The 50,714-nt window shown below is 45.3% G+C and overlaps 1 long non-coding RNA gene across 4 annotated transcripts; it reads left to right on the top strand.

Annotated features, from left to right (window-relative positions):
- The first annotated feature begins 20,268 nt into the window (after positions 1 to 20,268).
- LOC131809377 (uncharacterized) lies at positions 20,269 to 49,814 on the top strand. Of its 4 annotated transcripts, none has more exons than XR_009345152.1 (3): positions 20,269 to 20,348; positions 48,735 to 48,964; positions 49,467 to 49,814. It is a non-coding gene; the product is annotated as an uncharacterized LOC131809377 (long non-coding RNA). The 4 variants fall into 4 exon arrangements; XR_009345149.1 differs by lacking the exon at positions 20,269 to 20,348 and adding an exon at positions 20,652 to 21,044; XR_009345150.1 differs by lacking the exon at positions 20,269 to 20,348 and adding an exon at positions 36,505 to 36,578.
- Positions 49,815 to 50,714: the final 900 nt, after the last annotated feature.

Below are 50,714 nucleotides of genomic sequence, written 5' to 3'. Positions count from 1 at the left end.
AGTAACTCGCTGACCAGTCCTTTCTGGGTGCAAGACATAGGTGAGAGCCCAGTGAGCTCAGCCCAGGTGGTTGTAGCGGATCCTGGAACCGGTGGAGGAAGGTGGAGGGCTGCTGGCTACTGGCCCTGACATGGAAAAGACTGACGCTGTAGGTGGGCAAGATTTGTATAAATATGTTTGCAGCCATGCAGGAATCGTAGGGTTCCTGACCCTGATATCAGATGGGGCTGATCAGGGCCAGTTACTTGCATCGAGAAGGGGAGAGTGGGGAGAGATGACCCTTCAGATCGGGCATCAGCTACTGGAATATCACGCGGTGCCCCTCCCCTCCGCCCCCCTCCCTGCCCCTGGAGATAGCTTGTGCCCCCAGGAGAAACTTACGGGATTATCTTTAAAAGTTAGTTTTTTACTCTTATAATAAAAAAATAATTGTTATGGAAGATGTGTTTATGTATAAGTTTTAAAGAAGAAAATGGGGGTACCTGGGTGGCTCAGTCAGTTACATAGCTGACTCTTAATTTCAGCTCAGGTCATGATGGCGGGGTCCTGGGGACCAGCTCCACACTCAGAGGGGAGTCTGTTTGAGATTCTCAACCTCTTCCTCTGCCCCTCCCCATGCTCTGACACCTGCACTCACTTTAAATACATACATACATACATACAATTAAAAAAAAAAAAAAGAAAATGAAACAATTTGCTTTTCAAAGACCCAGGGATGACTTCAGCACCAACTGGCTTTGTATCCCTCTAACTTTGCATGCGGCCGGCTGTGATGTTCCGCGCAGTCTTAGAAACTGTGTATCTGAGAAATTCCTCATTGAAGATTTTAATTAGGAATGTATACAAATGGTTTCAGATCCAACCACACCGAAGAAGACTGTAGAGTGAAAACTGAGAGTCACGTGCCCCCTCCCCCCATAGTCCTGTTTAGAATTCATTTGGGGGTTAGCTCCACGTTTCTAAACCAGATGCTCTTTATTATTTAGCAACCTCAGTGCTTTCTGTTGACCTCCTACTGTAATAGATGAGGATCAGGGCACTGCTATCCGGCTCCTATCTCCTCCCCCACTCTTCTAAATATAGCGAGGTCCCCATTCCCAGAGCTTCCCGGTCCCTGCAACTTCAAAGAAAACAGTTAACCCCCATTTCCTGTTCAGTCAACTAAAGATAGTATCTCTTTTCTCTTTGCTTTGTAAGGTAAGGACAGGGTACTCCCTCCTACCTTTCCTTCCACCTCCCAACCTCGGTCAGACTCTTCTATGCTTACACATTTTATTCAGAAATCACTATGCTGTTTACGCTTGTCTAAGGTGGAGTCTAAGAGTTGGAAACCAGAAAATGATGTTTATTCCATGTCCGCTATGGAAATACAGTTCACGGCAGATCAAAGCAGTAACCAAGTTTATGCTTCTTGATAGGGCCAATGTCCCATCCTCAGAAAAGAATGTTTGGGGAACAAATGTATTTATTTATTTATTTTTACATTCCACCGATTTTCTTCATCTGATCCTCACACCATGTTTCCCCGGGCTTTCGTTCATGCGATTTTTCTACTGGTTCTCTCTCCTTTCCACCTCCTCTCCAAAAAGAAGGCAAAACAAAAAACAAAGCTGGAACCTTCTCCCTGCAGCCCTCTGTCATTGTGAATCTTCCTGTTCTTGGCTCCCTCGGTCTGTAGGTGGTTTCCCTTCACAGCTCTCAGTGAATAGGTCACCTTTCTTAGGAACCCCGGAGCTGCCGCCTCCTTCATTTCCTTTCTCCTTTTGCTGGAGTGTGTCCTTAGGTAACTCCCTGGGGTAAACTGTGCCAGAGGTAAAATTAAGAATACTTTCATGGGGTGCCTGGGCAGCTCAATGGGTTAAAGCCTCTGCCTTCGGCTCAGGTCATGATCCCAGGGTCCTGGGATTGAGCCCCCCGTGGGGCTCTCTACTCAAAGGGGAGCCTGCTTCCCACCCCCTCTCTCTGCCTCCCTCTCTGCCTACTTGAGATCTCTGTCAAATGAAGAATACTTAACATACCACAAATGACTTTACTCTGCTTTTCCCTTGCTTCATAAATTGCCTACGTATACAATTCTGAGTTCGATATCAAATCCCTCAGAGTGGACTTGGTTTTTCTCTCTCTGGAATCTTCTAGCATCTGTTCCTTTTTCCTGGTGTTCTGACAGTTTCTGGTGATTATGACCATGGATGGATGGTTTTCCGTTTCTTTGTGCTGGGCATGCACTGGGCCCGGACAACCAAAGACATGCCCTTCATCATTTTAGAAAATTATTTACTATTTTTATATTTATTTTTATTTTCTTTTCTCTTTGTGGAATTCCTGTTATTTAGATCTCAAACCTCTAGATCACCCTTTTCTCTCCTTCGTCTTCTGCCATGTTTTGCATTTATTTTAAAATCTTAAAATCTGTACGTGGAAGATTTCTCCAACTTCATCATGTAACCCTATTATTATTATTAGCGGCATTTTTGTCAAATATATTTTGAATTTTGTTTTTTAAGTAGGCTCCGTGCCCAGTGTGGCACCCAATGTAGGGCTTGAACTCATGGCCCTGAGATCAAGACCTTATTTGAGACCAAGTGTTGGATGCTTTACTGACTGAGCCACCCAGGCATCCCAAATATATATTGAATTTTAAAGAACTCTGTTCTTGGATTATTTCTTTTTCATAACACCTTTTCTTGTTTTATCACTGTGACATTTTCCCAGTTGTCTTTGAAGTTTTCAGAAGTTTTTGTCTAATCCTCTTCTGTTCCATGAATGATCTCTTATTTCCTCTACAATCATGGCCTGCCTTTTTTTCTTAATTTTTTTCTATTGCCGACTTTCCTCCCATGTCTATTTGCTCTTGGATTTTCATTCCTATTTAAGATGGGGCAGTCAGGAGGCTGATGGGAAGTTTGAAGAGCCAAGGCACACTTGGTGCACTCCTAGGTTTCTCTCTAGAGAAAGCTGGCAGGAAGACAGGTTGTTGCTGTTGTTGTCCTTGTTAGGAGTTCCAGAAGGGAGGAATGCAGAAGGACTCTGGACTCTGCATTCTGGACTTCCAAACTCACCATTGGCTGCCCTCGTTCTCCCCAGGCAGCCTGTACAATTCATTCAGAAGGAGGCCTTCAGTGTTTGACAGAGAGAAACTGACAGGCCCCCGGCTGCTGTGTGAGTGACATCTAGGGGTCTTCAGCCCCATCTGCCATGTCTGCTTTCTGGAATCCTTTTCATTTGCAGGCTGAGGTGCCTTTCAGTGTCTGTGGACAGATTGAGCCCTCACTGGGTGCAGTCCAGTCCCCTGGCTGTATTGTCCATATTCACCTGACCCTTGCTGTGTCCAACAGATTTGTTGAAATCTCTGAGTGTGGATGGCCCCTGCTCTTGTTTTCTTTTTTATTGTGGTCTATGCCATTTTACCCTGTGTATTGTTATTTTAACGGTGGAGTCTAAGAAGGCAAAGATGTATGCTAAGTCTCTAACCTGAGCTGGAAGGCTCAAATATCCCTTTAAATCACCATGTGGTACTCCGTAACATGGTTGCGCGGTAGACTGGAGCAAATGTAGAGACAGGTAGCTAAATCTTCATGTGCATCGGTGATTACTTATGCCATGCCGAGGTATTTTCTCAAGAAAAATGGAAACATTCCCAAGCAAAGACTTGTACAGAAGTGTTCATAACATCTTGTTGCTGTACAAAAGTGCTCAAAACTAGAAACCCAGATGTCCAACTGATGAATAGATAAGCAAATTGCTATGTACTTCTACATATGGAGACACTTTCTTGGGCTTTATTTCTCAGTAAAAGGTTCACGGCGTAACATTTCAGCAGCCTGTGGCTCTGCAGTCACACCTGTTCCTTCCCCTGACAGAGCCATGGGCTGCTTAAATTTTATGCTGTGAGCTTTCTTCTAAAAAATAGAACCTAAGAAAATGTCTGAAAGGGTTACATGGGAGATGGGTACATGTAAATTGGTACAAAATCATCCTCTGGAGAGTGGTTGGAAAAATGCAGCTTCCCAGGCCCCCCTCGAAGAAAGTCAGACATAGAGAGTAGTATGAGAAGGTATACATAAATAAAATAAAATTTTTAAAATTTTATTAAAAATGCTTTTTAAATTTGTATAAAAAATTCGTTTATAGAAAATGGTCTTTAAACTTGAAAAGGATTTGGACTGGCACTACGACATGGAAGGGTTACACAACCTTCCTCAGTCTGACTGTGGGGTTGAACTGGGACTCAGAGTGTCTGTTCCCTTCCACTACTTGTCTCAGTGGGTTCTGTCTCAGCCTTGGAAATCTGGAAGCAAAACACCTTTTCCTTTTGAACTATAAAACATGACTTCTGGTGCTTTAGGAGGTCCCAAATTGGCCTTGGATCTCTTTCTTTACTCTTCTAGGGGTGTCTCTGGCTAATAGTTTCTTTTTTGAACCTGATCCAGTTATCTCTTACCGTGTGAAAAAACACCCAAATCTTAATGACTTAAAACAACAACATGAATTTATCTTGCTAAGAATCTGCCATTTGGGCCTGTCTGAGCAGGGTTGGTGCATCTCTGTTCTACATGGTTTCAGCTGGGCTGCTCAATTTAGAGTGGAGGACCCACTTCAGAGACGGCTTGCTCATGCTGTGAGTTGGAGCTGGCTTTGGTGTGGGGCCCAGATGCATGTGTGGGCTGGGTGCTCTGGTTCCCTTCGACATGGGCTTCTGCAGGTTGCTTGGGCTCCCTCCTAGCATGGAGGCAGGGTGACAGAGTGAGCATCTCCAGAGAGCAAGGCAGACATGCGTGGCATTTTTTATGCCCTAGCTTCAGAAGTCCCCTAATATCCCTCTGCCATCCTATCGCTTCAGGATGTCATGCTGTCCTCCTCAGGTTCAGAAGGAAAGTAGCCCCACCACCCGAAGGAGTGTTAAGATTGCATAGTAAAAATAGCTTGGGGATGGCAGATACTGTTGCGTCTGTCTTTGGAAAATCTAGCAAATGGACTCTGACCTATTTTTGTTGTTTATAGGTTTTCCTGATGAATATTTAGTAATTAATTATCATTGGTTCTAGTCTACCTCACTTCATCCTCTTTGCAAACCTGTGAGATAGTTTTATACCTCTTCACATATCCAGATGCCTCTCATACACATGTTTGGTTTAGCGGGTGTATTATTTTGGAAATTGTGAATTTTTACCTAAGTGTCTGAATTTCTGGCTTGTCTTCATAACCAGGAGATTGACTACACCTAGGGCAAGCTCTCCTCATCTCAGCAAGAGGCTGAGGTGGAGTGGTGGTGGCAGCCTCAGTAAAAGGCTTGTCCTCAGTCTATTTGCTATAGTCCCCACCACTCCCTATCACCCTTCACTCATTACATTTTATGTCTTACAAGCATTTTAAGACTTTGAGGCTTTCTGCTAAAAAAACAAACAAACAAAAAAACCAAACAAACCAACCTTAGGGGTACCTGGATGGTTTAGTTAAGCATCTAACTCTTTTTTTTTTTTTTTTTTTTTTTTACATTTTATTTATTTATTTGACAAGAAGAGAGGGAACACAAGCATGGGGAGTGGGAGAGAGAGAAGCAGGCTTCCCACTGAGCAGGGAGCTTGATGCAGGACTCGATCCCAGGATCTTGGGATCATGAACTGAGTGGAAGGCAGACGCTTAACAACAAGACACACAGGGCTGCCAAGCATCTAACTCTTGATTTCCGCTCAGGTCATGATCTCAGGGTCATGGGATTGAGCCGTAAGCTTGGCTGTGCTGTGGGCCTCCGTGCTCAGCTCTGAGTCTGCTTGAGAGATTCTCCCTCTCCCTTTCCCCCTGTCTCTCCCTGCTTCCCTGGCAGTTCTCTTTCTCTCTAAAATACATAAATAAATAATTTTTTTTTAAAAAAGGACCCAGATTCTACCATAGAAAAATAAATAATAGTGATATCTTTTCCTTTTTGAAATTTTCAAAGCACTTTCTATAGAAAGCTACCTTTTGGCCTTGTTTTCTTTTAAAATCTGCTCTCTCTTTGGTAGAGATCAATAGGTCACTGTTGCTTGTTTGAAGGGCTGCTTCAGCTGTCTGCTCATTTGAAGAACAGGAATGAATGATGTGCCCCAGTTTCCACAGTGATCCTGCTGCTGAGTTCTAGCGTCACCTGCCACACACACACACACACACACACACACACACACACACACCCCAGACTGGCCCTTCCAGGAATCCTCCCCACCCCCCAACCCCCATGGAGCAGACTTCCTCTTGAGAGCTCGCATTTGCTATCTTCACGGCCTGACAACCTCCCGATCCACATAACATGGAATTCTCAGTAGGAGCAGGAGAAGCTCATGTGGGGAGCGTCACTGTTGGCTTGTGCCCCCACCATGATCTTGTGGAGAGCCAAGTCTGCACAAAGACCTTCTCTTCGGAAGATAAGTATCCAGTGTTCCCACCCCTGTTCAGGATCAGTTCTGAATATTCCTAATGGCTCAGAGGCACAGTGTTCACTTTGTCCTTTTAAGGGTTCTTGGTTTTGTTTCCAAAATGTCAACAGATAACTCTAAGTGTTGATTCAACAACCAGAAGAGCATAGCCCAAGGAGATCCCTCACTGCGCAGCTTCTGTCTAGCCCCTCAGGATGCACAGGACCTGCACGGAGAGGGCAGCAGGCAGGAGGGGCCTGGTGTGCCCGCTTCTTGCCCTTGGAGCTTCTCCTTCAGCTCTTTCATGCCCCCACAGAACTGCTCACCGTCTACACAGCAGGTGCTTAGGAATAGGAGAGGTCTGTGGTCTCACTCAGGCGTGAGGGTAGACTCGGTCGCCAGGCTGGAACGTTCTATGGCAGGCAGTCCCCCACATGCCCCTGCTCAGTCACATTCCCCAACCTCTCCCATTAGTCTGGGCTCCTTTTGTGTTCTCATTCTTGTTGTTTGTTAGAGTTTTTACCATCTATTCTAGATATCTGTTGCTGCTTACCTCAAAGATTAGTGGCATACAACAGGAACAAACCGCTCCCCCCCCAGCCTCCAATCTGTAATTTGGGCAGGACGCTATAGGGAAAGCTCCTCTCTGCTTCACATAGCATCAGCTGGACCTGCTTGATGGAGGGCTCTTGGATCTACTTCCAAGTGACTCACCAGCTCACTGCTGGACTGGGCTGAGGCCTGGGGTTTTACTTTTCTCCACATGGCCCTCTCCATGTGGCCCAGGCTTCCTTGCAACATGGTGGCTGAGTCCCAAGGGTGAGCATCCCAGGAGACAAAACCAGACCTAGGCTCAGAAGTTACATAGTGTCTATTGGTTGAAGTAGTCACAAATTCCCACCTGAGTTTGAGGGGAGGAGACACTGACTATGCCTCCTGCGGGAGGAGTGGCAAGGTTCTATAAGAACAGATGGAACCAGACATCTTGCTGTGGCCATGTCTGGGAAGTATAATCTACCACAGCATCTGTATAGGTGTCCCTATTCAACTTCATGTGTTTTATTTTTTGTCAAAGAAGATTTTTGGGGAAGATTTTATTTATTCTTTTGTCAGAGAGCATTTGTCAGAGAGAAAGAGATGGCATAAGCAGGGGAGCAGCAGACGGAGAGGGAGAAGCAGGCTCCTCACTAGCAGGGACCCCCCATGTGGGACTCATGACCTGAGCCAAGGCAGCCACTTAACCAACAGAGCCACCCAGGTATCCCATCAATTTCATGTGTTTTAAATTTTATAGAAATGTTCATACTGAATCTATTCTTCTACAACTTTATTCCCCCCAACATTTATGGGAGTAATTTTTGTTGTTGGCAGACGTTCATTCATGTTTAGAACTAGGTGATGTTTCGGTCAAGCCAGTCTCAGCTAACACAATGCACTGATGTCTGGAGTCCTGAACAGTGAGCCTGAGTCATTGCAGGATCCTACTGGGTGGTGGTCGGGGCGGGGGTGGGGGGGCATGGCAGGACAGGCCCATTTTCAGATCACATGAAATAAAATGTGTAAAAGGACTCTGTAAATGTGAGGGATGTTGTTGTTCAGCAAATAAGGGTTAAGTGATAGTCACTGAAGTTTCAATATAATTTATTCATCTTTGTATGTTTAATAATGTATGCGTGATTCATTGTCTTTATACAAACATGTTCTATTAACTAGAATGCTCTCATTTCTGACCAGTGCAGTACATTTTTAAACCAAGTGAAATCACCCATAAAGCCTGTTGACCCCACCCTGAAAAGGGAGTTCTGAGCTGCCCAGCCATTTCTAGAGAAAAATCCTGTCTCCTCCGCCATTTTGTTTTTGCTTCTGCTGCTTCCTGTTGGCCCATCTTTATTTTCTTTTCCAGTTTCTGTGCTTGGGACCACTTAATTGCTGTGGGTGGCTGAGTAGAAAATAGATACAGGTCATTGCATTGGAAGAAGCCAGGGAGTTTTAAGAGATTCATCAGCTAGATTTTCCCATTCTCTGAGGTGGTTGGAAGTGCTGGAGTGGTTGGGCACAGTAGGAGCCAATTCCTCAATAACCATTATGGGGGACCCAGAATTTGACAGGGGGATTGATGAGGAAAAGCAGAGGGGAGAAAAGGCATGAGAATCAGCAGATGTTTTTATGAAGGAGGGGACAAGCAAAGCACCAGGAGAGCTAGGATGGCTGGTCCTCTTGGGGTCCCCCAGATGTGGTGGAATGCTCAGGCTTCCCTGGAGAAGATGGTGAAGGGAGGCTGGTAGGGGTCCTCCCAGAGATGCAGAGGAGCACTGTGGTGTGGGCCCCAGGGGACTTTCAGGGAAGGGGTCGGGGGGAGTTCAGGAGCAATGGGGACCAGAGGTTAGTGGGTAGGATGGTGAAAACAGTGTGGAGCTGAGAGCAGAGGAGGCATTGCCCTGAGGGGTTTGCCTTTTAGGTGGAGACCAAGGGCAACAGGAACCTGCGGCACCCCTAGGATGAGTTGGCCTCAATTCTGAATGAGATGCTGGGGTAGGGTTGTTCCTGCCCTGGGGCTAAGGGAGGAGGAAGAGGGGCCTGCATTGAGAAGCCTGGTGGCACTGTGGGTGTGGGGTAGGTGGAAACTGTAGCTGCCACACACCATTGCCTTGGTGTAAAAAGCTTCAGTGAAGTGCATGTATGGGCAATGGGAGGTTTGTCCTCCTTTCTGGGACAACTTAAATACTAGCAGTTACTTAACAGTGCTGAAGAAAGAGGCTCAGGTTTCCAATGACATTCTGTTGGCATGACTAATCCAATCCCAGAAACACCCTAGTCTGTTCAGCTCGCCTTTGTCACCAGGTTCCTCTCCGAGAGGGGCCTGCTCTGAGCCCTGTACCCACACAGCCCTTCCTCTCACTTGCTCTCCTCTTACTCTGATTGATCTGTGTCATTCCACGTCTATCTCCACCCCTCCCCATCCCCCACTGACACATTCTGTATTTATCAGTTAACTGTCATTCCCACTAGGATGTAAGCCCCAGGAGGTCAGGAGCTTCCTTTTGTTCTTTGCCTTATTCCCCTGAGCCTAGAGCAGTGCCTGACACCAGCAGGGTGCAGTAAATATTTGTGAACAGATGCATGAATGGCTGGGGTGACGAAGGGGGAGAGCACAGCACACTTGTCTGCAGGCACATGTGTGGCCCTCGGGAACCTGATCTCTCAGTTGTTGCTACAATGCCTCTGTTAACCCCTGGGTTAGAACGACCCTCTCTTGTCACCACGCCTCCAAAAAAAAGTGAATCGCCCAAAAGTTGTGGGCCCACAGGGTCTCTCTCAAAGTTTTATACAATTAAATCTGAGTGCTGGAAACTCTGCTATTTGCCTTAACCACTCCCTTCCCCCATCTTGCCCTTCCTCCTAACCTGCTTTCTCGGATGTTGGCCAAGATATCAGAACCTAGGGTCTGAGTCAGAAAATTGGGACCCTACCATGATTCCATACCAAAGCTGGAAGTTTTTTTTATTAAAAAGACATTCGGAGTTTGTGGGAGGATTGATAATTAATGCGATTATATGATAGTAGGATATGGACAATAGGGGAAGAGCCACTTTCAGAAAAGCTTCCCTTGAGGAATGATAGCTGAGTGTAAGCTGAGCAATGGGAAGGATTTAGCTGGACAAAGAAGGGTTGGGGAAAAGAATATATCAGGGAATGTTCCTGAGACTTGAGGAATGGGGCTTGCTTGAGGAACCAGAAGGCCCAGGTGGCTGGAAACCAGACAGGAACAGGGAGAAGTGTTTAAGGTTGTGACCAGAGACAACCACGTTGGAGTTCCAGCTCCAACACCATAAGCTGTGTGTCCCTGGGCAAGCCAATTAGCCCATTTGAGGATCTGTTTCTTTATTGGGAAAGAGAGTTGTAGTATCTAGGCTGGCTTAGCCATGTGGATGGCTAAGATGCTCAGGAAAGTGCGTGCCTCACAGCACCATTCATTGCATTTACATCTTTTCCTAACCAGTAGCAGTGCAGTGTCCAGCTCCAGTGGGGGTCCAACAGATGTGTGGATTAACTGTAGCCCCTCGAGGCTCTGTCCCCAGCCAACCACCTCTTTGCCACCAAGAAATCCACTCTGCTTGCTAGAGGCGGAGTCACACCAGACAGGATGACCCACTGGAACTTGTCCCCACTGCAGCCACCTGAGGTGGTGTTTGAGGTAAGCTCTTGCAGTAACTGTGAAACTGGATGGATGGGTCAAACCAAGAGCTTGAGCCCAGCTCTGGGTGCACAGTGAGGGTGGAGAGATACCAGGGGACCTCGATTTCTGGAGGTGAGAGCTGTCCCAGAACCCAGGTGAATCTAGCCTCCTCAGAGTTCTGGTGGCTTCATGGTTTTTTCCTCGTGGTTTAACCCGGGCTAAGATCAATAAGCTCATAATCACCAGTCATTTATGGGTCTCCTGGCAACAGCAGCATTACTTTTCCCCTGAACCTTTCCTAAGACAAAAATTCAGTCTACAGAAAGCCTTCAAGTTTTTTGTAGGTTCATAAAACAATGAACACGTATAGCCCTCCACATAGATTCATTAATTGTTAATATTTTGTGACATTTGTGCACACATTCTCTCTCTGATTTCTTTTGGCTGAGTAATTTCTTTTGTTGACAGCAAGTTGCAGATATGTTGACTTGCCCTAAAATCAGTGTGTATTACCTGAGAATGAAGATATTCCATCATATCACCGCCACTCCATTATCACACCTAGGGAAATCAAGAATCCAATAGCATCATCTTATACACAGTTCATACTGAAATTTTGTACTTGTTCCCCAAATGTCTTTTATAGTTATTTTTCACCCCAAATATAATTAAGGTATATACATTATATTGGATAGTTCTGTCTCTCAAGTTCATTTTAACCTAATATAGTTCCTTACTCTTCTTTGTTTTTCATGACATTGAATTTTTTCTCTCCTTGGATATCTCACATTCAAGATCTGTCTGATTGTGTTCTCCTAAGTAGATTCTAGCCAACCATTATTTTTTAAAAAATTATTTGGTTCATTAAAAATAATAGTAATATGTGCACAATGAAACAACTTTAGGACTTTAGAAAGATGCAAAATTTAAAATTCTCCATTTCCTTCTCCCTGCCAGGCCGTCCCCTAAAAATACACATTGGAATCTGTTACCAGTGTATTCCTCTAGAAAACTAAGGTGCCTTTACTTGCATGTATAATGACATATAGATCTGTTTTTGCATCACCTAACTCCTTTTCAGGTTTATACCCATATGATTGTATTCTAGCCATTATTTTTCACCTTGCTTTGTTACTTTATTTTAAAGGATGTGCTACGATAATATATCCAGATTGTTTTTCTTCTTCTGAACATGTGTGTAGTTTTCCATTATCTGGATGTTCCATGATTTGATCCATCTTCTAGTGATGGATATTTGAGTTATTACCAGGTTTTCTTTTTTCTACCACTATCATAAATTATGTTGTAATAAACATCCTTGAACATATTTATGGTATATTTTTTGGTGATTTGGTAAACTCATACAGGTGAAGTTGCTGGTCCAAAGGTTGTTTTCATTTAAAACTTCAACAGCTTTATGGCTCCATCTGCTTTCAGGGTGCTCAGGGGAAGCTGGGTCACCATACTGGACACAGAATCCTTTCTGAGTTGCATCCAGCCAACCAAGATTATTACTAAAAAACACTAACCATCATTGAAGTTTTTGGAGAGTTGTAATCTTTTTGCTGGTGGAGGGTCTTGCCTCAATGTTGATGGCTGCTGACTGACCAGCGCAGTGGGTGCTGGAGGCTGGTGTGGCTGTGACAATTTCTTAGACTATGACAACAATGAAGTTGGCCACATCGATTAAATCTTCCTTTCATGAACGATTTCTCTGTAGCATGTGATGCTGTTTGATAACATTTTACCCACAGTAGAACTTCATTCACAATTGAAGTCTGTCCTCTCAAACCCTGCTGCTGCTTTATCAACTAAGTGTGTGTCATATTCTAAATCCTCTGTTGTCATTTCAACTGTCTTCACAGCATCTTCACCAGGAGTAGAGTCCATTTTAAGTACCACTGTCCTTGCTCATGCATCAGAAGCAACTCCTCATCCATGAAAGTTTTACCATGAGATAGCGCATTCAGATATAATAATAATGAAAAAATTGGAAATATTGTGAGAAAGATCAAAATGTGACACAGAGACATGAAGTGAGCAAATGTTGTCGGAAAAAATGGTGCCAACTGGGTGCCTGGGTGGCTCAGTGGGTTAAGCCGCTGCCTTCGGCTCAGGTCATGATCTCAGGGTCCTGGGATCAAGGCCCGCATCGGGCTCTCTGCTCAGCAGGGAGCCTGCTTCCCTCTCTCTCTCTCTGCCTGCCTCTCCATCTACTTGTGATTTCTCTCTGTCAAATAAATAAATAAAATCTTTATTAAAAAAAATGGTGCCAACAGACTTGTTTGATTCAACTTGTTAAAAAAAAAAAGGCAGTATCTGTGAAGCACAATAAAGCAAAGTTCAATAAAATAATAAAATGAGGCACAACAGTATCTTTAGTTGGTGGCTAATCACACACACAGGAATTATTTCAAGAGACTTTTAACCGAGTAAGTTGTAATACACCCTAGTGGGAGATATCCTAAGGCAAAAAGAACTTGAAAAATCTTAGGGTTTTCAATATTCATGTTGTTAGTAAGAATATTGATATTACTATTTTGAAACTTAGCTGTATATTACAGAATAAATCCAATAAGTAATTATGTTAATGTTAATAGAAACCAAGAGTTTTATGATAAGAGATGAGATATATAGAATAAAAAAATTCATAAACATTCTATAATCCTAAATTTGAATGGAAAATATTAGTGTAAACCTATGATACATTTTGTTATTTTGAAAAGTTTATTTTAAGGAGCTAAAAAAGAACAAACAAAGCTCAAAGCTGGTAGAGGGGAGGAAAAAATAAAGATTAGACAAGAAGTAAATGAAAGAGACAAAAAAATAGAAAAGATCAATGAAGCCAGGAGCTGTTACTTTGAAAAGATAAATAAAACTGATAAAACTTTAACCAGACTCCTCAAACACACACACAAAAAAGAGGACTCAAAATGAGAACAAAGGAGGAGAAATAACAGCTGACACCAGAAAAATACAAAGGATTATAAAAGAATACTATGAAAAATTATATGCTAGCAAACTGGACAACCTAGAAGAAATGGATAAATTCCTAGAAGTGTATAACTTCCCAAAACTGAATCAGGAAGAAAATTTGAACAGACCTATTACCAGCAATGAATTTGAACCAGAAATCAAAATCCCAACAAACAGAAGTCCCAAACAAGATGGCTTCACAGGTGAATTCTACCAAGCACTTAAAGAAGCGTCAATACCTATTCTTCTCAAACTATTCAAAAAAATAGAAAAGGAAGGAAAGCTTCCAAATTCATTCTATGAGGCCTGTATTACCCCGATACCAAAACCAGAAACTACAAACAAAACAAAACAAAACAAACTATAAGCCAATATTCCTCATGAACACAGACGTAAAAATCCTCAACAAAATATTGGTAAACTGAATCCAATAATAAATTTTTAAAAATCACTTACAACAATCAAGTGGGATTTATTCCAGAGCTACAAGGGTGATATGAGATTTACAAATCAACCAACAAGATACATCTCATTAATAAGACGGGGCACCTGGGTGACGCAGTGGGTTGGAGCCTCTGCCTTCAGCTTGGGTCATGATCCCAGGATCCTGGGATCGCACCGAGCATCAGGCTCTCTGCTCAGTGGGGAGCCTGCTTCCTCCTCTCTCTCTCTCTGCCTGCCTCTCTGCCTACTTGTGATCTCTGTCAAATAGATGAATAAAATCTTTTTTAAAAAAAGATACATCTTATTAATAAGAGAAAGGAGAAAAACTACATGATTATCTCAATAGAAACCGAAAAAGATCTGATGAAGTACAACATTCATGATAAAAACTTTCAACAAAGTAGGTTTAGAGGGAACATACCTTAAAATAATAACCATAATAAAGTCCATATATGAAGAATCCATCATACTCAATGGTGAAAAACTGATAACTTTTCCCCTGAGATTAGGAATAAGACAAGGATGTCCACTCCCACTACTTTTATTCAACACAGTACTAGAAGTCAATCTGTAGCCATCATACAGGAAAACGGAATAAAAGGCATCCAAATTGTTAAGGGAGAAGTAAATCTTTCATTATTGGCAGATGACAAGATACTAAATATAGAAAACACTAACACTCCACCAAAAACATTACTAAGACTAATAAATGAATTCAGTGAAGTTGCAGGATACAAAACTAATATGCAGAAATCTGTTGTATTTCTCTATGTACATAATGAAGTAGTGGAAAGAGAAATTCAGAAAATAATCTCATTTATAATTGCACCAAAAAGAGTAAAATACCTGGGAATAAACTTAACCAAGGAGGTGAAAGGTCTGTAGTTTGAAAACTATAAAACACTGATGAAAGAAATGCAAGATGACACAAATGACAAGACATTCTATTCCATACTCATGGATTAGGAGAACAAATATTGTTAAAATGTCCATACTGGGGCACCTGGGTGGCCCAGTGGGTTGAGGCTCTGCGTTCTGCTTGAGTCATGATCTCGGGGTCCTGGGATGAAGCCCCACATTGAGCTCTCTGCTCAGTGGAGAGCCTGCTTCCCCCTGTCCCTCTGCCTGCCTCTCTGCCTACTTATGATCTCTCTGTTAAATAAATAAAATCTTAAAAATAAAGTAAAGTAAAATAAAATGTCCATACTACCCATTGCAATCCCTATCAAAATACCAAGAACATTTTTCACAGAGTTAGAACAAATAATCCTAAAATTTGCATGGAGCTATTCCCAATAGCTAAAGCAATCTTTAGAAAGAAGAAAAAAGCTGGAAGTATCACAATTCCAGATTTCAAGATATACTACAAAGCTATAGTAATCAAAAAAGAATGGTACTAGCACAAAAATAGACATGCAAATCAATGGAACAGAATAGAGAGCACAGAAATAAACCCACACTTGCATGGTCAATTATTCTATGACAAAGGGGGCAAGAGCACACACTGGGGAAAAGACAGTCTCTTCAACAAATGGTGTTGGGAAAACAGTACAGCCACATGCAAAAGAATAAAACTGGATCACTTTATTATACCACATGCAAAAATAAGGTCAAAATGGGTTAAAGATCTGAAACATAAAACTCCTAGAAGAAACTATAGGCAGTAATTTCTTTGACACTGGCTGCAGCAACATTTTCCTAGATATGTCTCCTGAGGCAATGGAAACTAAATAAAAAATCAACTATTAGGACTACAAATTTAAATACCTTTGTACAGTGAAGGAAACCATCAATAAGATGACAAGGCAGCCCAGTGAATGGGAGAAGATATTTGCAAATGATATATCTGATAAGTGTCCAAAATACATAACTTACACAGCTCAACACACACACACAAAAAAAAACCCACACACAAAAATAAAACAAACCCCAATAATCTGATTAAAAACGGGCAGAGGACCTGAATAGTCATCTTTTCAAAGAAGACATATGAATGGCCAACAGATACATGAAAACATGCTCAATATCACTAATCATTAGGGAAATGCAAATCAAAACCATGAGATACCATCTCACACCTGTCAGAATGGCTAGACTCAAAAAGACGAGTAACCAGTGTTGGCAAGGATGTAGAGAAAAAGGAATCCTCTGTGCCCTGTTGGTGGGAATGCAAACTGGTGCAGCCTCTATGGAAATAAGTATTGAGGTTGCTCCAAAAACTAAGATTAGGCGCCTGGGTGGCTCTGTGGGTTGGGCCTCTGCCTTCGGCTCAGGTCATGATCTTAGGGTCCTAGGATCAAGCCCCACATCAAGTTCTCTGCTCAGCAGGGAGCCTACTTCCCCCTCTCTCTTTGCCTGCCTCTCTGCCTACGTGATTTTTCTCTCTCTGTCAAATAGATAAATTAAATATATTTTTAAAAGATTTTATTTATTTATTTGACAGAGAGACACAGTAAGAGAGGGAACACAAGTAAGGGAAAGTGGGAAAGGGAGAAGCAGGCTTCCCATTGAGCAGGGAGACTAATGTGAGGCTTGATCCCAGGACCCTGGGATCATGACCCGATCCGAAGGCAGACACTTAATGACTCAGCCACCCAGGAACCCCAAATTAAATATATATATATTTTAAATTAAGATTAGAAATACTGTAATGCCACTGACGGGTATTTACCCAGAGAAAATAAAAACACTAATTTGAGGGATGCCTGGGTGGCTCAGTTGGTTAAGCAGCTGCCTTTGGCTCAGGTCATGATCCCAGCGTCCTGGGATCGAGTCCCACATCGGGCTCCTTGCCCCGCAGGGAGCCTGCCTCTCCCTCTGACTCTGCCTGCCACTCTGCCTGTGCTCTCTCTCTCTCTGACAAATAAATAAATAAAATCTTAAAAAAAAACAAAAACAAAAAAACCCCACTAATTCGAAAAGATATATACCCCCCCATGTTTATTGAAGCATTATAAGAGCCAAGATATGAAAGAAACACAAGTGTCCATCTATAGATGAATGGATAAAGAAGATGTGCTGTATATACAATGGAATATTACTCAGCCTTAAAAGAGAATGAGATCCTGTCATTTGCAACAACATGGATGGACCTAGAGTGTATAATGGTAAGTAAAATAGGTCAAACAGAGAAAGACAAATACCACATGATTTCACTCATGTGGAATTTAAGAAGCAAAACCAAGAAAAACAGATAAACAGGGGTAACTGGGTGGCTCAGTGGGTTAAGCCTCTGCCTTTGGCTTAGGTCATGATCTCAGGGTCCTGGGATCAAGCCCCGCATCAGGCTCTCTGCTCAGTGGGGAGCCTGCTTCCCCCTCTCTCTCTGCCTGCCTCTCTACTTATGATCTCTCTCTCTGTGTCAAATAAATAAATAAAATCTTAGGGGAAAAAAAGAGATAAATAAAAAAAACAGACTCAAGTACAGAAAACAAACTGCTAGTTGTCAGAAGGGAGGAAGGTGGAGGGATGGGTGAAATAGGTGAAGGGCATCAAGAATACATTTATTGTGATAAGCTGAGTAATATTACTGAGTAATGTATAGAATTGTTGAATCACTATATTATATACCTGAAACTATATAACGCTAGGTTTATTATACTTCAATTAAAAATACATATTTTAAAAATTTAGTAAACATTAAATTTGGAAAAATATTAGTAGGAGGGCACCTGGGTGGCTCAGTCGTTGACTGTCTGCCTTTAGCTCAGGTCATGATCCCAGGGTCCTGGGATCGAGCCCCACATTGGGCTCCTGCTTGGCAGGAGGCCTGCTTCTCCCTCTCTGCCTGCTGCTCCCGTTACTTGTGCTTGCTCTTTCTCTCCATCAAATAAAAAATATATATATTAGTATGAACTGATGATACATTTTCTTATTTTGAAAACTCTATTTCATAGTTCTGTTCCCTAAAAAGGCTCAGAAAAAAATGACCAATCAAATACAATGCATGCCCCTGGTGCAAGATCATAGTCTCTGAATAGTATTTCCTACTAAATGGAATCAGGGCTCCTTGGGGAAATGAGTGGTTCTGGTCAGAGGCAGGAATACACATGATGGGTCTGGAGCACCACATGTACCCGAAATTTCTGGGATCACGCCAAAAGGACTCAGAAGTCCACTTGTCAAAGCTTTCAGTGGTCACAAATGGGACAATTTAAACACGAATAAGAAAAACCAAAAAGGATCGAACACATGAGTCATGTTGAAAATTCACAAGTTCATAAGGATAGGAAAATAATGCCATTGTTCACCTATGGACGATGAAAAACCAACTCATTTTTTTCGGAGAACAGCTGAGTAAAGAGAAAGAATTTACTTTTGCCACATAAGTTAAACTTCAAGGTAACCAAATAATAGAAGAGGGGATGTTTCTTTTTACAAGAGTATCTAGAAGGAATGTCATCATTTTGCAAACCTTTAAAGAAATAATGGACAATGACAATCATACTAGTTTCCTAGGGTGGCCACACTAGTACCACAAACTGGTACCACAAACTGGTGGCTTCAAACAGAAATCTCTTGGCTCACAGTTCTGGAGAAGTCCAAAATCAAGGTGTTGGCAGTACTACCTTCCCTCTGAAGGGAAGGGACCTTCTGTTCCTCTTTGAGCTTCTGGTGTTTTCTGGCAAACCTTGGCATTCCTTGGCTTGCAGATGCAACACTCCAATATCTACCTCTCTGGTTACATGGTTGTCTTCTTAAGTCTGTTTGTGTTCAAGTGTTCCTCCTCACAAGGGCTGGATTAGGGTGGGCCTCGTTTTAACCTGATTATATACACAGGCATGGGGGTTAGTTCTCCAACATGTCTTTTAGGGGGACACAATTCAAACAATAATAATCCTCAAGAGCAGTTAGTATCACAGAAAGACACAAGACATTATATATTATTGCCAAAGAATTAGACTCTAATCAGACAAGTCGAGATCTAACTACCAATTTATAGGAAACTGAAAGGCAGAAGAGCATACTCAGAAATACCGCAGGCATATAATCAGCAAAGTCTGGTACGTGGGAAATTCTGTAGGACAAATGACTTGGCTTCTTCAACAAATAGGTTGCAAGAAAAAAACCGAGGGAGAGAAACTTGTAAATTAAAATGGACATAACAGACATAGCAACCCAATACAATGTATAGACTTAGAAAATTTGAATACTTAATTGATATTTAATGATATAAAGGGATTATTGATAATTTTTAAAAATTTTAAAAATGTTTAAAAAAGAATTGTTAATTTATTAGAACACATACCTTCAGCTAAGGTGACATGATGTTTAGAAGGTGGAAAAAAGGTGGGGGTTGATTAGGTATGAAATAGGATTAACCATCTTATTTCATGAGACTTGGTGTTGGGTGCATGAGAGAGGGTTCATTGTACTGTCTTCTCTATCTGCTGAAATTTTCTAGTTTATAAAATTATCAAAATAAAAATCCAGTATGTTCAATTAGTGTTTCTCAATTTGGGGCAGTATCAGAATCTGTCTCCTGAAGACATCTCTCTGCCCCAGTCTCCCTGAGCTCTACTGTTCAATATACTTTTATGGGATGTGGGTTTCTCTTTTCAAAATCACCCACTGCAGTTTGATTGCTAATGGACAAATTTTGTTTGTCAGAAGCTCCTGGCCAGCTGACAAAGATATTTTTCATTAGACAAGAAAGGAATTTTTAAAAACTTCTTTTATTATAAAACTACTTTTATTAGACCCCTGGGTGGCTCAGTCAGTTAAGCATCTGACTCTTGGTTTTGGCTCAGGTCATGATCTCAGGGTTGTGAGATCAAGCCCGGAGTCAGACTCTGTGCTGGATGTGGAGCTGGCTTAAGATTCTCTCTCCCACTCCTTCTGCCCATCCTCTCCCTCCCCCTTCCAAAAATTTAAAAAGAAAGAAAGGAAGGAAGGAAGAAAGAATGAAAGGGAGGGAAGAAAATCCAAAAAGTGCCCCCAAAGTAAGATTACTCCTCTACCCCAATTCTTCTCCCCAGAGCCTCCATTGTTCCAAATTTCTTGTGAATCACTCTAGACATTTTTCTCAGCATAAACAAAAACACAATTTGGACCATATTGCAAATAATACCTGCAACTTGCTTTTTTGCCACCACCCAGCAGTATATCATAGAAACCTTTTTACAGCAAACCTAGATTCTTTTCTTTTCCATTCCGCTATATGGAAATACAGTAGGGCCCCCAGTTTCAGTTCCCTGGGGTCACCTGCCATCTGGAAGGAAGCAGATGATCCTATGGCCCGAGGGTCACAGGTAGTGAACACTGCGTCACAATGCCTACATCCTTCACCTCACTTCATCGTCTGAGGTGGGTGTTTATCATCTCACATCATCACCAGAAGAACCGTAAGGCAGTACAATAAGGTATTTTGAGAGAGACCACATTCACATAACATTTCTAAAAGTAAGCTATATACACTATACACTCTATCGGTATAATTGTTCTATTTTATTATTAGTAAATAATTATTACTTCACTATTAATCTCTTGCCGGGCCTAATTTATAGTCTCTATCACAGGTACGTATACCCATGTAGTATAAATCGGGTTTGGTACCAACCATGGTTTCCGGCATCCACGGGAGGTCTGGGAACACGTGCCCGGCACACGGGAGTGGGAGGGGCCTACAGCTCCAGAATTTATTTCGGTCGCCATTGGGCCGGCAGGTTTCCTCAGTTATTTCCTCTTGCAGATAACAGCGCAATGCACCTTCTTGTATACACATAGAAAAGGAACCTTGTTGAAAATCTCTCTGTCCTAAAAGCCAAAAACCAAAAAGCCCCAAACCCTCCTTCATTCTTCTGGTTCAGGACAGGAAGCGGCCTGCGGCGCGAAGCAATCACAGCAAACCGCCCAGACCTGACTGACTCTCGCCCGCTGGTTCTCCAGCTACTGGGCAGCTAGAAGCTGCGCAGGAGGGCGCGTATGTGGCTCCTGAGGTGGGTGTGCAGCTGAGAGCGGACAGCCGAGAGGGGTTGAGGGTGGCCGAGGCCCCTCCGAGCCAGCCGTGTGTGCTGCCCCAGGCGGGGACAGGGAAGGCGTCAGCATGGCGCCGTCAGGTACGCTCCGCGGGCTTGGGAGGAGGCTGGGGCTGAGCGGTGTGCGGCGCCTCACATTCACCTGGATGCCGCGCTGACTCTGCCAGTGATGTTAGAAGTTAAGGCACCAGAATGGTGTGGACCAGTAGCTGATGGTCAAGAGCAGCTCAGTGCCGAGCATCTCTGTGAAAGGTGGCGTGCTGGGTGAGTAAGCTGAGGAAGCTTTTATTTTAGTTTTTTCTTTTTTTCTTTTTCCTTCCTTCCTTCCTTCCGTCCTTTAAACATGGTTTGTGTTTAATCCTCTGGAAACCTCTGTCAGTGAGGCTTTTCTTTTCCACTGTGTGGGACATCATGTGTGGGCATCTCTTGCCAGAAATCAGAATTTCCTGGCAAGTAAGAGAAGCAATTTGAGTAACCCAGACACAGACAAATACATCTCACTTCAACAGAGCTTTTCAGGTATCACTGAAGATGTGTGAGAAACCAGATAGCCAGCTATAGAAAATTCTCTTGAAAAAAGTATTCTCTGGTCAATGGCTTTAGTGAAGCTCTTGCTGCCTGATCTCCTGAACTGGATAAGTTCAGGCCAGTGCTTCACGGAGGAAAGTTTTGTTAGACCACGGGGAAAGGATTTGGGAGAGGTCAAGGACTCGGTCCAGACTGTATGGGGCTCTTCCAGCTTCGGGGCTCGGAGCAAAATGCACGGACTTGATCTGCTGCTTCTGAAAATGCTTGTGGTGCCTGGTATTTGAAAAGTAGGTGCAGGTTTGTTCGCATTGATCGTGTCCACCTGACGAGCATATTTTGGAATTACTCCTCATTGCTTTCAGGTCCCTTTATGAAATGGGGCCAATGAAAAGGTATTACTAGAGGAACAAGCATATGCTTTTTTTGAAGGGATCAATAAAATCCGTGCTTGTCTGACAGGTTTGATTTTCCATAATGGCATTTGGCTTAAGAACAGAAAGAGCCTTGCACTTGAGAAACTTGAGGTCGGGATTCAAGTGCAGAACGAGGGGATGGCTTATAGGGAAAGAATTGGGTCCTGGGAAGGGGTGGGGTTCCTGTGAGTTCACAGAGTGCATGCAGTATGAGCTGGTTGGAAGCAGAAGTCTGTTGTGTTTTTAGAAAGAAGGCATTAACATCAAGAGGAAAAGAGCTAACGGTGTGGCCTGCGTGGTGGGGGATGGATAGACCTAGGACGCTGGTTAGTCTGGGCACAGGGCTCTGCATATAGTCTACTGCTCATATTTGGTACTGAGGGTCAGAGATGAGTGAGCAGGGCCCAGGGGAAACCAGTCACTGAAGAAATTCTGTCCAGAGACAGAAATGCATTAGATCCCAACTAAGAAGGACCCTGATTCTCTGGGCATTCATCTAGAGAAGTTTCTGTTTGCAGCTCCCTTCCCTGCCCCCACCCCCATGGGTGTCCTATTTCCCATCACCTGTCCAGTCTCCCTGAACAGCTTTTACGTCCTGAACTAGTTCAGTCCCATAGAGGAGCTTTTGTTAAGCATTCATTCGCTTGTGAGAGTTTTTTTCACCCTATGAAATTCTCTCAGCCTTCTGACATTGTCAAGTGCCTCAGTGATTGGCTTTGAACAACTGTGACCTTCAGCTGCCTCGGGACAAGTAACGCCATCCCTGTTGATCCTAGATTCAAACCGGGGGATCCTTTCAGTCAGCAGGAGGAAATACTAGAAAGGGATACAGGGTCCTCCCTTCCTGCCTCGGGGGGTCTGTAAACTGAGACCTGTTCTTCCGAGTAAGCTGCTTCTAGTCCATCTTGATTCCAGTTCCTCTTAACAGATCAATTTCCTGGAGACGCAGAGTAACAGGCTGCCTGGCGTAGGGGTCAGAAAACCCGGGCTCAGGTTTCTGGCATTCCTGCCACCACTGATTAACCACGTGTCCTTTGGCAAATCCTTCAGTAACTCCCCTTAAGTAAAAATGAAGGGGTTGAATCAAGATGCACACAGATTTTTAATAGCCCGAAAGAAAGAACCGAAATTGCCAAGATTAAATTTGAAACAGTCGGTGGTAGAGGTAGATGCTGGGAGAGAGCCAACATTGCTGTACGTATAGGGAATTTTTCAGTCGTCCGTGGCTATGAAACAGGAGTGAGCTGTGAATGCTGGTTAGCTTGTCATCCCAGGCCCATTGATAGGAGCTCAGTTTTCCGTGTAAGGGAGGTTAGAGTCCTGTGCTCTGCTTGAAAGGGCTATGGTGTCTCCTGCCTCCAGTCCTGTCTGCATTCCGGGCTTCTCTCCAATCTACAATCAGAGTAATTATTCTTAAAATTTAAATTTCATTGTTTTGCTCTCCTGGCTTACTGGCCTTCAATAGCTCCCTTAACACCCTCAGAATAGTCTCATACATCGGCCTTCATGATCTGGCCCCTGTTGATCTCTCAAACCTACTTCCGGTCCTCCACAACCTGGACTCAGTAGTTCCCAAACCTGGGCTTCCTCCTTCCTCTAGAATGCAGTTTTGAATACGCACACACACTCATACAGCATGTGCATACACCCACACGAGTGTGTGCCCTGCCACCTGTCAGTGTCTCCATCCCCTGAGCTCAGAGCACACCCCCTGCCCCCATCTGTGCTGACCCCAACCATAGAGCAGCCACCTGCGGGCACTCCATCCACCCTCCCATTTCAAGATGGCGCCTCAAGACAGGAATTGTGCTTTGCCTGTGCACACCCCACATGTACCATATTTCTGGTAGGCACTAAGTAAATACTTGCAGAACCCGTGGAAGGCTAGGGGAACAAGTACATTCGGAGAATAGGAACAAGGATGGTGTGGGCTGTGGAGGTAAGGTTGACTGCCAGGAGAAGAGAGCATCAGGGGTGGCCTGATAACCCACCTTTCTGTCAAGGGCTTCCATGGGCATGTGGGACACGGTTTACTCTACCCTGTCCGGAGGGGAGAATTAGCCTCTGGCAGGAGGGACACAGACACAGTGTAGTCTTCAAAGCAGCTTTGGAGAATACTGTGGCATGCCAAGTGTGGATGCCTTTACAGAGAAGGGCTAGCTCCCTGGGGGCCTAGAGAGTTCCCTGGCCAAGAAGAGCCCCAGCACCATCCCAGGAGTATGATTAAAAGGATTCTTGGGTTGGGTGAGATGTTCATCCTGATAATATGAAAGGTCCTTCAGAGCATGGATTTGAAGACATGCATGGCTGTGGGGATGGCCATGGACTAGATTGTCTGTGTGACCTCAGACAAGTAAGTCACTTCCTCTTTTCATGACTAACTTGGTTTCCTCATCTCTAAAGTAGACATAGAAGCAGAATTAGCCTTGTAAAGATAGGCTGGAAATACAGTACACGGGTATATGAAGTACTCAAACACTGCTTAGTTTTGTTCATACTGGGTGAGGGCAGGACCTGGGGACACAGAGTCTGCCTACAGAGTCTCCAGCTGATCTCTGAACAGCTCACAAGTTTCTCAGAGCTTCCCCTGAAAGCCGGGCCTGGGTGGAAGGGGCAGGAGAGGACAACCGTTGACACAGAAGAGCCAAAGGGGGGGTGTGTGTGTACCAGATGACATGGACATCTTGCCTTTGGGGGTCCTGAAACAGCTTGTTAATTCTCTCGAAACCTGAGGGCAGGGTGGGCCTGTGTGTGTGGGGGGGGGGAATGTTCCCACAGCCTCCTGTCCTCCCTCCCTCCTCAATAATTCCCTGCTTATGGGTAGTCTCCCCACCAAGTGGAAGTTGGATGCATCGATGGTAAGCTTTTGAATCCGTAGTTTCTTTTCCTCAGAAGACAGGTTTCTTTTTCTGCAGTTTCTTGTTCTCTGAGTTCTGACCCTCTGATGTGCTTCTGACCCTCTGATTTACCAGGACACACAATGTTGTCCTATGTGTAGAGCACGGTCCACCTGATGCCTGGCTGAGGGAGGGGCATCAAGGTGGCAGCAAAAATACATTTGGCTCTGATCTTCCTCCTCAGAAAGTCCACGGAAGTCCAAGACCACTGATGGCACAGCCCAGCTTTTGCCTGACAAAAGAGTCTAGGAGCCTTCCGCAGTGTTTAGCCACCATCCAAGTTTTCCGGAGGCTGGAGTCAGAGCCCTACTTGACTCTCTGCCTCTGGGTGGCCTGTGTCAGCCCCAACTGCCTCTGCCATTGCTGGAGCCACACTTCCTTTCTGGTACTCCACACCTGTGACTAAGGTCAGGGCTATTCTGTTAGATAACTCAAGGGGTTCTTGCTGTTTCAGCTCAGAATCTTCTTTGTCAAGGATTTGGGATGGATTCCCAGTGGACCAGCGCCAAGGGACAGTTAACACTCACACACGCACACACACACACCCCAATATCTTGCCCAAAAGCCTTTGTCCTTTCTTTCTCATAAGCCCAGATAGTGTAATTCATCACGGTCTCGGATAAAGTCCAGCCTTCTCCAGGGCCCTCCCCAGGGAAGAGATGGGAGGCACGCTGCCTCTGCTTCTTTCTTGGTGTGGGAGTTTTATCTGACATCCTGCAGCTCAGCTGCATTCCGGACACTCTCATGAAATAACTCTTGGTGGCCCTCTAGGTGGGCAGGGCTCCTGAGGGGGCACCCTGCTGACAGGCACCCTTAATCCACAGATACACAATTGCTTCGGTCCTCCTGCACCATGGGATTTCTCCAAACCTGAGAGAGTGTGATTACAAGGAAAGAATTAGAATTTTCCTTTTCATAATTCACAAAGCAGAAGAAACTCTCAATGTTGATTTAGCCCATTCTGGCTCCTGGCAGGGTTAAACTCAAACGATAGTTTTTGCTTAGAAAGAAAGAAAGGAAGCAAGCAAAAACACCAACTAAAATGCTAAAACACCCCCTTATAGGTTGTAGGGTTTTTTGGTTTTAAATTTTTTCTGGTTTCTGTTTTTGTTGTGTGTCTGTTGGTTGGTTGGTTTTTTCTCTAATGGCCACACTGATTTGTGATGCCCTGTGAGCCTGTTGCCTGTGGCATCCTTGAGGAGAGTTGGAGGGAAGATGATAGCCTGCTTTCAGTGTTGCCCATCACTGTAATTCTTTCTGCCTGGGTTCTTATCCACCCATCGTCCTCTCTCTCTACCCCAAACTATCCCCCCACCACACACACACGTTAATACTCACTCACCCCTACACACCTATTTTGTTTGAAGCCATAATCACCTGTGTCCAGCTTGGCTCCTGGAAGTGCAGAGGGAGCACTGGGTATGCAACACCATAGACATATTTTCCCCAAGAGATGCTTATGCAGTGATCCAGACATTCTCATGCTCTGCCTTTTAATTAGTTTAGGGAGTTGTAACCTCACAGTGTGGGTGAGCTGGCCAGCTGCGCTTTTCGGGAAGTTACATGGTCTGCACTCCTCTGCCTCCTCCCCTGGTGTTAGGAAATTATAGAGCCAGCTCTCTTTGCTTGTCTTGGAAGTGTGTGTGTTGCCCTTATCCCACAGAGCTCGGGATGCTCCAGGGCCTTTCTGAGCCAGTGCTCAAGGCCCTTGGGGACCTGTGGTAACTCTCAGATCTCACGTCTTGCAGCCTGCTGGCCATGAGCAGGTCAGGAGAGGATGGCCTTTGAGCTAAAAGAGCTGGTTTTCATCTGTGGCTGTTCAGTCCCCATGGGTGACCTACTATAACTGCCCTGGGAACCAGAGGAAAGATTTTACGGCTTGAGGGGAACCTGCATCTCTTCCCTAAAGGGCCCCATTCTGGAGGCTGCCAGACACCTTATCTCCATGAAAGGAGAGGCTCCAAAGAGCCCTTCTGGCCTTCGTCCCTCTGAGGCTGCCCTATCTGAACATCCCCACGGGGGCTCTGGGATGGCGCATGGCTGAAAGCAAATCTGTCATAGCTGCTGACTTTTTAAACACAGTCCCCTCTTATTTTGTGCATGCGTTCTTCCTTGGGGTGACCAGATCACAATTTTGGCTCTAGTTTTAACTTCTCCACTTTATCAAAGTTTGGCACATCTCTCTCTGTAAATAACATGGGGCGGGGTGGGGGGGCAGGCAATAGTGTTTTTCCTGGCATTCTCCCAGAGATACTTGTCCAACCCGGCTCAAAGTGGCCAGCGCCTGTCTGATTTGCCCCCTGTGGACTGTGTTAGTTTTGTACACCACACTTCTCAGCTAAAACCCATCAGGGTGCAATTTTCTTTCTTCACTTATCTCATCCTTTTGGCATGGATTCCACTACGGGTTGCCTCCTATCTGCATACCTGCTTTTTTGGCAGCCTTCCACATCCCTCCTGCCTCTCTCAGTCTGTTGGGCAGGGCCTCGCCAGCCTCTCTTCTTGGCACTTGGCTTCTCCCTGAGGGTTTCTCTCTGCAAATAAGATCATTAATCACTACCCTGGCCACTGACTCTGATATTATGGCCTTGTAGGAAGTGACTTGCTCACCACCTAGTCCTACCAGGCATGGAGATGGTCACTGAGCACCCTAAAAGGCCTGAGCCCCTCAACGTCCCTGTCCCCAGACTAAGAGCGCAAAAGGGCTCGAGACTCCTTGACAGGTGGTGGTTTCCATACTTTGAAACAGGTACTTTTGTAACCTCTAATTTCGAGAGATCTGCCTAATTGAAATGTTGAATTGGATGTTATGTATTTTTTTTTTTCAAACTAGTGGCGTAAATCAAACTTTCTGTAGATCATTTGCATTTAATTTCTTTAAGGAGTAACACATTCACATGGTTCAAATTCCCCAAAGTAGCAACCCTCATACACAAAAATTCTTTCTTCCGGCCTTGTGCTTCTGCCCAGTTTCCACCCTGAGTGCTTGGTTTCTTGTAGATCTTAGTTCTTGTTGGTTGTGGATAATCTTGAACCAGATTGGTAATCATTCAACTGCTGTGATGTGGCTATTTAATGAAAAGGAGGCCTCTTTCACTCTGTCACCCATTTGCCATTTAGGATTGAGTACCCGCCCCTCCCTAGCGGCATAGCTGTATGAATTCTGTCCTAAGGTCTTTCTCTTTCTCTATCTCTACAGCCTAGCCTTTGTAGAACTATGAATTCTTATCTCCGCCATCTTTGTCTAAGCATCTTTGTTTCAGTGCCTCAAAGCTTAAAGCAGATTCCATGACTTGGGAGCTTAGTGAATTGGCCCCCAGTTAATCAGATAAGCACTAGAGAAATTCCCTGGAAATCTCCAACAGAGAGACATGAAAGATCCAGCACAATTGGTTTATCATGACAGGATTCCAGCTGACACTATCCAAAGGAATAAGACCCTGCAGTTACCTAAATAACCTGAAGAGGGCTTTGAGAAGGAGGGGAGCCCCAAGGGAAGTGTCAGGGGGTGGGGGGGCAGATGTGCTTGGCCACCCAGCCACCCATCGGGGTGTGCTCCAAAGCCTGGGCTGGGCTGCCATAGGCAGAGGTCAGCGGACCAGGCAGCAGAAGTGGCCAACATTCCTACAGTCAGAAAGAGAGTGCTGATAAACCTTCAGAGAGTTAGGGCCGCCCACTTCCTGGCACACTCCTGTCTGGGTGTGGCTGGAAGGGCCGCCCTGTCATTATCGGGACCATCTCTGACACAGCCCAGGGCAGTCCCTCCCTCCCACGCACACACCCTCTTAGTGCCACCTAATACATTTGTCCCAGCTTGTCACTTCTCTGAAGTGCTTATAAGTCACTGCCTGGTGTGGTTCCACATGGCTGTCCATTGGTTGGGGGGAGTCACCCATGCAAGTTTGATGGCTCGGTTGTGAAGCCAGGGCCGCCTCTGGGTAATATTCTCTGGGTCTGCCCCACTGCCCCACAGATCTCTGACCCAGTGCTTTTTTCAAGGATGCTGCCTGGTGATCACAGACGTGGTCCCAGGTACCACAAGATTCAGAATGACCAAGAACAGGGAAAATTGCTGGGGCCTCATGGAAGCATTAACTTTCATTCATGAACCTGTAAAAACTGGCATTCTTAAATGGTATATAGGGTTTACACCATATCATATTAAATATTTAATAAGGAAATGTCATTCCCAAGCCATGCTCAGTGGAAGTGGATTATTTCCCTTTGCATCTGGGACACATGAAGGGAACGCAAGTACTTGACTTGGGTTAAATTACCTGGTCTCTAATTAGGAGCTGGGACGAGGCAGCAGGGATCCCTTCCCTAAGGACTTGCTCTTGGGGTGTCCATTCTAGCTCATGCCTGACGTTAGGGAGATTGTCCAGCCTCTGAGCAGGACCACCCTGGAGCTGCCCAGTTTATGGGTGAGTCCCTCGGAGACAGGAGATACAACAACACAAGTGGGCTGCCGCGGGAAGGACACTCGGGGTGGGGGGTGGTCCCAGAGGTTGGGACTGTAGAAGAAAGACCGGGTCTGTGGATAAAGAGGATGGATGAGGCCTGAATGGTGCTGAGTGTGAGGTGCCTGGGGCATGTCGGAGTGGAGGACCAACAGCATCCATATTTGGAAATCATCCTGTCAGGAAACAAGAAGACATGGGAGCATGGTGGTGTGGGTGGATTGAGAAGAAGAAAGGCTTGGGATGAGCCCCAGATGAGCTCCAGGTAGCTGTTCATAAATAAGAGGCCAGGACTTCTATGGGTAGCTAGAATAGTAGTGATGCTCTGGGGCTTGCGCCTATGTCTGAGGAGTGAAGACATAACTGCAGAAGGTTGGGTGTTCTGGGTGGAGAGCAGGCACTGTGGGAGCGATGCAGGGGACAAATGCCTGCTGAAGCGTGGTCAGCAGCCTTCATGGCCTTGTCAGTGTTTTCAGCCCTGCCCTCAGACTGCCAGCGGTGGGTGGTGAGCAGGAGGAAATGAATTTGGACTTCTGGTGGAACTTTCCAGATCTACATGTGAACCATAGGTCAGTGATCGGGGGATGGGTGGTGTGTGGTCCAGGGGACCATCCTTGGCAGGCAGAGTCACGGTGGGCATTAGAGATGGGTGGAGTATGTAGTGTGCCTCAGTCCGGGGCTACTCCTGCGAGCTCGTTGTGCCCATCTCTCCCCAGCTCTGCATTCAGGGATGCCATTTTCACATCCCAAAATGGGCCATGGTGGGAGGACTGACACTACAGACACTGAAGGGCAGATGTTAGTCATCATTGCTGACCCTTTAGCAGCACACAACTGGGGGCTAGAGAAGTAAAGCGCCCACCAACAAGTGGAAAGGGGTGAGTTTAAAATGAGGGGCCAGGAGTGCTGAGGAGTTTGGACTTTATCCAGAGAGCTGTGGAGAGCCATCAGGAAGTGGTGTAATTACAGTGCATTGCTTGAGGGGGTGGTGTTCGTAACCCTATTTGCTTGGGTTGGCAGGCTGGCTCTACCGCTTAGTGGTTGTGTGCCACTTACTGGATCTTGGGCAGGTTCCCCTCTCTGGGCATGGTTTCCTCTTCTGTGAAATGGGAGAAATAGTATCTGCTTCATAGAGTTACTGTGAGCTTTATACAAGTTCTCCAGGTAGAGCACTTAGAACAGAGCTTGGCACACAGGGAGCATTCAGTGTCAGCTATTATAGAAACATATGGACCAGTATGGACCAGATGATCGTATCTGTCTTTTGTGTCTGTGTTTTGGAACAAACACTTCAGTGTGGAGAACAGATTGGAAGAGGCAAAACAAAAGGTAGGAAGAGGAGGAAAGGAGCTGCCATTAGACCAGGGGTGGTGGGAGCCTGAAAAGGTCGAGGGAAGATAAGACGTTTGGGGCCACACAAGTGAGATGGTAACGTGTTGCAGAAGGTAAAGAGAGAGGAAGGGAAGTTGAGGTGGAGAAAGGGGTGGATGTCAGGCTGGTTCCTGAGAGGGTATCTCAGCAGAGAAGAGGGAGGAGGACCTGATGGGTGGAAGCAGTGTGAGAACAGACCCAGGGTTTTTCAGAGACTGTTGGCATTCATGGGTTTTCGATAAATATTTGTCATTTGATTTTTAAAATTTTAATTGATGCAGCTGGAATGAAAACTGAAGAAAATGCAATAGGCTTGGAAAGAGCAAATTACCTGTAAGGTTCCTGTGGCACTCTGCACCTCTAGTCACTTGTACCAGTCACTTGCACCTTTAGTGACTGCACCAGAAGTCACTCAGTGAAAGGCCCAGGCACCATCCCTGACCTGCCCAGCATGCAGCCTTCCAGCCAAGAGCCGCTTGCCCCTCATGGGTGCCCATGTGGGGGTGGGGCTTAGGCATGAGCCAAGCACTGGAGGGTTAAACCTCATGGTCTTTCACAAGGGGGAGAGAGCTCTCTTCTGTCTACACTGCACCCAGCTTTTGGGGCCTTCCTGTTGTCACGGTGGCCCTTTGTTGGTGACAAAGTCTCTTTCAAGCAGTAGGGCAATATTTCACCCTTGCCACACTTTGAATGCTGTTGCCAGGGACTAGTTTAACTGTGTCACAGGCTTCATGTTGCATCAGCCTGTCCTCTTGTGAGATTAGTTTGGGGGACAATGACAAGCTGGTATTAGAGCCAATTCTGCAGAGTTGCGTAGGGGATAGAGAATGGGGTGTGCTCTCAACTGGGGTATACAGGCCCAGAAGCTTCCACAGTTTACCTGCCCTAGCCAACCACTCTCCTACTGGCCGGGAGACAGGTTGGCAGTGGCAAAGGGCAGGATTTCTCTCCCTTTCTGTTCTCACACATCTTCTCCTCAGCCACCATCCTCTGTCTCTGCCAAATGAGATGGAAAAATAAAGATGTGGCAAAGGTTCCAAGTGGGTGAACAGAGAGGGGGAGCCAAATTGGGCCAGATTAAGTGACTTGGTGAATTCAGCTTATTTGGAGGAAGAAGAGAAATACATTTAAGAAAGATAAAAAGATAGGCAGAGGAGTGCCTGGATGGCTCAGTCATTTGGGCGTCTGACTCTTGGTTTTGACTCAGGTCAGGATCTCAGGGTGATGGAATGGAGCCCTCTGTTGGGCTCTGTGCTCCGCAGGGAGTCCGCTTTAGATTCTCTCTCCCTCTGCCCTTCCCCCGACTCATGTGCTCACTCTGTCTTTATTAAATAAATAAATAAATAAATAAATAATATATCTTGGGAAAAAAAAAAAATAAGCAGACATTGCTCCTGGCTTTGGTCGGTATTTCTCAAAACATTTCTTATATGTTCTCCTCCCAGGTTCCCTGTAAGTCTGTCATGCTTTAAAAGTGACATACGTCGGGAAGCTTAAAGCAGAATTGGGTACAATAACTTTTGGGAATCTAGTGAAGTGGTGTAGATCTATTGATTGATGATTGGTTGAGTGATGATTTATTTATTTATTTTAGAAAGAGAGCAAGGCAGAGGGAAACGGGGAGAGAATCCCAAGCAGACTCCACCCTGAGCACGGAGTCCCACTTGGACCTTGATCCCACAGCCCTAAGATTAGGACCTGAGCCAAATCAAGAGTTGGTGCTTAACTGAGCTGCCCACAGTGGTGTAGATTTAGACCATCCTAGAACTAGCTCCCAATTAGGGACTCTCTCAGATTAATTATTTGGCTGTGTTGGACTCTCCACTTAAGTAAGGCCGGTCTTCCTCCCCAAGATGGCAGCCTGTTCATCTTCTGCAGGCCAGGCCTGCCCAGCAGCAACCAGCTGATGCTTGTTCTTTTTCCAGCCACTTGTGGGGCTCCCGGGAAACTTTGATCTACTCCCCTAGCTTCATCTGCTGACAGGTCAGATCAAGGGGTTGACCTGAAACAGTGGGAACTAGAGGCCACTGCTTCATTCTCCTCTTTCTCTGGTCCCTGGCAGAAAAGTGCTGCCCAGATTTCTCTTCAGAACAGAGGCACTCATCCTCCTGACTGCCAGGAGTATCATCCATTGAGAGGGGGCAGCTGAGTCCCTGCCTAGACATTGCCCTTAGCCAAAGGGCCCTGCCTTACCCCCCAGGCCAGGGATAACTATATCCAGTGACTGGATGATGCAGGGGCTCCAGGCTCTGGGGCTTTCTCCTCCATTTGGGATCTTTCTGAAGGGCCCACCCAGCTTCAGAGCTGCCTGTGGGGTCATCTGAGGCCTCTGTTACAACTGGACTGAACCTATTTGAGCCTTCTTCCCTCACTCCCCCTACCATACTGATTTTCTGACCTGGGAGCTGAGCTGAAACCATAGCCCACCACTGTATATGCCTCATTTCCTCATGCCCCTCCCTGTACAGCTCAGCATCTCTCCCTCTCCTTTTCCAGGAGACCCCCCAAGCCTAGAGTGCAAATTTTCTAAGGCTAGGCAGCCCTACATTTGAGGCTAACTTTTACATAGAGCCTGGCATGGCAGCCCTGGGAATGCAGGGCAAGAGTTACAGATGCCATGGGACTCTCTGAGTGTTGTTCGTGCCAAAGATGATTCTAGTCCTTTCCAGAAGCTGCAGCTGGGCATTCCCTGGGGTGTGCTTTATGGAGGAGGGTCAGTGGGCACAGACACACTTCTGTCCAAATGATTTATTACCTCTGAGGAACCAACCTAGGCCTCTTCAGTTTCTGTTAAATGTTTTTGTTTAAAAATAAAATGTATATTAAAATATATATTTTAGAATACTTTCAGTTCAAGTTGGAAAGTAAGCATAAGATACTAATCTGCTTCGTCACCTATTTTACCAAACCTAGGAGCTCCTAGGCAGTAGGAAAAGGAAAATGCAAGGTTTACAATAACGTGTGTAATATGAAGTAAATGACCGCTCTCCAGGTTGGCCAGGGGACTGGTTCAAGCATATAGGGAAGGAACGCTCTGTACTAGTTGGAGGACTGGTATTGCAGAGATAGAGGGGAGAATGTTGAGAGTGGGTTCTCCAAGAATAACCCTTGGATGACCTGGGCCAGACATTGTTTTCTGGAAGAGTGGAAACTCATGCTAGTAAGGACACTAACACACAGGGTGGGAAAAATCCTCAATTCTGGAAACTGGATGCAGTTAAAAATCCTCTTCATTTGGTCCTTTAATGTTACACATAGCTAAAATTCTGATCGTTAATCCTTTGCATTCTGTCTGTGCCGTTGATGGTTCTCCACCACCCACACAAGTTATCAGAGGCTCTAGATAGGAGAGCCACCGTGACAAGGGACGTACTCTCCCCTTGCTTATTTGTCAAGGGCAGTGAACTTCAGCTGCAGGCTGGCTCCTGCTTGTGGGGGTTCCCGCTCTGTTTGGTCTGAGCCCTGGAGTCAGTATCACCCCAGATAACCCTGATATGGAATATGAAACAAAAAATTAAAATGATACAAAAGCCCCTATCATCAGATGTCATCTTGGATAATTGTACATGATGAAATATTTCCTCCTTTCCGAGCATGTATACATGCCCTCGCGTGCCCATTCACACATACACACTTTCGCTCCATACATCATTATATATTTATAAATTTCTTACTCTTCATCCACATAATGGGGATAAAAGTCTGGCTCAGATTGGCCTCTGAGATGTATTGTGGGCCCAGTGATCTCCTGCAGGACCTCCAGAAAGGTGAAGTTCTATAAACATGGAAGGCATCCCCACCAATAACCATGAGTCCGTCATTTGTTTTCTGATTACTCTGCATCTTGCCCTTCGTGTTCAGAGAACAAAGGAAGGCGGAGCTTTAGAGCTGGGTTCTCAATGATCCCTGTGTTGACAAGACCCAAGCTGAAGGCCTACAGGAGGACAAGGGCATGTTTTTCCCGGAAGGCTGACTGAGCAGTTCTCCAAATGTTTGCAAGTACAGGGCAAAATTCCATGCAGCCTTCAAACCTTGAGCCAAGACTCAGCATTAACAAAGCCAAAAGTTTCATTTCTTTGACTGTGGGAGTGCTGCAGTCAGCCTCTAAATGGCCATTCAGTTTGAAGTTCAATAAGCACTTTGATTGAGAAACACTTTGACTGAGGGGTGAAAAGTCCTTGGCTTTAAATGGCCCATGATGAGCAGTTCCCATGTCATGTTATAGGCCCTACATTCTCCCCTGCTGAAGGTGACTCCCTGGGTGGAACACCTCAGTCACAGAGTGGATGCCGGATCTAGGGTAGGGGCGTGTGTGTACGTGTGTGTGTGTAGGAAGGGGCAAAACTGTGGGAGAGTTTTTTATTCCTTCTCTGCAAAATCTTCTGGGACTAAAGTCATAGTAAAGTCCCCTTAAGTTCGCATGCAGAAGAGCCCAAATGCCGCCCCCCCCCCCCCCCCAGTAGCAGGTGAGCATGTCAGCTGGCAGGGGTCTGGCCTTCCAGGAGCAGGAAGTAAGCCTTGTAGGCTCTCAGGCTCTTGGACCTGTGATTTGAATGGCCTGTTAAAGCTCTAAGGGGGAAGTACTCTCCCCTCCCCTCTGCCATGTCTGGAATAGTCGTGAATGTGCGGGTATGTCTTGAATGAGGTGTATGTGTCCCTAAAGTGGAGGAAATTCTATGGGAGGGCTGCCTCACCAGATGAAACCAAGAAGATAGGCCAGGCAGAGAGAGGTTGATGTATCCCCACTATGGAGAAACAGGCCTCCAGGAGCTGGTAAAACCTCCATCTGACACTATGAAACCAGCAGCTGTTCATTGTAGATGTTTTAGCAAAGACATAGCTGCACCTCCGTTCCTCACGCGCCTGAGGCTGGGGGTAATGTAACTGGGGTAAATACGTGAAACATAGTATGGAAATAGATCTGGGTTTGAATCTCAGCTGTCACTCAACTACCATGGACTTGGAGCAAGACCTCTCCAAGATTATTTCTTCATGTATAGATAACACCTACTTCAGAGTATCTTCAACTTGAACTGACCAGAGCCAATGGACCTGAAAATGTTCTGTAAGTTTAAAGCACTATGGAAATAAACAGCATCATTCTTACTGAAGAGATTGACTTAGCACAGATTTACCACCTGGCTGGTCAGGGGTCACCTGTAAGAGATCAACTAGAGAGGTGGTGGTCATAGTAACAAATCACCACAGCCACAACTAGTACACTAACTAGTCTTTTCCTAAACAAACCACAAGTGAACAAAATCTTGCCGGAGTCAGAAGATAACCATTTCTTTTGCTTTGACCACTTCTGAATCTATGGCTAGTGGTCCATTCTCTATGGGAAAGGATAGAGGAGGCTAGTTTGTTGGTTGTGCAGAGTGTGGCTGCATGTGTAGCAGGCCCACAACCTGCCATCATTGGACTCAGGGCAGTTCTCAGCCTTTCCCCTCAAGACATAAAACAGATGACACTCCAAGTGTGACATTCACCATTTTGCCCCTTTCCAGGGTTTTTTCCTTTTGAGACAAGTGAAAGTAACAATCTTGCATCTATAACCACAGCTCCGCTCTTCATTCAAATCTTTGGTACTTCCTATGATCAATAACGAAATACCTGTGACATCAGCTAACTGGTATACCTAGATGTCAACTGAGGACCAATGTCCTCATCCATGAGTGAGGGCAGGAATTTGTCGTATGTGTCTCACTTAGTAATGCCAACGTCCGACACACGGTAGATGCTCGAGGCTGACTTGAGTAGGAGAAAACCTCCCAGCTCTCCACACACGAGCTCTGGGGCCATTCTGCATTCCAAGGAGCTAGCTGGTTGGGCATGGCCTTTTTTAGGAGCACGGCAGTCATGTGACCTCTACAGGGGATTTTTCTGCTAGGACAAATGAGCCAGCTCCCTTCACACTCCGCGGGACTGACCGTTTGAAGTGGAAAAGTGAGTGCCTACCTTCTTTCATGTCTGCCTTTGAAGAGAGGGTGGCCTCTTGCCAGTGAGAGGTGCCTAAGGTTTGTGCTTGGGGAGGGCTGACCCAACTGAGCATGCAGGGGGTAGTGTTCCAAGAATACCTGTGAAAAGCCAGAGTAGATCTTTAAATACATGGCAAAGAGGTGCATTCTGGGTGCTGTTCCTAAAGACATTCAAAGACAAATGTTTTCCCCTAGGGCCTTTGGGCGGATCTGCAGATTCAAGGAATCTGTGGGTATCGAGGCCAAAGCTGGTGTGGGTTTTCCCTTCTCGCTGGGGAAGGCCTGCCAGAGCAGCCGCCGGAGCCACACACCCTTGTGTGGGAGCAGTCTGGAGGCTGACGGCCAGAAGAGCTGGCACCAATGTGTGGAGAACCCTCTAGATAATTTGTCTCAAGTGTGCTAATGGCTCAGGGGGCCAAGAGCAAATGGGTCACACAACATGTTTTTAAGATTAGGATGTGTGAACAGGTTGCTCTGTAAATTGTTATTTTCTCTCAGCAGCTCAGAAAAACTAGATCTGATGGGCTTGGCTTATAAGGCAAAACACACACACACACACACACACACACACACAGAGGTAAGGCTACAAGGCTGTTTCAGCATTAAGGATAGGCATAATGGCTGCCAGCAAAATGCTAGAAACCTCCCTGCCAGGCCAGTCTGAAAGTTGACCAAGTTAAAAAGATAAAGAAGTTTTATTCCATCTCTCGAAAGAAGGGGGTTGTAGGTGACAAAGGGGAATAGAGAGGAACTAGAGGAACCAAAGAGATGGGGCATAAGGGGAAGACTCTTGTGGTGGAAGTCCAAAGGTTTGCCTTGACAGTGTGGCTGTCACCCACCACGTGGGAAGACCCGGCCAGAGCTCAGTGGTAGGCTTTGCAGTCAGGCCAGACCTGAGTGTCTGGCCTGGCCCCACCACCTAGTCCCTATGGAGCTCAGCTAAATCATTAGCCTCTCTGATCATCTGTTTCCTTGTGGTGAGATGGGAAACTCATGACTTCCTCACCCGGTTCTGGTCAGGATGAAGTAAGGGAAACGTAGACCGTGCTTGCAAGTGTACGTGGCTCAGAGTCTTTACTGCTTGGTGGTGGTCCTGTGGTTGTTATGATCATTGTTACCTGGGATGGTGGTTCATTTTACCATTGCTGTGTAACAAATAGCACAGATTTAGTTGCAAAACAGAACCAACCATTTTATTACACTTATGGATTCTCTGGGTCAGGGATTCCGAAAGGGCACGACAAGGAGGGCTCATCCCTATTGCATAATGTCTGGAACATCAACTGGGAAGGTTTGAAATCTAGGGTGTCTCAAGGGCTGAAGGCTAGAATCATCTGAAGGCTCACTCCGTCACATGTCTGGTGCCTGACCTAGGACGGACTTGAAGATTGGGGCTGCCAATATATGGCTCCCCTCTGGCATGATGGTCTCAGGATAGTTGGACTTGTAATATGGCACCCAGCTTCTCCTTGGGTGAGTGTCTCAGGAGAACCAGGTGGAAGCTGAGTTGCCTTTTCTGACCAGGCCTCAGAAGCAGGCTATATTCTGTTGGTTACAAGCAAGCCTCTAAGGTTGCCTGTCTATATTCAGAAGGAGGGGATTTATGGATGGGAAGAGTATTGAAGAATACGTAGACATGATTTAAAACCAACAAAATGTCAGTAGAAAAGAAAAAAGCATGCCTCATGTGTATAGTTCAAAAAACCCCACTCACTTGGGAGTGCTCGGGTGGCTCCATCAGTTACATGTCTGACTTTTGATTTCATGATCTCATGGATTGTGGGATTGAGCCCCTGGTCAGTATCCACACTCAGAGGGCAGTTTGCCTGAAGATGCTCTCCCTCTGCCCCTCCCCCCACTAATGCACTCATGTGCTCACTCTCTCAAAATAAATAAATAAATCTTAAAAACAAACAAACACCCCACTCACTTAAACCTCTCAGAACTTCTAAGGCTGGCAAGTACTATGACTCCATTTTGCAGATAATAGGCTCAGAGAGGCCAGTCATTTATTATTTTATGAGATGCTCTTTCTGGTCCCTTTCAGCTCTACAATGTGGTTTTCTGTTCCTTACAGAGGGAGGAATCCTGAAAAGTTGGCTTTAATAAAGGAAGGAGTTTGACCAGACCTCTATTTGCTATTGCAACAATTTCTATGACTTCCTGGGGCAAACTGAATTGCTTCCACTTAACCCACACCTGGCTTCCGAAAGCAGCTAATTTTAGATTTCTTGTTTCAGTGCCAAGCATCAAAGGAGAGTTGAAAGAAAAATCTTTGCTCAATTGGAGTACAAATTCTTTCAATTGAGACCAATTCTGGTGTCTCATCTTAAGATAAGCAAACCCCATTTATTACATATCTTTTAAGCTGAAACATTCTAACCAAAGCAGAAGCATAAAATCAAGATCACCTTTAAACAGATGACTCACTGAACAAGTAAATACCAAAAACGAAGATTTTCATGAGTATAAAATTAGTCCTTTTGTGCAGGTGCAGTTTACTTTGCTCAATACTCGTGGTCCTGATTTGGTGAGTGAAAATTAAACATTTCTGCGTGGTCTATTTTAATTGACTCAGGAGTTTTATAAGAATGAAGCATTTCCTGGTAAAAGACTCCTGTGAAAATGTACTTCCTAATTTCATTCTTATAAATTTGGGTTTCTAGAAATTGGATTTTCTTAAGGTATGGCCAACCTATATCATGTGGTTTCCAAGTCACTGTTAAGGAATCTGATTTTTAGAAATTTTTGGTTTTCTATTATTGAAATGTCCACTTTGGAGATTCCATTAACCTACTTTGTTTCCTGTTACTTTAGTGATGACACATTCTAGAACATTTATGAGTGAGCCACTTATGAGACCATTATATCTAGTCCCCAAAGAGATATGTTCTTGACATAATTTACTGCCATTGATCAGCATTTCCTTGGGATTGATTGAGCCATGTCTTTATCTTCTCCACATTCTGTAGAACTGTTCTGATGAAGGACATAGGCCACACACACACACACACACACAGACACACACCAGTGTAGACACAGCGCACTCACAAGCTAATATTCAGTGAGTTATCTAACCATTAAAATAACTCCACATTTGTTTTTCTTTGGAAAGCTAACCTGTTACTTGTTGTGAGTCAAAAAACTGTCATCAGGAAATTGAGATTATTAATGGCTGAGGGGCCATCAGAGGTGAACACCAAACAGACTGGAAAAGGCCAGGTGAGTGGGAGAAAGCATGGGAGAATGCACAGGCACACCGGTGAGAGTGAAAGCTGAGGCTTGCTCTCCATTCTGGCTCAGTCAGTACTATGCGCAACACTGGTAGAGGAAGGCCTAGGTATTTGTTTGGTAGTTTATTTCTTTTTTTTTTTTTTCAGATTTTATTTATTTATTTGATAGAGAAATCACAAGTAGTCAGAGATGCAGGCAGAGAGAGAGGGGGAAGCAGGCTCCCTGCCGAGGAGAGCCCGATGCTGGGCTCGATCCCAGGACCCTAAGATTATGACCTGAGCAGAGGCTTAACCCACTGAGGCACCCAGGTGCCCACCCCTTTTTTCTTTTTTTAATATTTTATTTATTTGAGACAGAGGGAGGGAGGGAAGGGAGGAGTGCATAAGTGGGGGTGGGGAGGGGCAAAGGGAGAGAGAAAGAGAGAAACAGGTTCCCCACTGAGCAGGGAACTTGATACAGGCTCCATCCCAGGATCCTGGGATCATGACCTGAGCTGAACACATATGCTTAACTGACTGACCCACCCAGGTGCCCGTCTTTTTTTTTTTTTTTTTTTTTAATTTCAACGTAGTTAATATACAGTTTTCATTAGTTGCAGGTGTACAATATAGTGATTTAACAGTTCCATGTATTACTCAGTGTTCATCATGATAAGGGTACTCTTTTTTTTTTTTTTAATTTATTTGACAGAGATCATAAGTAGGCAGAGAGGCAGGCAGAGAGAGAGGAAGGAAAGCAGGCTCCCTACTGAGCAGAGAGCCCCACCCGGGGGCTCGATCCCAGGACCCTGGGATCATGACCTGAGCCGAAAGCAGAGGCTTTAACCCACTGAGCCATTCAGGCGCCCCATGAAAAGGGTATTCTTAATCTCCTTCACCTATTTCACCCATTTCTCCTCCCACCCCCACCCCGTCTCCTGCCCAAACTCCCCTCTGGTAACCACCTGTCTTTTCTCTATAGTTAAAAGTCTACTTTTTTGGTTTGTGTGTCTCCCTCTTTTTTCCCTTTGTTCCTTTGTTTTGGTTCTTAAATTCCACATATAAGTGAAACCGTATGGTATTTGTCCTTGACTGATTTATTTCACTTAGACTTATATCCTTGAGATCCAACCATGTTATTGTGAATGGCAAGATTTCATTCCTTTTATGGCTGAGTCATACTCCATTGTATGTTTATGATCCGCATCTTCTGTATGCATTCAGCTATCGATGACACTGTGGCTGCTTCCACAATTTGACTATTGTAAATAATGTTGCAATAAACATAGGTGTGTGTATATCTTTTTTTTTTTTTAAAGATTTTATTTATTTATTTGACAGAGAGAAATCACAAGCAGATGGAGAGGCAGGCAGAGAGAGAGGAAGGGAAGCAGGCTCCCTGCTGAGCAGAGAGCCCGATGCGGGACTCGATCCCAGGACCCTGAGATCATGACCTGAGCCGAAGGCAGCGGCTTAACCCACTGAGCCACCCAGGCGCCCGGTGTGTGTATATCTTTTCCAATTAGTGTTTTCCTATTCTTTGGATAAATACCCAGCAGTGACATTACTGAATAGTATGGTGTTTCTATTTCTAATTTGTTGAGGAACCTCCATACTGTTTTCCAAAGTGGCTGCACTAGTTAACATTCTTACCAACAGTGTACAAGGGTTACTTTTTCTCCACATTCTTGCCAATACCTGTTGTTTCTTGTGTTGCTGATGTTAGTTATTCTGACAGGTGTGAGGTGATATCTCATTATGGTTTCAGTTTGCATTTCCTTGATAATAAGTGATGCTAAGCATCTTCTCATATGTCTGTTGGTCATCTGGATGTCTTCTTTGGAGAAATGTCTGTTCATGTCTTCTGCCCATTTTTAAATTGGGTTATTTGGTTTTTTGGTGTTAAGTTGTAGAATTTCTTTATATATTTTGGATACTAACCCTTTATAGGATGCATCATTTGTAATATCTTCTCCCATTCAGTAGATTGTGTTTTAGTTTTGTTGGTCATTTCCTTTGCTGTGCAGAAACTTTTCATTTTGATGTAGTCCCAGTAGTTTATTTTTGCTTTTGTTTCCCTTGCCTCAGGAGACATTTCTAGAAGGATATTGCTATGATCAATGATAGAGACATTTCTGCCTGTGTTCTCTTCAAGGATTTTTATGATTTCCAGGCTCACATTTAGGGGTCTTATCCATTTTGACCTTATTTTTATGTATGGTGTAAGAAAGTGGTCCAGTATCATTCTTTTGCAAGTCGCCATCCAGTTTTCCAAACACCTTTTGTTGAAGAGACTGTCCTTTTCCCATTGCATATTCTTAAGGCACAGCCATTTTAAGAATAATGAATATGGTATGTTAAATAATGGCTCCCAAAGATCTCTGGAACCTGTTGGGTTACCTTATAAGGAAAGGGTCTTTGTGGATATGATTAAGGATTGTGAGATGGGGACATTATCCTGTATTATCTGAAAGGGCCTTAAATGCAATCACAAGTGTCTATATTAGAGGCAGGGGGAGATTTGACACAGACAGAAGAGGAAAAGGCAGTATGGCCACAGGGACACAGGGATTGGAGTGGTATAACCACAAGCCAAGGAATGCTGGCAATCACCGGAAGCAGGAAGAGACAAGGAACAGATTCTCCCAGAAAGAACATGGCTCTGCCAACACCTTGATTTCATACTGTGAAACCGATCTCAGACTTCCAGCCTCCAGAATATGAGAGAATACATTTGTGTTGTTTTAAGCCACGAGGTCTATGGCAGTTTGTTAGAACAGCCACAGGAAAACCCGTGCAATGGAAACTATACCACTGGGAAGACAGATTCCCCTGGAGAAAAGGTGTGGTGTGGGAAGAAGGCATGAAGAGATGAGGAAGTGTCTTGAGGTTGGGGCACAGGGAGGGATCACTGGTCTGGGAACTGATTGGGGTGAGGAGGGCAGGTGGTGGCGGCTGGAGCTCGCTCCTAGTGCTACTTCCTGTGAGTCATTATGCAAGTCTCTTCCCAGCTCTACGATTAGCGCCATCAGGTGGGCAGGCTGCTGTCAGCGAGGATGGGAGTATTTACACCATGGAAAAATGGACGACATGACAAAACAGGGCTTTTCTCCCAGAGAGCCAGTTATTCGATTTTGCCACTGAGTGAAGGGGAAAGGAGAAATGGAAGGTGGGTAAGGTTTAGAAGCTAGGACTGAGAAGGCTAGCATTGCTGTTTGCTTTCCCTGCTCCTTGCATAAATACTTACATGCCGTTGATAGTCATGGGAACATGGGGAAGGTCATCTAATTTAGAGACATGAATTCAATGTGGGGTTGGAATTTTCTCCTTATATTCACTGCATTTATATTTACATCCTCTTCTATGTCACATAGTGGGCCAGACACAAGGGTACAGTAATGCTTTAAGACACAGACCCAGAATCCTGGAGTTTGCAGTTGAGTGGGAAGTCAGAAGTACAATTGAGTTGGGTTAGCCAACTTTGAGCATACCTCAAAGACAATGTACAGGAAATGTAGGGGCAAGGTAGGGTATTTCAAAGGAGACAACTTTTCCACAGTCTGAAAGAAGAGTACAATTTTCCAGACATGGAAACCATGAGGGAAGGGGGAATTATAACTAGCAAGGCTTGTAGTAACCCAATGAAGAGAGAAGTGAACAACAGTGGGGTGTAAAGGAGGGGTTGAGAGTGGTGGTGATCCAAGGAGCTACTCTTCCCCATACAGAAGAGCCAAAAATTAAAGACAGGAGGTCATTGAGTGTGGCCAACTCCAGGTCAGCCTAGAATGGCATTGATAGTCAAGGCCTCTGGTCCAAGGAATGGAGTTGGGCACAGCACCAAAGGGCTCTAGGAGGAGGCAGTTTTCAGAGATGGGTGGAAGACAGAGTTAGAAATGGAAGTAAGCCAGGTAGAGGAAAAGAGGGGAAGTTAGGATGCCACCCTCTGTGAGCAGAGAGGAAAGATGGAGGTGGGAGCTGGCCATTAAGGGTGAGGAGGGGGACAGGAGGGGAATTCAGGAGATGGTGCAGAAAACCCAGGCAAGTAGGCCAGCCTAAGACAGTGGGGGTTCAGCTGGCCCTGTGCTCCATGAGGATGGTCGACTCTTCCTCCCTGGCACCTAGCACGGTAGCTAACATTGAGTGGTCCTATGTGCTGGGGAAATAAACGAATGGGTTAGGAAGGGAGGAGGAAAAGGAAGTTCCCAAGTTCCTTTTGTTCCAGGACACTGGACGGAGGACTCAGCGAAACAGGCATTTGCATTCTCTTAAGGTGTGAATGCCTTCCAGTGACCACCAGGCATCTGATGGGTCATCACTGCTGGTGGGTGGGGGAGACTGGAGCAGGCAGGAGCTTCCGGGATGGCAGTGGGCAGTCCGGGATGGCAGTGAGCAGGTGCCTCAATGTACAACTCAGCATGGCAGGGGCAGGAGACACAGCAGCTGGGCATGGCTGGAGCATGGGTCTGTGGGGTGGCAGTGGGGGATGGAACCTGGATGTCTTGTAACAGGGTTTGGATTTTATCCTGAAAGCAGTAAGGAACTACTGGAAGGTTTTAAATATGGGCACAACAGAGTTAAGCTTATATCTGGGAAAGACCACCCTGGCAGCCGTGTAAATTCTATTGGAAGGGATGAGGTAAGAGGCAGAGAAACTCATTTGGAGGCTGTTTTCATGGTGCAGGTGAGAGCTAATGAGATCCTATGCTCATGCGGTGGTTCTGGAACACAGCAGGAGACAAAAATGAGGGGTATTTAGGAGGCTCAGTCAAGATACAGGGTGAAGATCGTGGCAAGGCTGGCACGTGTGATGATATAATACAACTCAAGAGCAACTCAAGAGAAGGATTGTTGTGGAAAGCAGAGGGCAGTCTCCCACCGGGCAGAGGACCACAGCTTGAACTACTGAACCCTATGCATGACCTCTAGGACTTAGACATAGCAACATCTGTCCTCAGCAGAATGGGGCCCACCAGACCATGCCTTTCTGAGCCTGGCTCCCTTCTCAAAGGTAGGTTCCGAGGACATCTATTTGCCAGAGCTCAGATCACATGCCTGGGGAAAATCATTATTTAAAGAAGAAAAGGTAAAAAGTCAGTGAAGGAAACCAAGAAGGAAGAACCCAAAGCTAAAAGGAGATTGAGAAAAGTAAGAGGGTGCAGTGTTGCAGAAGCTTTGGGGAGAAAGGGCTGTGAGCAGGACTGAACAGCCATTGCGTTGGACGATTGGGAGGCAGCTAGTGGCCTGGGGGAGAGCACTTTCAAGGGCAAGTGGGAGTGTGTGTTGTGTTAGCAGGACCGTGTAGTGTAGACGGCCCTTTCTCGAGAAGTTTAGCTGGGGTGGGAAGAACAAAGAAAAAGAAAGTCGAAACTAAGGAGTGGCGCAGAGTGGGAGGGTGTGGATTTGGGTTTTTGAGCCTGGAGCACCTCAAGTATATTTATAGGTGTACGTGCTAGGCCAGCCCTGTGCTCCCCGAGGGAGCCTGCGGGATGTGGGGAGAACCAATTTAGTAATGGCCTCTCCTTTTCTGTTGCTTTGAGAAAGTTGCTCTGCTGAGCAAAGGGTATTAGTGTTCTTTTTAAGATTCTAAACTACCCATGCAGTCCTTCTTCTTCAGGGATTAAGACCATGAAGTCTCAAATGTTACATCTAGTGTTTGTACATGTTCTCCACAAAAGGCATCCTGACAGAGCATGAGGGAGGGAGAGACTGCGTCTGAGCATGAGCTGGTAGCATCTCAGCCAGGAGCCTCCCTTTCCAGCTCTGGGACAGGAATGACCCTCCGCCCAGGCTCCTGTGGCACTTGGGCTGGTGGCTGAGCCTTCCGGGCCTGTCCTGGGAGACTCAGCAGGCTGGATGCTTGTCTGTATCCTCCTACCCAACACACTTAACAGATCTGAGAGCTGAGCCACAGAACCCGAGGCGAGCATCAGAACTTTGCTGAAATATCGTTACAGTAGTGGCCTTCAGTCACTCCAAATCCTTCATCGGCCTCTAGGGTCACCCAGTTAGTATTGGGTGAGTGAATAAAAGCTTCTACCTTCTGAGGAATTCTAGATAGTTTCACTTACATTATTACATATGCCCCCAGGCATAAAATATGTGAATGGCCTTATTTTTAGGTGGGAAATGAACAAATGAGTGAGGCAACACATAGTTATAAACACCTGGAAGAGACAACACAGGGACCCAGGGCCCTTTTCTCTGCCCATCAAGTAGTAAGAGACTATGGGATGTTTGTCTGATTGTGCTAGGACTGTGGGAGACTCAGGGGGAAGAAGTATTGGAGGCGTGGGAGACAAATGCATCTTTATCACGCACCTTTAAATCGCATGAAAGATTCTAGCCCGAGAAGACCATGTGTAGTAATTTGTGAATAACCAGAAAAGCCTATGACGAAGCAGTTCTGGAAACAGCTGAGCCGAAGGCCACCCGGCTTCCCATGCTGATGCTGTTGACAAAGGCTCTGATCATTTGGGGCAGGGTGAAATTATCTGTCATCAAAGTGCCTAAATCCTTGGAGGCAGACAGAGACGGAATCTGACTGCCAGCCCTGGGGAAGCATGGCCAAGCTGGCAGCATCCCCCCTCTGTCCCACATACCAGCAGGGCCAGCAGGGGAGTCTGCTTCAGCCCCCACGGTGGGCTCCACCTAAGAGATCTTTCATCACTGGGTGTCTAAAAGCATCTGTGTGTGGGGAAGAGAGCTGCCATCACCCATAAGACTTCTGATCCCCCAGGACCCCAGCTGTCCAACAAGAGTGTACCTGCCATGGGGGGCAGACATGTGTGTGCCTGATTTCTAGCTATGGTTCCCTGGAAATAATTAAGTTAAAAAGAAATGCCTTTGGGTCTTGGCCCAGCTCAGTCAAGTTAGAGAAGGCCCTGGAGGGGAAAGGTAGACCGTGCAGTTTGCTTTCATTCATAGCTTCTTTCTTCTTTCAGACACCATGTCAGCTTGATTCCTAAGGGGGTTTCCTCATAGGGAAGACATGAAATCCGTTGAACTGAGCTGAGCATCCTGTTTAATGAAAGCAATAAATCATGTCAGTGAGAGAGGTCTGGGAGGGCTGGGCCAGGGCCTGTGGGATAGGGGTTTTGTAGGAATGGGAGGGCTGGCTTCTGTCTCAGGCTTGGCTTCCTTTATGGCCAATATGGTGGGAGAGAATGAAGGTTACAAAGGAGGTACCTAAGAGAGAGCTTAGAGGGAAGCCCCGGTGTGCTGCTTGATTTCTCGAGGGGGGCTCTTTTCAAATCCTGGTCCCCAATGTGTAGAAGGGTCAGCGTCTGTCACATACACAGCAGGTGGGTGGCCTGTCCGATGTGAATGGGAGAGCCAAGGGAGCATTCAACGTTGTCACCCATACTCACTTGTTGCTCACATAGAGTGCCACTACTAGAGGGACAGTGCTCTTTTCAGTACCTACCCTGGAGATCAGCTGGTTTCAGGGATATTTACCCCTGTTTGCGCATGTCCTGAGCAGGAGATCAGAACTCACCTCCACCAACTTCAGGCTTTACCTAGAGCAAGCCCTGCAGTTGAGCTCCACTAGGAATAAATGATTTTTCTATAAAGTTCTGATGTGACCAAGACCCTCCTTCCACTCCAAGCCAGGGCTCTTGTAATCTGTAAAGCAGGGGGAAAAATGCCTACCTAACAGGAGGCAACATCGTGGAAGTGACAGCTCTGGGTGGCTGTGATGGACGATGCAGGGGCTGGGGGTATTCTAGCCTGCTACCTCTCAGGGTCTGGTTAATCAGGCCTGGCCAGGTGAGATCTGTAGGTTTTCCCTGCACTTTCTGTCACCTCCCACTCTGTATCCCAGCGCCTGTTAGGTAATATTGTACCATTCAGCCTTCACCCTCTTTTTTTAAGAAACGGACAATAACAATGTAGACAGAGAGATGACAGGCACACAGACCAATCAGCAATCTCTCTACAAATAGACACATTAAATAAATATCAGTTCACATTTATGGGCAAATAATGAGGTCAGTGTACTTAGGAGTAACTTGGTAGGAATGGGCTTGTCTGTACTTCCTGGGTGATTGACTGCTCTCAGCAAAGTCTCCGAACATTTTCCAAACAAAGGAGTCAACCTGGGAAAACACTGCCTGCTTGGATCCGCATCAGACAGGTGCCTCTGGAAAAGCAGTATTAGCACTTTCCCTTTATGGCCCATCTTTTAACCATGAAAGGGGCTGATTGGATAGACAGGACTGAATTTTAATGAGGCTCCCAGTGCAGTCTCTATGCTCCAGAGAAGTAGGAACAGTGATACGTGAGACTTAAGGTGTAGTTGGAATCGTTGACAGGACAACCAGATAGCTCTCTCTTTCTCCTGGGCTCAGTTTTCTCTCTAGTGTGATTTAGCACATCACATAAAACCCCAAGAAGGCACAAGTAATTCATTTACCATCTATTTCCCATTCTCTACTAGAGGAAATGTTTTAAGAAAAATTACCCAGCATAATTTGTTAAAATGGATCTTGGTAAATAGTTTTAATTTCAAGTGTTTCTTTGGAATACAACTTCCGAAACAACTTACACTCAGTGTGAGAGGTCTTTGGAGGGTGCTGGCTACAAAGGGGCCAAGGATTGTGAGGGGCAAAGAAAACAGCTTTGGACAGGATAGAGCCAGCATGCCTATCTGGTGCAAGGAGTCCATGAAAGGGAAAGTGTCCTGGATACAGACTAAGGAATTTGGGTTTTGTTCTGTCGGAAGTGGGGGACGAAAGGGGCTTTTGAGCAAGGGAGTAATGCTCAGATTTAATTCACAGAATCAGGGGTCTCTTTGTGTTCAATTGTGTCCTCTCTTTTCCCTTCCCACAGCATGGCTGGGAAGCATACTTGAACAGGTCTTGGCTCAAAGACAGGACCCAGAATGACAGTTTATTCCACCATTGTCTTTCAAGGGTCTACTACAGGCTGGTCTGCTTCTATGGTACATGAGCCCATGGACTGTCTCTATCCCAAACCAAAAGGATATGCTTCCAGGCAGGGATGAAAAGCTATCAAGCCACATGACCACGTTCCTCTGGGGGAAAAGGCTCTTCACATCGACAAAGTGGCAAGTGGCTTGCTTAAAAATCACCAGTCCAATACAAATGGGAGCAGCTCCAGAGAATGAAATGATTCAACTGAGGTGAGTCAAAACACTGGGGTCAACGTTCGAGGGGTACCCCTACGTTACAGGCTTTGTGCTGGGCACTGGGAATGCATCAAAATAAGGCATGTTCCTCTCCTCGAGGAGCTTACAGTCTGGAGAGGAGAGAACACCTAAACCTATCATTTTAGTAAGTAATCTCAAGAGGCATTTGGACTTGGGGTAGGTGGTTGCTACAGTGCTATTTAGCTCTGAATTTCTGTGCATCTGTACCTGAAGGCAGAATCCTTTAGTCAGGTGATAAATGCAGTTGGGTGTTATGAAAATGGAACAAAGGAATGTTTGGAAGAAACTGGAAGATCACAGAAATCTTTTTGAAACTGGTTAGTGTTAGAGCTACTGGTGGTGGTGGACAGCCTCCCAGGGGGTCCCCAGTGATTCTCGCCCCCTTGTCTTCAAACCTTCGTGTAGCCTCTGCCCACACAGAGTCTGGTAGAGGCCACACTGGAAGTCATAAATGGCCCTGTGGCTTTCACCTTAGTGTCTTGACTCACCCCTGGGGAAGGCAGCTGCCATGTCTTGAGGACACTGAAGCGATCCATGAAGAGGCCCATGGAGAAGAGCTGAAACACCTTCCAACAGCCAACACCAACTCGCCAGCCGAATGAGTGAGCCATCCTGGGAGCTGCCCCTGCAGCCACCATGACCTTCGGATAATGCAGCCCTGGAGGACAATGATGACCCTCTCCTCAGAAGCTCTGAGCCAGAGCCAAATTCTCAGCTCGTGGAAATTGAGAGAGACAGTCAGTGATTGGTATTGTTTTAAGCCACTAAGTGTGCAGGGTAGCAATAAATAACAAACCCAACACCTATGTTAAGAGTACTGGTCCTCTGTTACCCAACCCTGTCATCTCCTGACCATTTTCAATTTAGTACCCCAAAGTTTTCTGATACCAAAACCTGATGAAATAATTTTTATTATTTTTATATAAGGAAACTTGATAGTCTGTGGTTCAGTAAATATGATTTAATTAAGTAGGTTGCATTTTTTAAAAAAATAAGTGATTTGGAAAAAGACTCGTGGAGTTAAGCAGGATATTAATTTTCTTTGCAGTTCCACTTGATAGAATGTCAGTGGCATTTCAACAAGTACTCTTTTCTTCAATTGCTTTCTTTATATGGTAGCATTTTGGCAACGGGTTTTCTCTTCTGTGTGGTAGCATTTCTGAAATAGTTATATGCATATTTCATTGTTTGTTTGTTTTCTAAATAGTAGGTTGACCAAAAAAGCTCCCTGTTTCAATTTGTAAAATGGTGTACTTCAGCAGAAACCTGGGATGGCTTTGTCAGTGTTTTTAAACACCAGAGAATTTTAGTTTCTGTGATTCTATTCTCAGCCTAATTCAGTGTGGGGAAGAGTTTCTGTCACCAAAAGTAGCTAGCAAGGATTGGACCTGTGTGTATGGCATACTGCTCCTAATAGGTCTAAATTCTATTTAAGCAGGCCCAGGCGCCCAAGCCAATTAGAGAAAATGGAACCTGGCAGATGGAGAGATGCTTACAGGGTCCCCCGAGGAATAGAGGTTTTAATCACAGCCCAGTGTGAAGAACACTTAACGGAGATTTGGAGATTATTAGAACCCATTAGCACCTTGTGAGCCATAGCAATCAAGAGTGCCTTTTGCTTTAAACTATAGCCTTCCACTTTCTCCCAGAGACTGCAAAAGACCAGGTTTGGGTGGTTACTTGGAGCAACTATGTTTGCTGGATTTCACTCTAAGGAGCTCCT

This window comes from Mustela lutreola, chromosome 10 (genome assembly GCF_030435805.1).
Source record: "Mustela lutreola isolate mMusLut2 chromosome 10, mMusLut2.pri, whole genome shotgun sequence".
In the NCBI taxonomy this organism is placed as follows: domain Eukaryota; kingdom Metazoa; phylum Chordata; class Mammalia; order Carnivora; family Mustelidae; genus Mustela; species Mustela lutreola.
This window is presented reverse-complemented; position numbering and strand designations above follow the sequence as displayed.